The following is a 72,089-nucleotide window of genomic DNA, read 5'->3' on the forward strand; positions in this document are numbered from 1 at the left end:
CTGAGGACAGAGTGGGAACTTCTCGAGCTGGAGAGGAACTGTGTGGCCATTCGGTGGCCTCCTTGCTCACAGATGTCTGTACGGGGCAGAACTTGGTCTATGGAAATGTACTCCGATAGCAAAGTTGCTGGGCTGGAGATACGCAGCTCCTATCTCATTTCAAATGCTGTGGAGACTGCCAGTATTTTAACAAAACAAAGGAACAGGCAACAGGAAAGGATTGGCCTAGGCCAGTTCACTGATTTCACAACAAACCAGGAAGAGCCAGACTTAGGCTGAGGAGGTGTGGGGACTTGTGTGCCAGTCCCAGCAAGAACTTCTGCAGTGACGTCCACCAGGTAACAGCCTCTCAGAGCCCTGGCTCCTCAGCCACCCAGTACGACAACCTAAAATACATGCCCTACCTAGAAAAACAAGAGACTATAACGAATTACTTTAAAATGGTGGAAATGGGTATTTCTGGGTAGTTAGAATAAGGGTAGTTCTTACTTTCTCCCTTGTATATTTTTTTTAATTTCCCAAATTAGATAGCAAAGAACAAATCTTATAATGTTTTATGACCAACTTAGGTAAAATCTCCTGCAGGGGTCTTTCCGGACTGCGCAGCTGAGAGCCCCTCCCCTTGGCCCCGCCCATCAGGAACCATCAACATTGCAACCCAAAAGGCCTCTATATCCCCCCAAAGGGCCAATACAAAGCAGGAAGAGGAAGGGATGCAGACACCGCTTCACGAGTTAAACCAAAGCCAGCCACTTCCACCCAGTCTTACAGGTGCCAAACAAAGACACACAATGTTCTTGGGAAATAACATGACAGCCCTTCTGAAATTTGGGGATAATTAGCTTTTTCTACTGCATGTAGCCTGTGAGCCCTAGCTCTCTTAAGAAAATTAAAGTTGTAGAGAATACTAATTATATATATATAAATTTATTTTCTTCCCACCTCGATGACCTTCTGCTACCTTTGAAGGGAACGGGCAAACAGAAAGGCACCCCAAGCGTCAAGGTCGGGTAAGAGCTTCCCGCCAGCTGCGGCCGAGCAGACACACACCTCCCTGGCCCTTCTTCCCCACCACACGGTGAGTTAGAAACTTCTGCCCCAACCTTTGGAGAAACCATTTCCCTCCTCCAAAGACCTCCTTCCCTTGCCCCAGCTCTAGCAGAGGCCAGACTGGTGCAGCTGGCAGCACCAGAGACGACACACTCACCGTTGGACAGCCGCCTCGGGGGCCTGCAGGCAAGGCCCCGCACTCGCCTCTCCTCAGCGCCCGCTCCCGGACACGCTCTTACCACCAACGCCGCTTCTCTCCAAGGTGAAGCTCAGACACTGGCCAGGCCAGGGAGTCGGTGTCTCCACCACACATGCTGCAATATAATTTAGCCTCGAGCCCATGCATTTTAATCACAGCATTGATACAATTCATGAAGGACACCTGTGCTCACCTTGAGGCCTCTGAATATGTAGGTCTGTGGGAGCCAAAGGTACTGGGTTCTGGCCCACTACTGCCTTTTCGTGCTTTATGATGCTGAGCACATCTGACTGTGGGATGAGCTGTCGGGCCTAAGACCCTGAGGGCTTGACAGTCTGTGAGAAGCTCTCCCTGGAGCCAGGCCCCTCCACTCCCCCTCCTCTGACCCTGAACTCTAAACAAAAGGGCTTTCCTCAGGTCTGTCCTTCACCCTCCTATCCCTCCTTGGCCATACTTCTAACTGCCCAGGTGGGCTCCAGTGCCCCCCATTCTGTCACCTGCTCCCACCTTTCTCTAGCAGGCCCAACTCCCACCTGCCTGCTGGAGGTTTTTCTCGGATGTCCTATAAGCAACACAAACTCATCAAAAACTACTCCTCCTTTTCCCCGCAAAACCCACAGTTGATCCCTCCAGACGCCAGGCAACCTTGTCTTAACACTCCTGCTTTTTGACTTTGATGTTTAGTTACCAAGCTCCAATCAAGTCTCTCTCCTGATCCTACCCTTCAATGGCTGCTGCTACGTACAAATACCTTGCCCTGGCTTCAGGGTCCTCTATTATGTCAATCTCAGGGAGGCTCAAGGTCACACAGCCAGTGACAGGGCCCTTACGCCCAACCCCCTGCCTCACCACCTCAGTGGCTTCCCAGGGAGTGGGAGGTCGGTTAGCCACTGGCTTTGGAATATGCACAACACCTCCCTGGGCCATGACTTTGCCTCCTTTTCAGCCCCACCTGATAAAATCGTACCCATCTCTGGCCATTTTTCCTTTATTTCCAAAATGTTGTATAGAATGAGCTCATAATTTCACTCTAAATATTTTGTAAATACTTTGCAAGTGCCTTTATAATTCAAAATACAATTCATAAACAAAGACTTTTAAAACCCATCTTTCAAGGCTTGAATTGCTTCTTTATTCAGAAAGCTTTTTTTTATTCCCCAACTAAACATGATGTCTCCCCCAAACTCCTCCATTATGTCTGGGACCCTCACGTTGCCTCCCTCAGTTGTCTGAGATGTATCTTATAAATCAGGCTGCAAGTGTCTTGAGATCCGGGCTGTGTGAGAATCTTTGCACCCCCACCACAGGACACAAGGTTTCCCGACACGGAGGCTGTACTCTGTTAGTGTTATACCAAACTGAGAACTTTTACACTTTAGTGATTTCAATGACAAGCAATTTCAAAGGCCCTGTGGAGAGGATCAGAAGACCCCTGTCCTCAGCCACACCATGGGTGCGAGCACAGGAACCAGGTGGGCCCGAGAGGAGAATGGGATAGGGGAAAAGCTATTCTAGGCCCAGCAACCAGTTTGTCTCTGGGAACTTTCCCTCTGCTTCTGCTCTTTGAAATGTGTCTTTCTAGAAAGAAATGTTGGAGCCATAGCCACTGAGAGGTGGGAACACGATACAGAACAGGCCAGCGCAGTCTTGAAATGCTGTGGAGCCCACAAGGAAAGCCTTGGCCAGAACCTTGTGATTCTGCCACCATTTCTTAGCTGGCTGACCTTGGTTCAAGTCCCTCTTACTGGTCTGTTGCCTTGTCTGTAAAATGAAGACCAGGTAGGCCAAGGATCCCTTCCAGATCTTAGAGAGCAAAGCTATGCCCTCCCTCATCCCCCGTGTGTCCCAGCAACCCATCCACAGCACAGGAGCAGCAGCAATGGCAACGGGGCATGAGCATCCTCCAGTCTCACATTCGGCAAGCTTGGCAAATAGGTGCCAGAGATGTCTAAAGGGCCACTTCTCCTGCTGAATGAGAAGCAGATGCTCCTAAAGGAACATGGCCACAGGGAAGGTGAGGCATGGGAGGGCAGGCTGGACCTTCTACAGCCCCCAGGAGGCGGCAGCGCCGGCTGGTAGGGAAGCACAGTCAGAGCCCGCCTTCACCCCCTCTGAGCTCCGAGAGACAAACTGACAGAGCCCTCTCCAGCTGGCAGTGTGCAGCAGCCAGGCAGCCCTGTTCTCAATGGCCCTCGGCCTTTTGAGGAGGAGGAGGGGGGCTGTGGGAATTAGGAGGTAAGAGGCAGGCCCCCATGGATTACACCAATCACAGCACAGCAGCTGCTGCCCATTAGAACATTTATTTCTCGGAGAGAAAATAAGTTTGACAGTCATATTATAGTAGGTAAAATTAACTTTTGTATTCTTTACAAGCATAGATTTTTCTCTGTTTATTACCTCTCTTATACCATCTGTTATAAACAATTCTAGAAAGCAAATAAAGTCACTTTCTACAATAAATAGAGCATCATGTGCTTCACAGCAGACGCGACAGAGACACGTAGGCCCCATGCCACAGCAGGATCTGAGCCATTTCCCGTTCTAAAAGAGCATTTTAAAAAATGAGACTCAGAGAGAGACTGAAAGATTCAAAGAGATCGAAAAATGAGGAGAGAGATTAAGAAGAGAAAGTGTTGGGCAGGGGGAGAAAGATAGGTAGACATAGAGAGGGAGAAAGCCTCGAGATCTTACGACACAGGTTTAGACAAAGGTCACAGAGTCCACAGCTGACCACTACCTGGGGAGAGGGAAGCATTGGCTCCTTTAAATAAACCACGCCGTGTGGCCACACAATGGAGGGCTCCAATAATGGGAACTATAGGTTTGAATAATTTAGAACAGTATTTTACAATTATGTACACCGTGTCCTTCTCTAGCCATATGCTATATTGTGTTTTTATTGTTGTACAAAATCCAAAACCTCATCCTCTATGTTATAGTGTTTTGTTGGTTCCCTTTTAAACTCTGGCTCATGTCCCAAATGTATAACAAGTTGTGGTGGTTGGTTGGTTGTAATTTTAAAAAGTCGAGTGTGTAAAAATGGCAGTGATCTCCCCAGTGACTTTGTTTTGTCCAAAACTCCCCTACGAAAAATTTAAAACAATTAAAAAGAACATCAGGTTAAAAATCAACATGGCAATCAGTGGCCTGCAACCTGGCCCTGCAACTTTGGTGCTTAGGAGGTGAAAAGAAATGTCTAGAGAACAGACATTGAAGCCTCTGAAAGTTGTATTGGTTTGTCAGTCAGCATTCCCCATTCACAGTTTTTTTCCCTTCCATTTTTGCGAAGGTGAAAGTGGAGAAGGGGTTAAAGAGAAAGAGGGAAGGAGACAGAGGATTTGAAATAAAAGTGCTGCGGCTCCCCGGAGTGGGGAAGTGGGAGCAGCAGAGGCCGGGCGGGGCGGAGCACAGGCCAGGAAGATGTTTGGCAGCAGGTGCCACGCCATCCAGGTGGAAGAGAGTGAGATTTAAGACTGCAGTCGCAGAAAAAGCCCACGAGGAGAGGATGAGGGGGAAGGAGGCAGACCCAGCTGAAGGGCACGGCTCCACCCCGACCACCCTCAACATCCAGGTGGACAGATGGGACACCCCCACACCCAGCCGGGTCTGATGACAGAAGCCCTCGAGCAGCCTCGGCCCGCCTCGCGGCCACACAGGGAAGGGCAGCACAGCCCTGCCTCCATCCAGGGGGCATACTCGCAGAGCCGGGCCTCAGCTGTGTTGGCAGCAGAAGTGAAAAGGCATGTGTGGGGTATCCTGGGAGAGGGGTCGCCGTGTGGTGGGCTAGCCTCTGTCTGGGCCCTGAGGAGCCTGGCGGAGACACCCACCTGGCATAGCAGCTGGCCTCACGGGGAATGAGACGTTAAAGAAAAAGACCAGTTTGGTGAGGGTTTCTGTCAGTTTGGCACAAGAGAGAAAGAAAGAAAAGGAACGTGGGAAAGAGAGAGCTAGACTGGGCATGGATGCAGAAGGTGGGACAAGGAAGAGGTGTGAGAATGGGTGATGAGGGGGAGAGAGGGTGAGCTTGACGAGATTCCCCTCAGGACCCTGGCGTATCCACAGCATCTCTGGGATCAGTGTCAGAACCTCACCCGCCCTGAGGTGTAGTTAGTGGGAGTGGGATGAAGGGGGCCAGACAGCCCTTCAAGAAGGAGCCCAGGACTTGCCTTCTGGGCCACATCCATCTCCTTGGCTAGGCCTAAGCCCCACAGCTGTTTCTACTTCTAACTGGTTCTTCAGTGGAACATCCTCTGAGGGACCCTGGGTGGGAGTTTTTGGCACACAGCAGGCCCTCCAGGGGAACCATGCAATTGGTCACAACTGGGACCTTGCCCTTAGTGAGGACACAGCCCAGTCCCTGGCCTGCCATGAGAAGGGGAAGCTGCCGGCCATACATCTGGCTGGGGCAGAAGAGGCTTCTCTGTGCCCCATGGGAAGGAGACAGGGCAAGTAGACATAGGCCTGGCCTCACCCTCACAGGTAGCTAGAAGTGACAAAGGAGTGGGGCCCCCGGACTCGGCTCAGGTGGATCATCGCACGGTCATAGGCCACCTGCACTGACTTGCGGATGCTGGTCTTGCGGCCTTCCAGCATCTTGAGCTTGTCCACGGTGTCTTCCACACCCAGGGGCAGGACTTTGTCCCTTGGAAGCCACTGCCTGAAATGCAAGCACAGTAAGAGGCTGGACCATAGTGGGTCCCACAGGGGACTCCTCTGGGCTCACTTCCCCAGGACCAGCAAGGCTAGGGGGAGGGGACACCCCATGCAGGAGGCAACAAAGAACCTGGAGGTCAGGGCGGCAAGCAGGGTGTGCAGGGCTAGGGAAATGGCATGTGACCTATGCAGCTAGGTCCTTCCCTGGACTCCCACTTGGCTTGAAGGGTTGCCAAGGCCCATCAGCCAAGAGAAGCCTATCCGCTGCTCTGTAGGATCAAATGAGCCACCTGGGAGGGCTCTGAGCCTCGAGTTGCCTTGGGCAATTAGGGAGCTAGGGCTAGGAAGCAGAGCTGATGTCAAGATTGGTGAACTGATCTCTGGTGGGGCCTGCGCCCTCTGTGTTTGTTTAATTTTTTTAATAAATATTTTCTTATTTTTTTTCTTTTTCTTTTTTCAAGAGCAGGTGAGAGTACCCAGTGTGTTTTTAAAGTGTGGCTAAGAGCATAGCCTTCAGAGCCAGATCTCAGTTTGTATCCCAGTTCTGGCGATAGGGTCTTGGCTTTCTGAGCCTCAGCTTCCTCACCTGCAAAATGGATTGTGAGGGGATTAATGAAAGTTTAAACAGCATTAGATGAAATAATATATGTAAAGGCACTTACATAAGTATATGGAGTAAGCACTCAACAACTGGCAGCTATTATCATCATCATTTTTACTAGCTAGTTCGACTTCCTCATTTTATATAGAAGCAGAGGTGAAAGCACTCACCTGCTGGTGCTAAGAGAAACCTTCAGGCAGACATTCTCAAACTATGGCCCTTGGGCTACATGCAGGTGTTTTTGCCCGTTGTTCATATTTTTTTAAAACTATAGTCCGGCCCTCCAACGGTCTGAGGGACAGTGAACTGGCTGGCCCCCTGTTTAAAAAGTTTGAGGACCTGTGCTAGGGTGTTGCAAAGCCTGACCCGCCCGCAGGACTGAGACAGACTTCCCCACAGCTACTGGAGTGTTGGTAGCCAACAGACTCTCAGCTGAGCCCCTCTCCAGGAATCACCCTACACCAAGGAAGCTGCCTGGCCTAAGGTCACAGCCTTCCCTCCCCAGGGGCAGTGGCATTCAATGACTAGTTGGTGTAGAGGTACAAAGATATGGCCCCAATTCCCAATATCTCTATCAAGCCACCCAGCTCCACATCTCCCCAGAGAATGAGCTGAGGCCCCCAAGCCACCCAGCTCCACATCTCCCCAGAGAATGCGCTGAGGCCCCCGTTGCAAGTGCACTGCAGTTTAACTTTCTCCCCTGCCCAATGCTACACTCTTCACCCCCACAACTCCCCCCCTCACCCCCCGCCCGGCCCAGTAAGCCTCCTGACACAAATCTCCATCTCAGAGTGTTTCCCAGGGAATCTCATTTGCAACACCCCTCAATTACTATTAACACTATTAATCAGTGTTATGAGTAACGCTGTTACTATTAAATGGCAAGTGCAGGCCAGCTGCTGGCACATCATGCCTCCCTTTCATAGGTGGAGCCCAGGGTAACTGAGTTTATGGCCCCTCTGTGCCTCAAGAGCACAGCAGCACGGGCACAACCTCTTGGCATGCCTCCCCCACCCCGGCAGCAGCACCCTGGTGTGGGCACCCTGCAGCAGCAGCACCCACTCACCATGTACGCTTGTTGTCAAAGAAGAGGACAAGGAAGAGCTTCTCTCCAGCCTCTGCCTGTTTCTGCTCTCCCAGCTTCAGCACGTCCAGCGGGGGGACAGGGATGGGAACACCATTGTGCAGGAGGCCCTCCCGGGGCATCTTGGGATCGATGATCTGGAGGCAGAATGAAAGACCGGCACTCAGTAGGGGAGGACAGGGTGAGCTGGGTCCCCTGCCACAGGACAAACTGCCGAAACGCCCCATACCAAAGTCATGCAAGGGCTCAACCTTGCTCACAACCAAGTGATGAAGAGGCTGACCTCTTCCATGACCCCCAGGCAACCCAAAATGGAAATCTTGACTCTGTTTCCCCAGTTCATTGTCCTAATCTTCTGGCCCTGCCCAACCAGTCCTTCTGATGAGAGAACTTGCTCCACAAACTATCAGGCCCCAAAGCTGAAAAAGCAGTGGGAAGCCCAAGTGGGGAGTGTCAGGCCTGAGTGGGATTATCTTTGACATCCAGGCCAGATAGGCAAACCCCTTCCTCCCAATGTTCCTTAACAGAGAAGAGTGGAGGCCATGCTTTTCCTGTCAATTTCCCTAGGCACCATGGCTATGAAGGCAAGGCTGCCTCAGCAGGGCTGTCCCTTGAGTTCTATCTAATAGGATTCCTGGTTACCCACCACCATCATGAATACAATCCTTCTTGGTGTGTGGACCAGATACATTTTTGACACCCATGGTAAGATCAGAGAAGAAGCTCTGTGTGTGTATAGCTAGAAAACTGAGCTCAGAGGGTCAGTGGAGAAGGGGGAATGATGTGTTTGGAAACAAGGGTCATGGAAAGCATTAATCCTTGAGGCAGCAAGCTCCACAGGGCAGGGGCTAGGCCTGTCTTGTTCAGGTTTGTTTCTGGCATCCAGCCCTACCCTGCCTAGCTCAGAGCAGGTGCTCAGCAAAATGCCTGGCAGCACCAACACAACAATAACTCTCCAGGTCTGTGCAGCACTTTCAAAGTTTCTAAAGCTCCTAATTATTTACACATCATCTCATTTCAATCCTTTGCTGATGCTGAGAAGTCTGCTGACAGGCATTAGCAGACAGAAAAACACCAAGCATGGAAGGATGTACTGGTTGAAGCCATGCTGGGAATAAAACCAGATGCGTGGACAAGGCTTGGGTTCTGCTACCCACTGCCTCCCACACAGCTCCTGCTTCCAAGGCAGGTGCTAGCATTGCTGTGCACACAGGCCAGACAGACTTGGAAACTTACTTGAGGAAGCAGCCTTCTCCAGAGACAGAGCAATCTTAATTCCTATACCCTGTCCCAGCGGGCTCTTCATAATAAACTGCTCTCATTATTTACCTTTGGGTTTCTGCCAACATCCCTCTCAAGATAAGCAGCTGAAAGCAGGTGTTCTGGTTAGGAGTTTACTCTAAGGATGAACCACCTCTACCCCACCCGCCAGGTGTATAATATGATCAAAACTATCTCCAGCTTGTCTGTCCCTCCTGTGACTGAAGATAAAGGTCCTAATGAGAACCACCACACAATCCCTTCTACGCTTCCTTGATTACCAAATGAGACAGTGTGGCTACTCTAGTATTTCCTCTTGACTAAGACATGCTGGTTCCTGCCTTGGAACCTAGGGTGCTTGCAGAGGTGGATTGTGAACAATTTCCCCCGAGGCAAAAGCAAGGTGGGTAAGTCTGCCATTTAAAGAGAGCTTTTGTGTCCCAAAATAATACATAATGGTCCATTCACTCAATGAATGCTCTGCAGATGTAAAACAACATGGCAATAAAGCTTGTGATAAAATTTAACATATTATCTATTAATAATTAATGTGTACATACACTATTATTACAACTGTAATAGGTAAATAAATAGAAGGAAGGATAGAAAATACTTGGAGTCAACGTGGTAGAATGATGAGGGGTTTTTTCTCTATTTTTTCAAAACTCTTATAATGCGGTACATTAGTTTTATAAAAACACAGGCAAAAACATTTGTTTAAAAGAGCCCCCCAAAAGATTAAAAATTGTATATTTACTATGGATCCAAATGCATATTGAAATATGCATAGGAAAAAGACTAGGAGAACATACACCAAAATAATAACAAAGGTTGTGTTGGGGTGGCTGAAGTTCTTTAATCATAGGAGAAAATGTATGATTAAGAAGATAATTGGAAAAAAAAAAAGACTAGTTTTAGATTGGCTTTTTTGCAATGTGAGGTCTGGGGGGAAAAAAAAACAAATCTACACAGCTTAACCACTTCTTTAATGACTAAGTTGGGGGGCCCTGCAGTTTCACTGCTGGCAGGGCAGAGCCTTGTGAAGTAAGGCAGTCCCAGGCCCAAGCTCTTGAGCTACTGGATCACACTTGCCTTTGGCTAAGGAGGGAATTAGGTAGGCAACATGGGTTCTAATGTGGCTCCAGCAGATTGTATAACTTCTTTGAGCTAGTTTCCTTATCCGTCAAAACAGGATCAGAATCCCTGCCCTCTTTATCTTAAGAGGCTGCTGTCAGATATGAAAGGGCTGGGAGAAGCCCACAGCCCTCCCTATAAGCATGTTAGAGCCCTGTATGCATATAAGAAGCCTGGCTACAGATCCTCCAGGAACTTTTTCAAAAAATATTCATGCCTGGGTTTGGCTTCAGAGAGTCTAATTTGGTAGTGCTGGGGTGGAGCTGATTCATTATCTGGATTGTTTAAAAAATTACCCCTGATGACTCTTACATGCCCCGAAAAGTTAGTATTAGTGGAATCTTCAAGAGCCAGGTGGACATTACCTCCCCAACCAAGAAAGAACTCTAAGAACTAACAATCAAGGTGGTAAAAATGAAATTTTAAACTATTGCTACTGTGGAAGAAATGGAAATTTTAGCTACTGCTAGTGGGAGTATAAACTGAAACTAACTTTCCAGCAACTTTTATCAGAATTCTGTATAGAATTTGCCCCAAGAAGGCACTCCTAAGAATTCACTGTAAAGAAATAATCATGGATGTGCACAAAGGTAAAGCTATAATGATGTTTATTGCCAACTGTTTATCATAGTGAAAAATTCAAAACAATGTAAATGACCAACTAGGGAATGATTAAAATATGGGACGGACATGCATACAACTGAAGACAATACAATCATTAAAAGTGATGTTGATGAAGAATGTTGAATGGCATAAGACATGCATGTTCATGGTATACTGTTATGTGACAGGGAGGTTAAAAATAGTATGGTCTCGCATATATGCATATTTATGAATTAAAAAAAAAAAGGCTGAGTGGATATACACCAAGTTATCCCTGAATAGATAGGACTATGGATGATCTTGAACTCAGTGGCTCAGAACATGGGTTTTGACATCACACATTTTGAGCCCTGGGCTCAAATTCCAACCCTGTTACTTATTAGCTGGATGACCATGGGTACAGATCCTCAGTTTTCTTTACTACAAAATGGAATGACCATACCTTCCTCAGTATTTCAAGGATTCAGCATGACACACGTTTAATAAACATGTAAGCATTATTAATAGCTTTTCAAATTCTCTATAAATAGGCACATGTTACTTTTAAGCATAAACAAATAAATGCTATTAAAGAACTAAAAACCCTAGTCTCTGTCTACATAGTTTTAGCCTATTTTAAGTGCCCCAAGCTGGGAGCCTTACTGGTTGACCCACTCAGGCTGGGGTTAAAAAAAGCCCCCCTCCCTTCTGCAGCTAAAGGCACCCTGACTCCTACTGCACTCTGCTGGCTTAATCCAATCAGATAAGCCCCTAAGGCAAGGCAGGGGCCAGAACCACACAGGAAAGGGTGTAGGTTGGAAGGTGGCGTCTGGGGCAGACTCACCAAGGCAGGGTAGGAAGGGTAGCCTCGGCACTTGGCCCACACCAGCTCCAGGGGCTCCAGGTCTCCGCGGTCTTCAAAGGGCATCAGGAGGCTTCTGCCTGGGGGTGGGGGAGGGGAGGAGACAGTGCCCGAAGGGGACTTGGAATGATGCCCAGAAGGCCTGCCTGTGGCTTCCAATTGACTGGGGCAGCCCAAGAATTAGTCAGCAACATCCCCTCCACCCTTCCTTTTCCCTGCCCTTTCCTTAGAAGTTCTTAGACTGGATCAGAGGTCAGCAAACTAGTTCTGTAAAGAGCCAAATAGTAAATAAACATTTTAGGTTTTGTGGGTCACAAGGTCTCTGTTAAAACTACTCAACTCTACTACTGTGGCATGAAAGCAGGCAATCTATAAATGAATGAGCATGGCTGTGTCCCAATAAAATTTTATTTTTGGACACTGAAACTTGAATTTCATATAATTTTCACTTGTTATAAAATATCATTCTTCTTTTGATTTTCTTTTCAATCATTTAATAATGTAAAAACTATTCTTGGCTCAGGAGCCATACAAAAACAGGCAGCAAGCCATAGTTTACCGACCTCTGAACTAGAATCCTAAGATGGCTTTCCCTGGAAAAATGTAACTGCTTCATCCCCAGGGTCTCAGGGAGAAGGGCCATAAATCAGCCTGGACAATGTCACATACTGCTCTCTGGGCCTCCTTGAATGGAGAGTCCTCATGATGGAGGCTTCATGCAAAAAGATGCTTGGGAAGGACATCCTAGTAAAATCACTTGCTAAAGGAGTTCTTTTCTGACAGGGTCACACATGGCCATCCAAGTCACCTGAATGCACAGCACTCAGCAGAGCCAAACAGGTCTGCAAGTTCTTCACATGCCTACTTCTGTCAGAACCTCATATTGGGTGTCCCCCAGGGCAGGCACATCTCTTCATCTTACTGTGTTCTGTACCCGATACATTAGCTCATGTGCATGGGTGCTTCACAGATGCTTCTGAACACACAGAGGAACCTCTTTCCCTCTCTACATCTATAAACTGTAGTGGGTAGGTAACCACACTCAACCAAGGGAAAAGTCCAAATCTAATAGACAGGAAATTATATTTCTAAGGAAACATTACCACCCTCACTTATAGTTTTTAAAAAATATACTAAAATAATAATGAGGTACTGTTTTGTACTTAGTGAGGCAATAGCAATAACTATAAAAAGATAAAATCCAATACTAAAGAGGTAGGCTGAGGGGAAACTGCTGCAATCATACACTGCTGATGAGACTGCAGACCAGTCCAATCCTTTTGGAACATAATTTTGCAGGATGTCTCAAAAGCCATTAAAAAAAAGTATGAACCACCTGCTCCAGTAAAATCCTTCCTTGGGAATTTACTCTAGGAAAAATAACTTTGAAAATGAATAAAAGGATTTTGGATAAAAATATGGGTTCACTACATTACATATAATGTTAAAAGTTGGAAACAACCAAATGTCTAACAACAGAGTGGTTAAGTAAATTATAATACATTTGTTCCAATAATATGAGATATATAAAGATTATGTGTCAATATGAAAAAAGTATAAAATAACATTGAAAAAAGTAGAATATAAAAGTGCATGTGTTTTGGATTAGCACTTTGTTAAAAATGTGCCTAAAATAAACAGAAGGCAACACAGAGAAATGAAGACAATCGTGTTATGATGATGGAACTATGGGAGGTCAATTTCCTTTTTAAATTTCCTTTGGCATCATTTTATTAAGTATGTGGTTTTTAAAGTAAGTATAAAACGTCACCACTAGAAGCACAAAGAGTGCCAATATACTCCTGTTTTTGTGCTGGATGCTGTACAAATTTATCTAAACATGAGCCCTGTCTTCTAGGTGTTAACAGTCACAGAAAGTAATGAAACACTCAGGCATGCATCATCAACACACACACAAGAAAGAAACTGATGCTAAGGGAGAATAAAGCAGTTGGGAAAAGGAAAGAGGGGAAGAGAAGCCCTGCAGCCTGTGTGTTAGATGAAAACTTCAAAGACAAGGCATCCAGAGAGTGCACATCCCTCCACTATACGGCTGGACAGAAAACAGCCTGCTCTGCATCTGCTCCACCAGAGCACCACCCCCAGCCTCTCTTCTTGGCCCTGCCCTTCCCTTTATTCTCTTGGTCCAGGGAGACAAAACCCATAAAACTACAGGGTTATGTGTGAGATTCAGTGATACAGGCCATCACTGAAGGAGTGCAGACAAGCAATATCCATCAAAATTACAAATGCACACTTCCTTCACTTCAGCAATCCCACTTCTATAGATATACTCTCCATGGATATGAAATGATCTATGCACAAGATTGCTCACTGCAACACTAATTATGATTATGATAACAAATAAGTGAAAACAATCTAAATGTCCATCTTTCGAGGGCTGGCTAAGCAAATGATGGCACTCCTATACAACTGTACACTAGGCAGCCAATAAGCAGCACAGAAAGATCTCCAAGATAAATTATTAACTGTAAAAAAGGAATGGTTTAGAGGAACATGTATATATTAGGCTTCTCTACTCTCTCTTAAATATACATGCAAATTTTGGTTTGTGTATATATATATATACATGGATTACCTTGAAAAGACACAAAAGAAATTGCTAACAGTGGATATTTGATGGAGGGGAGTGCTGGCTTTTATTATAAACCCTTTTGTACATTTTTTATTTTTATTACCATGGGCATGCATTACCTATCCAAGTATAAGATGAATTAAAAAAATAAAGAAAAAGAACATGAATGACCTGGGAGTGAGGGCCATCTCCCTGCCCAGGGCCGGATGGTTTATGTGAGCTCAGAGACGGGCTGCCGAGTTCTGAGCCCTAGCAGTGCAGCAGCCAGAAGAGCTGGCTCCTCAGAAGGCCTTCCCCTGCCCCTGCCCCCAGCCCAGCTCTGCCTGAACACTTTCTCCTCACCTGAGCCATTGTAGTCAGAGTCTCCATTCACACCTTCCAAGAAGGGCACTCGAGACAGGGCTGGCTTCCCACGGCTGCGTTTGGGGGGCGTCATACCACTGCATACAGAGCAGGTAGAAGGGGTGAAATGAACAACTTCGATGACTAACACATCCACTCCCCCTCTCCCATCTCTGACAGGAGTGGAGCTGTAAAAATCCTTCAGGAAGGATGGTTTCTCACCTTCTCCTAAAAACTCACACTAATCCATGACATGCTTTTGACTGAAAAGTTCCCACAAGGCTTTGAGGAACCATTTCATCCACATGGAAGGACTGAACTTGGATGGAGATGCCTGCTCCCCTGCCCAGGGAACTTAGATTTCATCCAAAGGAAAGGTTATCCCCATCACTTGTCATGCTTCCAGAATCTAAGCAGCCTTGCCATGAGGAGGGGCCATCTCACATGAGCCCAGAATTCTTTACTCTGTGGTTCACAATGCTTCTTCTTCAGAAACGCACTTATATTTGAGATACAAAAATTTGCCTCTTTCCTAAATTTTCTACAATGGACATGTCATACTTCCTTAATTAGAAAAGACATTTTTAAATTGGAAAAAAAATCCACTTCTCACAAATGGTTTATGTGTGAAGTTTTTCTTAGAGAGAAATGGATTTTTTTAACTAAAAAGTAGACCAATTTTTTTTTAACATGGCTATTGCAAAGAGGTAAAATATATATTAGACAAAGAAAAAGACGAGAAAGTAATATCTGAAAATGAGAATAGCCATTCCAGAGCAACGGTATAACTGAGGCCCAACCAGGCATCAGTATTTTTAAAGAGCTCCCTGTGTAATTCTAATGTATAACCACAATTGTGAGCTTTGGGGCAAAAATGACGTAGCTAGGGCTTTTTTCTATCCAAACTTTTAAAAGTAATACTGCTAGCTAATTTTTTTCAACTAATACAAGTACTTAAAATACAGGTCAACAATCTGGAAAAAAGTAGACATGCTTAAGAAACCCATGGTGGACTAATAGCAACCAGGGGTAGGACTGGCTGGACAGGTACTCCTGTAACAGGTACTCCTGTTTCACTCAGTCAGAACTGACTTTATCATGATCTTATACTAAGGAAACTTTGCTTAACCAAAACCCAATGAATCATATTCCTACAGTAACCAGTAGTTAGGTTGGGAGTTTTTCCTTGCTAATCAAAATTAGGACCTGTTTGGAAAAAAACAAAAATACCCAGTTCACGTTTAGGATTCAGTTCCCACTCACCCAATAAGAATCTGTCAACAGGATTAGAGATTCTGAGGCCTTATACAAATGCAAGGTGCTAGTAATTTTGTTAGGAAAGCTTCTCAAAATTCACATCATGAGTCTGGGTAGACATCATCAAATCCAACAGAAGAGAGCATGAAAAGTGGTTAAGAGGTTAACACTATCTGGGTTCAAAACCCAGCTCTTTTCATTAGTACTCTGTCCTTGAACAAAGTATTTAACCACTCTGAGGCTTTTGTTTCCCATGTGTTTGTCAGGATTAATGAATGAATAACCATAAAATAATCAGTACAGCATATACCAACATTCAATAAATGGTAGTTGCAGTTATTATCTTACAAGGGGCAGTAAATTTTAATGTCTTACTCAAAGTATTACAAACTACTAAAGTTGTACTATGGAATGATGAGTTCTGACAAGGATGAGCTCAATAAAGGATGCAACATCAAAACTAGGTCTGTGTGTTCCTGATACATAGAAAAAAGCATAACTGAGTCAATTATGGCCTGCATTTCGGCTCTCTCTCCAGGCCTAAGCAGACAACCCAATCTATAATTATCTTGTTTACTCGTTTAATATCCATCTCCCCTTCTAGAAAATAAGCTCCATGAGAACTGACACCTTAGTGCTTAGAACAGGGCCTGACATACAGTAGGTATCCAATTATCAATAGCTGAATGAGGAATGACCTCTAGAAAGAGGGTACAGCCCCAATCTGTCCAGAAAATCATCAGAAAAGATGAACCAAGGGGTGGGTAAGGAAGGGGGTGGGGGGATGGATTAGTGATCAGTTCTTTCCAGGTTATTTCTAATTCTGGGATTGTATGATTCCAATCTAACAAATACGATCTTCCTTTATGTACTTACCACCACCACAGTGTAGGGGAAAAAAGAAAGAAAAATGAAAAAATCCTGCAGTTAGAGAACCTGAATTTCCTATTTTAAATCCCGAAATTCCAGAGAATCACTGAGTCAAAGAGGAAATGCCTTCCAAGGGCACTATTACTACATGGAGCAAGGGCCCTAGAGAAATCCATGATGGACTGAAATTTTGCAAAAAGGCAAAGCACAGACTGGCTGGCTTGCTTCTTGTGGCTCACAGCTGGGTAGAGTGCCCCTCATAGATGGAGAGACCAACACATCTTCCACCTTTAGTCAAGGGCCAGTCACAGAGACAGACTGATGACCCCACTCCTATCCCAATCCCGGTGAACTGGGCTTCCACGTACCTTATCTTTGAAGAGCCAGGAACTCCAACCTGGGACCAGGCTAGAAGCACCTTTTAAGATTTTGAAATCTTTCTCTTCCCTATGCCTGGTAACTGTGTTTTCTCCCTTTTACTTCCCCTATATCTCTGGAGGCTACAATAGGGAGGGAAAAAGCTAGGGCAACTGAGGTTTCATGGGGACATCCCAAAGAAATCACAACAGGGAACCAGTTTAGAGCTGAGGAGTGGCTAGGTGCCTCCATAGCCCCACCAGGAGCCCAGCAGCCCAGGTAGAATGAGTACCTAACATCACACACACCCAGTATGTCTTGGAAGCACTTCAAGCACAGACATGCAGTCTTTTGGTGGTGCCCTGGGACCTTTCCTTCCCTACTCTACATCTAGGATCCATTCAGCAGCTGTGTGATGGGGCCATGACTTCAGACTTCAAAAGGACAAGTCATTTTCCCCTGTAGCACTGAGGGTTTCTCATTTCCAAGAGTCCCACTCTCCTTGGTGTCTTACAGAACACAAAACATAGAGGACTGGCTCACTAAACTGGATTTGGAAGAAACTTTGAGATTCTGGTCTCAGAAATCCTCCCTTCAGGCAAAAGAAACCCATCCCTTTTCAGCTCAAGGATGGTAAAATAGCTGGAACCTTTGACTAAAAACGATTCCAAATTTCCTACCTGTTCATTTCTTATTCCCATACCATACCTCTAAAGAGGCCATTGCTACGATGCCCCAAAAGGCAAAGGACAAAACAAGCTGAATTATGTAAGCATGTATGTGTGGGCAGTGTGAGGGTGACAGAAAGGCACTGGCTCAAATGTAAATTTCAGTGGACAATAGGAGATTCAGCTCTCCCCACCCTCTAGAGCCCAAATGCAGCCCCACAAACCCCATACACATCAGCACCACGCCTCTTCTCTTAGATCAGACCTGAGAGTCAAGGGTCACCTCATTTCCTAGGAGCTCCCAGAGTTACAGACCAGAGGCCTCCAGAAATAGCAGGGGTGGGGGAAGAAACCAAGATAAGCAGAAGGTTCATTCTCTCCCTGAATAGAGAATAAAAGGAGAGGTCATACAGGGGCTGACAAAGCCCTAGGGACACCAGAAGCAGTGTTCGGGTGCTCTGTGTAGCCTTTGGTCAAATTAAAGCCATGAATACTTTCAAAAAAAAAAAAAAAGCCCTAGGGACAAGTATTCTTACCTGCAAGCTTCAAATGCCAGTCCACCACTGAGACCCAAACTACATTCGGAGTCAGATCCGCTTTCAGTGTGTTTTCCAAAGCCGTTGGTCATGCCTGTCGAGGACACACAGAGTGAGCCTGAGCATGGAAGCCCCCTCTTCCCTGACACGTGCTACAGCACAAGGCAGCTGCCTCCGGGCGGGTAGGGGGAGAGCTCAGTGAGGAGGAATACAGAGGATGGCTGCTCCTTCTCCTGTGAGAGTCTTGGATGAGAGATAACCTGATAAAGACAACGGTTTAGGAGGAAATACTGTTGGCTGAGGCAAGGAACAGACACTATTTTCCTTCCCATCCTTCGGCTCTTACTTTAAGGAAAACAGCACACAGAGCTCACTTTGCTATTCTCATTTGGCTACAAAGGAACATAACTAAGACTTCCCTACTCTGGCTGGCTCACAAGTCCCTGGATCTGCTTCTAATTTCAGACCTCAAATATCAGGGAGTCTTCTCTGCTTCTAGAGCAGCCCACCCATCTTGCCTCTTCAGATAAACACACACACACACACACACACACACACACACACACCCCTTATCCATCACACAGCTGGCAACAGCTACCTTCATTCTTTGGGGATGGTGTGAGGAGAGGCTGGGGAAGGATAAGGATTCTTTGTCAACCACACCCTGAGACATCTAGCAGGGCTAGTCAGAGTTGAGGATGGAGGCTCTCTTTGGAAGAACTAAAGCAGCCCAGACGTTCCTGGAATGGGCAGTCAGAACCCCGAGAAGAAGGTTCCTTTTCCTCTTCTTTGAGGTCTCTTGGTCTCTCTTTTTGTGTAGGTTAATACCTTCTCTATCTTTTTCTCTTTTAGAGACAGGATCTCAACTCTGTCACTCAGGCTTGAGTACAGTGGTATGATCATAGCTCACTGCAGCCTCAAACTCTTGGGGTCAGGAGATTCTCTCACTTCAGTCTCCTTAGTAACTAGGACTATAGGCACCCATCACCACGCCCACCTAATTTTTAATATTTTTCGTAGAGATGGGGTCTCACTATGTTGCCCAGGCTGTTCTTGAACTCTTGGCCTCGAGTAATCCTCCTACCTTGGCCTCCCAAAGTGATGGCTGGGATTATAGGCGTGAGCCACCGCACCCAGCCAGATAATATCTTTTTACTTATGGAGGATGCTGTTTAGTATGAATGAGAGGTCACTTTACAGCAAGGAGTCCTTCAGAGACAAATGAAGACTGGTCATCCCAGGGACACGATGTTGCTGTGAAGGCTACCACTCTCCTATCCAATTTCTTTCTTTTTTTGACTCATCCCCCAGGGTAGAGTGCAATGGCATCATCACAGCTCACCACGACCTCAAACACCTGGGCTCAAGCAATCTTACTGCCTCAGCCTCCCCAGTAGCTGGGACTGCAGCTGTGCACCACCACACCCAGCTAATTTTTTCTATTTTTGGTAGAGATGGCATCCTGCTCTTGCTCAGGCTGATCTTGAACTCCTGACCTCAAGCAATCCTCCAGCCTCGGCCTCCCAGAGTGCTAGGATTGTAGGCGTGAGCCACCATGCCTGGCCTATCTACCCAATTTCTAATCACACTCAAGTTCTACAGCTCTGGCAGCTGAGCCAAGAGGGGTAAGAGATGGGCCAGACACCTGATTTGAGAGCTGTAAGTTACAGACACCTTGGCCAGAACTATTGAGGCAAGTCACACCTGTAAAAGCAGGTGTCTGAGCCAAGATGTCTATACTCTGACCTGATTCTGCCTCTAATATCATGACCTCAATTTAAATCACTGACGCCAGCTGTGTGTGTCTCTCAGGTGCCTCATCTATTGAGGATCAACACCTGTTTTTGAGAGTCAACTAGTGTTGTATAGAAGTATTCCTGGGTGCCAAGCAGCTGAGATGGTAGGGGAGGACCAGATTCTAGCAGTATCCCCAAGTAGCTGGCCTTCTCAGGCTGGATGGGCCTGATGTCCATCCCAATAGGAGAATCTTTCACTTTTAGTGCACAGTGTTCTCGGTGCTGTGTGGCCAAGCCTAATACAGCTAAGAGAATGGCAATAATAACTGCTACCATCTACTGCTATATGCAAAGTGTTTTATATAGGTTATTTCCAATGCTTAGAGCCTTGCAAGGTAAATATCAGAAGCCACATATTAGAAGTAATGGAACAGGCTCACAGAGGTTAATTCATTTTCCCTAGGTTACACAGCTGGGAAGAAGTCTGGGGATTAGCATTCAGGGATGCCCAAATCTAGGCTTCAAGCTCTTGTCTCTATATACCAACCTATTTGTACTAACATAGGAAAGCTTGGGCCAGATGGGATGGGAAGGTGTTATTGAAACAAAATGTTAGGCAGCAAGAGAAAAAGCAGAGAAAAGCAAGTACTGGCCATACAGTCTAAAGCCACCACATAAAAAGACATGACGGACACAAGGAGCAAAAGCAAAGAGCAGCTCCTCCGTGCCAAGCAAGCCAGCCTTCCCTATCCCACCTAAGACCTAACTACTGTGCCTGGCATTCAAGGCCCTCCATGTCCATGCCCACCTCACCTACAGTCTTGGTTCCAGATGCTCCGTGAAGCCGTTCTCCAACTTGTCCCTCACAGACTCTGTCCTCCTCCTTTCCTTGTTTCTACACACCCAGGCATGAGCCTGTCACCCCAACTACTCCTTTCCATTCTGCCCTCATCCCTTAGGGCCAGCTCAGGTACCACCTCCTCAGGAAGCCTCCCAACTCCTTCAGCTCTTATTCCCTGACATCTCTAGCAGTGCTACCTTTCACCTGACATATAACCACATACTGTTCAGACCCGTGACTTCTCTGCACCTTGGCAGACCACTTCACTTCCCCATTGGACTGTGAACTCTTTCAGGGCCAAAAGTGAGTCTGACTTATTTCCCCTTGCCCCACTAGTAACCAACTCATGCTGGACATGTATTAAGAACTCTTTAGTGATTTGGCCCCCATTACCTACCTCTGGAACCTCACCTCCATTCCCCTCTGCTGCAGCCACACTGATTCCCTCACCGTTCTCAGACATGCAGGCATGTTCCCACCTCCAAGGCCTATGTGCTTACTAGTGTATCAAAAAGATACACAAGATACACTAGAATGATCTTCTCCTAGATGTACAAATACTCCATGCCTTTAGCTCTTTCAGATCTTAACTCAAATATCAACTCCTCAGAAGACCTCCCTGGCCAGTGTAATACCACCCCAACATTCTCTATCCCCTTTCCCTGCTGAGTTTTTCTCCAAAGAAAATTATATCTTGCAAATTATCCAAGATATTTGGATAATATTACTTATTTGCTTTTAGTCTATCTCCCCTACAAGAATGGAGAACAGTGGCTGATATAAATATTTGATGAATGCACTTAATTGAAGGTAGGAATCATTTTACCTTAGACAACTTTGTATCCCCCTCAGGGCCAAAGACAGCCTCAGACACAAAGGGCCACAACCTCTGGCCCTCTAAAAATATTTGCTCAAAGCCTGTTGCCCCAGATCACTACTCATGTGCCAGGCCCAACAATGAACCATGGAGTGCTCGATGCTACTACTGGCATCTACAGAGCCCATTAGGGAGATGGCCAACTGGGGAAGGTGCTGGCTGGCAAGGCAAAGCAGGAAAGCAGGTGAGAAGTAGCGACAGAAGTCACAGGCAGCATCACCTGTCTCTTCCTCCTGCTGGGGGGACCTCTCCCCTTCACTCTCACTACAGCTCCTGCTCCTTGGCCGCTTCCGAGAGTGGTGCTCATCCTCGATGCTGGCTGAAGAGGCAGGAGAGCCTGCCAAACCATGGTCCTCACCATTCTCCAGGGACCTGTCTGGGCTCCTCTGTGGCTTAACCCCATTCTTGGCCTTCTTGAAGAGGACTGATGTGCGGCGGCCCACACCACTAAGTGGGGCACCAGCAGGGGTGTCAGGGGCTGTGAGGGATAGTCTATTAATGCCATTGTCACCAAGCAGGTGTTGCAAGGGCTCACTCCCTAGCTGCAGAGGTGATTTTTCCAAGAGCTCATCTTCTTCCACCTTTCTGGGCTTTAGTAATCGGCTTGGAGGTTTGCTATCATTGATGGGTTTCAGAGTTGGGGGATCCGGGGGAGATTCTTGCTCAGACAATGAAGGTGCAGGCCCAGTGGGCTCCAGGGTTGGTGGAGGAGGCAGTTTAGAGTCATCTGTTAGAAAAAAAGAGAACCTGCTTGAACATTTTAGAAAAAGTCTGCCCCTACAAGTCAGATACTGACTCTGATAACCAAGGACCAAAAGCACAGGCTATTATGAGGCTTGAGATGTATCCCAGGTCTTAGACTTGAGGCAAAAAGAAAGAAGGAATAAGTTTTACCTCTACTAGTAGTTTGCAACCCTGCCTATTTATTAGCTAGGAAGTTACTTAAAAATTCCAATGCCGAAGCCCCAACCCAGACCAATTGAAACCAAAGATACGGTATCTAAAAAAAAGAAAAAGCTTACTAGGTGAGTCTAATGAAATAAGGGTTGGTTGCAAACCATTGCTCTACATCCAAGAAAGCCATTCAATAGTTATGTTAAGTCTCGGTTTGGGAGACCAGGGGTCTATAATTCTCACTGGATTCAAGTATTTTCTCACCTGTCAATCTATTTTGTTTCACATCACCCAGGTGAGAGCAAGTACAGCAGGTAAAAAGAGTAACTTTACAGATGCAGAAAACTGAGACCAAGTAAATTAAATCAGTGATTCCCAAACATGTCTGCTCACCTACCACCAGGAAACTTAAAAATTGAGACTTCTAAGCCACAGCCCAGACCTCCCTACCTGAATCTCTGGGGAAGTAAGGCTGAGAATTTTTTTTTAATCCTCTAGTAATGCTGTTCCAGCTGGTTGGTCCACTGGGCACGACTGTACTGCCAGAGCCCAGGAGTAGAGATACAAGTGGCATGCTAACTGCCACATGAGGAGTCAACAAGAGTCACAATGGACACAGAGCCCTGTAATGCCAATGTGATATCTCAGCCATGTCCCCATTCTCTGCCAACCTAAAATAAAATGGGCCATTCCCTGTAATTTGGGTCCCTACTCACTGACAATAACTCTCAACCTTTTGGACTGTGTGAGTGACAGGCCCTCCCAGGCTGTAGGCTCAGATCCAAGAGAGATATGAGGAAGACAGTTCTGTCCCCCATGAAAGGGAGGAATGAGAAACAGCTCAGCTTATAAGGCTCTTGGGTTTCTGAGAATCACTTCCCCAGCTGTCTTTAATGATCTGACTTCTCTCCTTGAATAGGCCTGTAGACTCAGCCAGCTGGGGTCACAACCATGAAGTAGCTCAAGAGCCCAGGGTCTTTCGTTCTCTACTATCACCCCAAACCACAACCTAACCTGCTCTAAGAGCCCCTCTACATGATAGTATAAAGTAAGCTGATATTTAACTGGTATGTACAACACAACCATATCAGGTGCAAGACACTGGTGTACTTCTTAACTGGCTAGTATACAGCTGCTGGGATCCTGCACCTGAAACTGCCCTGAACCTTCCCACAATCCAGCAACTAAATACCCACATCAGGGACACCCGGGAGCCCACTCCAATACAAAAGCCAATATCTACTGTGATGGATAAATTTTGGTCTCAACTGATTATTAAATATTTTGAATACCATCCCTGAGTATACATGGAAGTGTGACCTTTCCAAGGGCTTTTGCTTGGCCTGACAAGGGTCAGAACTAAACTCAGGGAAGAATACTCCCACAATGAGATTTCAGCTTAGCCCCTGTCCCAACCCCCTGCTTGCTCGTGACTGTCTCTCACCTCTGTCCACATCATCTTCTGGCTCCTCTTGCAAGGCCTGCTCCAGCACAGCTGCATCCCCCCGGGGCCCTGCTGGGAGCTCCCCATTGGACACTGTCTTGTTCAGTGATGGTGGCTGTAGTGGTGGTGGCTGCGCCAATTTCTGCCGAAGGGCGTTGATCTCCCGGCGTAGCAGGCGGACACGGCGGGTGCGGGCCCCACTGGACCGCATGGCGCTCACCAGGTCCAGTTTCTCCAGCAGCTCCTTCAGCTGCACCTCTGGGGACAAATGGGCCCGGTTCTCTGGGATGAGGATGTTGTCCACTGCCAGGGAGAAGGGAGGACAGAAGGGGCTGAAGGACCTGCTCAGCCCAGGGCAAGAGAAAGGGGCCAAATCCTTCGGATACAAAATACTCTCCTGGAATGCCTGGGCCAGCGGCTTCCAACAGCATCACTGTGGGGCCTTGGCCCTGCAACACCGCTGCTCAGAAGGCAGCCACGGGGACAAGGTCAGAATCTGGGAAACATCTGCAGGAAGCAGTTCACAGTCATGATTATGGGCTCCATGGAGCAGGCACGAGGCACCTTGGCAATCCCCTGGACTGAGTGACTGTTTTGGCTGCTGCCATTGAGAAGCAGAGAACAGGGACAGGCAAGAGTACGGGGCTCAGAGGCAATTCCATTTTTCTGGTTCTCCACCTTCACCCTTCGGAATTAGCCAGACACACACCAACAATGCACTCTTCCTGCCCTATGCTCCAATGCCATACAGAAGGGATCCAGGCGAGGAAGACCCCAGGTGAGGCTTTACCTTTTCAAACAAACTGCTAGCACCTGATTCCTCTTTCTACCATTCAAGAAGTGCTCAGTGCATTAAACTTTAACCCTTGGAACGATTCCAGCCACAAGCAGGTATACCCTTGTCTGTGCCTACCCCCAGCTTTGTTCCAGGAATCTATCCGATAGCCCCAAAGCCCACCCTCATCCCTGGTGCTGTGGTCCCTGTTCCTGTGCCTCCTCCTGGCCCCTCTCCACCCCACCCATCCAGGCTTCTCACCATCTTCCCAGGAGAAGCGGTAAAAGTCCTCCAACTTGGGTGACTCAGGAAGGTGGGTGCCCCTCTCGGGGTCATAGCCAATGTTCTCTGCCTGCCGTCGGGCATGCCGTAGGATGGCCCCTCCCAGGTCCCGCAGGCGGACAGCTGCTCGGTGGAAAATTGTGTCTTTAGCATTATACTTCATGCAGTTGGTAACTATAAGGTTAAAGTCCTCCTCAAACTCCTCCAAGGTGTGATACAGGTGGGACTCCAGCTTCCGCCTCATAGTAGAAAAATCCATTGGCTTGGATATGAATTCCAGGTAATCTGGAACCTAAACATATAAAACCTGTACAATTACAACAACCATTTACTAGCCAAACAGGTACACCCTTCACCGGCACTCTTGGCCTCCCCATTTTCTGATTTGGCCGTGCTGGGCTCACTCAGAGCTCCAGGAGTCTGGCCTACCCTGGCCTGCTGACTCCTCATCACGGGCAAGTCTACCAGCCTTGCCAGACCCACCTCCCAACCTCCAGTTTTGCATACCTTGTGGCCCAACCCCCTCCTGGCCTACTCAGACCCTGTTCCAGTTCAGGAAGGGTTTATTGCTTGGGAAGTAGGGGGAACTTGCCTCACTTAGGTTGACTGGTTCGGAGAAGATGTGTGCAGGATCCTTCTCCTGCAGCAGGTCTAGTGTTGTCCTCAGCAGAACATTGAATGGCATCAGCTCCAGCTCCATGGCAGCCTGCTGGACCTTGACCTGTGTGGGAGGTGGGGAGAGATCAGGACAACCCCTGCAAAGAGGCACTGAAACTTTTTCTTGATGCTTTGACTTTCACCAATCATGTACACCAAATTTCCACAGGATATTAAGCCAACCAGTATAGGAGAAGCTATCCTCCAACCCTCAGCCTAGGAATAATGATACCAACAGCTACCATTTTCTGAATGTTTCCTACGTATCAAGCGCTATACCAAAACTTACCGTTAATAATAATTATTATTACAATTATAATAATTAACACTTTTATAGTCCTTACTAAATGCCAGGTAATGTTCTAAGCATTTTATATAATAAAGATGAGTATATGAGGCAGATACAGATGAGGTATTTTACAAACAGGAAACTAAGGCAAAGACTGAATAGCCTACCATCACATAGCTAATAAAGGACAGAGTTGGGATCCAGTCCCAGAAGTCTGGTTCTACAGTGAGTGTTCTTGACCATTATGCAACACTGCCTCTCTACTCATATTACCTCAATTAATCATCACAATAACCCTTAAGGAAAAACTATTATCTCTGTTTTACAAATATGGAATCTGAGGTTTAAAGAGATTATGATGAAAGAGTCACTAGTCTAAGGTCACCTGGCTAGAAAACAACAGGCAGAATTTGAACCCAGGTCTGGGTTCTGATGGTTTAGTCCAAGCACACTGATGATGTAAAATGTGTCTTGGACCAAAGATTTCTATCTAGTGTGCTGAGATACTGATCCCATCAACCCTTAGAGCATCTGGATCAGCCTGGATCAGTCCAAGCACACTGATGATGTAAAATGTGTCTTGGACCAAAGATTTCCATCTAGTGTGCTGAGATACTGATCCCATCAACCCTTAGAGCATCTGGATCAGCCTAGAGTAACCGAGGCCTCTAGGCTCACTGCCCAACTAGCAAGCAGCCTCATATATACTTACAGTAGTATGCTGTACAGATGTTATTTTCTACATGTGCCCTAATGTGAAAAGGTTGAGAAGCCATGAATTAGACTATGAGAAGTTCCTGCCTCTTGGCTACCTCAAAACAGGCCTGTTTGCTTCCCCCAGGGCAGGGCCTCCCCCCTCTTCTCATTTCTCTGAACCAGAGGTGGGAAGAGAAGCTCAGCTGTGAGAGCAACCCTGTGATGGCACAGACAGTTTGAACCTGTGGAGAAGGTCCTGCAATGTCTTCCATGGCAACTCGTACTAAATATGGCAAAAGCTGCCCAGGCTTTGAGGTGGAAACTCCAGTTATTGGGCTTCTCAAGAAGGGTTTATGCCAGCATGGAAGAGTGACGTAGAATTTGGATAAAGAGAAAAATGAACATCTTTAACCCAGGCCTCTGAAGCATGTGAGTAACAGCTGCTATTCCTAGACTAGAAAGAATAGTTTTGGTTTGTCAACCATTCAATTAGTACTTGCCGTCTGTCATGTGTGGAGTACTGCAGTAGACACTTCAGGGAAGCACAGAGTGTCAATAATCAGAGTAATGACAGCAGCTGACACCTACTATGTGCTAAGCACTATTCTAAGCTCTTTATATATGCTAATTCATCTAATTTCCACAATAACCTTATGATGTAGGCTCTATTATTATCCCCATATTACATGTGAGGAAACCGAGGTATTAAGAGATCAAGCAACTTGCTTAATGTCACACAGGTAGTAAATACCGGAAGAAAGATTTAAGCCCAGGCAGTCTGGTGCCATAACTCATGTTCCATATCCACCATGCTATACTACCTACCTCAACATTTCCCATGCTCAGGGGCTTAGAATCTCCTTGAATGGAGGTGGAAAATAATTTAATTAAATTCAAGATTTAATTTAATGCAAGAATTTAAATAATTCAAGACCATAACTGTTTAAGGGCCCAGTGAGAACCATCAGAAGCTCCCAGGCCAGAGATTCTCAACTGGTAATGTCCATTAGAATGGCCTGAGAACCTTTTCAAAATCTTCAAGGCCAGGCTTCCCCAAGACTTCCTGAATAAGAAACTCCAGGAATGGGCCCAGGCATATATTAAGCTTATGCTAGAGGCCACCAGGAGCTGAACCCCCAAACACAGAAACCATCAGTAGCACTACAACCAATACAGAGTAGGCAGACCTTGAAGGCCAGGTGCTGGGCAGGAAGGGGAGAAAGAAAGCTAGCATAGGTAGGAGTTCCCAGGTCTCCCATACCAGACTAACAGTGGGAGAAAGAGATCTTGAAGTAGGGCCCTGGGCCTGGGAGCTCCTCCTTACCTGCTCCCGCTTGAGCTTCTCTCTCTTCCGAATCAGCTCAATCAGCAGCCGGGCCCGCTCCAAATCATGCCGGAGCTTCTGCCAATATTTCAGCTCTTCCTTTACTGCACTTGTTTTCTCATCCTGTTCTCGCTGCAGTAGGAAAGAGAAGGAGGGGCTGGGAGCCTCCTTCCTGCCCAAACTCCTCTCCCATTCAAGCTTCATGAAGCTTCAGCAGGTAAGAGTCCTGTTCCCTTTCATGAACCACAGTCTCAAGAAGCCATGTACCCTACTCTACCCAGTGCCTACCTCCCAGGCTTCACTGGCCTTATCACACTGTTTCTTGATTGCAGCAGTGCTGGAGTGGGATCTGAGACTGCTTTCCCTTATCCCCAGGGACACCAGAGAGCAGCTATAGCCCTCAGAGCTGGAACAAGAAAACTAATATACACCTCAGGGGTGGAAAGAATTTCACCTTAGATCTTTGACTTGGCTAGAAAACAAAGTGAAGTTCTTAATATAAGCTTGAACATACTTTGGTAAAACAACAACAAAAAATGTGATTCCTACCCTAAAAGATTACAGTTGTAGCTGGGGGAAGGAAGAAACCCAGGGTTTGATGCACAGGGCATATGAACATAAAGACAACAAAAACTTTCCATACAAAGCATAAATAAAACACAGAAATTAAAAAAAAAAGACAAGAAAAACTAATAATATAAATAATGAAAGACTACAAAATAGGGGACCTGAGTAGGTGGGGTTATGTTAGGGAAGACTTCCTGGGGCAAGCAATCTAACTAGGGTTTCACATACAGTGATAGACATGAATGGGTAAAGCAGTAAGGAAGACCTCTTCCAGAGCTGAAGAGACCAGAGGGGCAAAAATGTGGAGATAGAATGATTCCCTGCTTGGTGAGCAAAATGAGCTGGCCAGATCCAGGACCCAACTGACACGAAGCCTCAAATGCCAGGCAAAAGAGTCTGGACTTGGCCTGACTGGAGAGGGGAGTGTATTTCAGAATGGGAAGTGACAGAATGCAAAATGGTATGTAAGGAGACATTACTAGTTTTAGAGCAAAGAAAGAATTACAGGCTGGAAACCATCTAGAAAGCCATTGCTGAGATTAAGGGGCAATGGGGGAACAGGATGGCTATAGAATAGAGATAAAGGGCCACATATTGATAACCACCCCCACCCCAAAAAGCTTAAAGGATGGTAACCTGTGGCTGGTTATGGGAAAGAGTCAAAAGTAACTCCAAGATGGGGAACTCTTGATATGGTATCAGGAGGGAAGAGGGGGCCAGGTGCGGTGGCTCATGCCTGTAATCCTAGGACTCTGGGAGGCCGAGGCGGGTGGATTGCTCAAGGTCAGGAGTTCGAAACCAGCCTGAGCAAGAGCGAGACCCCATCTCTACTATAAATAGAAAGAAATTAATTGACCAACTAATATACATATATATATATATATATATATATATATATATAAAATTAGCCGGGCATGGTGGTGCATGCCTGTAGTCCCAGCTACTTGGGAGGCTGAGGCAGCAGGATTGCTTGAGCCCAGGAGTTTGAGGTTGCTGTGAGCTAGGCTGACACCACAGCACTCACTCTAGCCTGGGCAACAAAGTGAGACTCTGACTCAAAAAAAAAAAAAAAAAAAAGGAGGGAGGAGGGTTCCATGATAATAACAGGGAAATAAGTTTACAGAAAGGAAGAAAAATAATTAATTCAGTGTCCAATTTTGAGTTACAAGTAACAACACTCACATGGAAGCATCCCAGAATGACTGATGGTAGAAATAAAAGGATGAGGACAAGAAGAAAAATCTGGAGCTACCGCCACACAGTTATTTTCAATTAAGAGACATGTTCTCTAAGCAAATAAGCATGCAGAAGGGCCACTGGGAATGTTACCATTAAAGAGCAAGAAGAGAGATCAGCACAGGGTGCAGCCAGAGGGTTGAAAGAGGTGGGAAATGGTGTCATAGAGAAGCTGTTGGACAAGGTGATCTGTGGTGTCAAATGCAGTCTAATGGTCAATTAGGTGAGAATATGAGGAAAGACTTGCTGGGAAGAGGTTGCTTTTAGGGGAGGCTTCAGAGGAGCAGGTGGACCAAAAAGTTGAAGGGAGGCTGGATACAAGCTTGCACTTCAGGAGTTGAGCTACAAAAGGCAAATGTGAGATCAGACAGAATGCAGAAGGTACTAGTCACACAAAGGATTGCTTCATCTCTGGAGCAGCAGTGTGGGAATATTTAAAAGCAGAAGTGATGGAGCAGGTAAAGAGGGAGGGAGAACTATAGATGTTAAAACTGTAAGGGAAATAAGGAGCAGAAACATTAAATATGCAGCAACTCCAGTTGCTAATGGCTGACAGCCACCACAATTGGACAGGCTGTGTGCTACAACTTAGATCACAAATCTGTACATTTACTGTGAAACATTTTTTGGCAGATGGCAGTATAGTGTCTTGAGGAAAGGGCACCTTTTCCTAACTCATACAATGTGGCCACCCTGGCTCTCATTTATCCTACCTTTTCTGGCTTCCTGCCACATCTAGAGATTTTCCCAAAATATATATATGGAAAGTTGGGCTTGCTCTCTACTCTCCCCTAGAAATTGCTTTAAAGTCAAGCTTCTCCCATCCAGGAGGGGCTGCTGTCTCATCTGAAGATCTCTGTAGAACTGGAGGTTGTTCCTGGGATAGACCATCTACAGGGATAATCCCTATAGGCAAAGGCTCCATGGAGAGCTAAGGGAGGGATGCCAGCACTACACCAACCATTGCTCCTTCTCCTTCACTCTCGCCTCCCTCCACCAGTCTCAAATCACCATTGCACCTACCTGCTCAGCATTTCTTTGGGACTGCAGGTGGGAGTGCAGGCGCCGGATAAGGGGGACACCATTCCGTGCCTGCCGTTTCAATAGCCAATAGTTGTGAAGCCGCTGCATGAACTGGTTTTTCCTCTGAAAGGAGAGACCACTACAGATCTTGTTCAACCTTGAGTAAAGGCACAGGGAAATGAAAGACAGGGTCAGTGGGCAGCCTAGATTATAGCCCATGCATGCTATCCAGACCCTGGTTCATTTCTGAACCTTATAAAAGAAGACAGAATAGAGTGGCCAAATACCTCACCTCGGAAAAAGGCTTGAAAAGGTCAGCAAAGTTAAGCAGCTTAGATTCTTCAGCTTGAGGTATTTCACTTGCTTTTCTACCTCCTGCCTTGCAGTCTTGATCCTCCAAAAGAACCTTCTCCTAGAAACCCTATTTCCTATAGTCCTGGACTTCTTTGTTCCAGGTATGGACCCAGAAGCAAGCCTATGCCTCAACACCCCCACCTTCCTCTTGATAAAAGCAGCAAAAGGGAATAGGAACTTGAGTAAGCTATGAGCAATGTGGCCACTGTTGGCCTCAGCCTCCTGTAGCTGAGGGTCCCACCAGACCAGGGAGTAGCTCACAACCAAGCTGGAAAAAAAAAAAACCAGTAGAAGTGTATCACGTTATCGCTTTCTGAGCCCAAATGCGACCCCTTAGAGTTGTCTGACCTCTTCCATTAAAAAACTCTCAGCATTGGATTCCAGAACAACTTACAAAAAAAAAAAAAAAAAAAACTCTCAGCAGCCCAAAATATTGTCTAATTTTGAATCAAATGAAAAAAAAAATGGCTCTAAAGGTGTAAGAGGATGGAGAATCTGAAAACTTAGCTGGCTAAATTACTCCAAAGGGAAATCTTAAGGTCAGCGTTAAGCCAATAATATCTGGGAGTGGGGAGGACTAGGAAAGGAACTAATGCCCATACTGTAAGGTGGGTAATATCATTCCTATGTACAAAATATGGAAAGACAGTTTAGGAACAAAGGCTAAATAAATTGTCCAAGTAACTAATGCAGCCAATAAGACAGTAGATCTGGGTGAGAATTGAATCCATGATATCTTTGTGCTGTACCAAATTGGTTATCCACAGGGTAAGCAAGGCCTCAGTGCTCCTGTGGTATTTCCTCTGCTTTTTCTCTCCATCTGACTCCACTGAAAGGAAGACAAGCATGGCTGAACAAAGAAGGTGAAACCTAAGAAGGCTGGGCATGTTGGGCAGGACACTGCTCTCCTAGGCCTTGCTCCTCTCCACAGTCAGACATTCCTGCCCCAAAGCCAAGCTTATAAAATCAAGGCCTAAGCCTCTCCCCAAAGACAGACCCCCCAACCAATGCCCATGCCAAGCACACCTGCCCAGATGTAGGCAGCACCGTCCCTCTACAACCTGTTGGCCATGGAGGGTCCCAACAGCATTTGTGCAGGTAAAGAAAATAATAATAAAATAGCAGCAGCAGCAGCCACCATTTATTGAGCACTTACTATCTGCTAGACACTGTGCTAAGTGCTTGACTTTACAGTGCTTAAATACATCTCATGTATTTCTCACAACAAATCTATATGGTGGGCTCATTTACCAATAAATAAACTATAAGGCTTAGAGCAATTAAGCAACTTGCCAAAGCTTACACAGGTGCAGGTCTGTCCAGTTCTTAGCCAGCATGTTATGCTGGCCCCTGCTAGAAGCATCTAGAAGAACACACAACTACCCCAGGGCATAACCACCCTACAGATGGAGACTAAGCATCCAGCAGCTCACCTTAGGAAAGAGGGTAGCCTATGACAGCTTTGTGACCAGAAAACATATTCAAAGTGGCTGAAATTCTAACTTGGGCCATGGTTGGCAACAAGGGCCCCCCTTCCTAATCTCACTCTTAGGACTTCCAAGCCTGCCAAGTCTGGTTGTCCCCTCACACAATTCATTCTCCACTACCCTCCAGTACTCCATTCTCCCTACCCCTCTCATCAAGAGAGATGGATAGCAGGAACACAACCTAGAGGCATCATGAGCCACAGCTTGTGGTCCAGGGTTTTGGTCCCATCCCTTAGAACAGGACATAGCATATAGCAAGTGCTCAATAAATATCTCATTAAATGAATAAACGAGTAAGTAACTTTACCTCCTGTGCCTGCGATTTCTTCATCTGGGGGTGTAGGAGAAGGTGCAAGGACTACATTAGATGAACAATCTCCAAGATTCCTTCCTGCTCTAACACTATAATACTTTTTTTTTCTTTTTCTTTAATTTTTTTATTGTTGTTGTTGTTGACAGTGTCAAAAAATAATACTTTTTAATGAATATCACCCTTGAGATGAGCCTCTTCTGGAAAAATGTTCCCTGTCTCTTGCTTCTCTGCCAAGCTCCCATCCCTCTAACAGCTCCAGAGCTCCAGCTCCCTCTCTGATGGTTTAAAACAGGTACAATGGTCTCTCTACATACTTAATGGGGGCTCAGGAGGCTTAGTTACACAGCTGAACTGAGTACTCCTCTTTTCCCTACATCTAACCTTCTTAAGAGGAGAAATAGCTAGTTCTCCTTACACTACCACCTTCTCATACAAAGTCCCCACCATAGCTAGGTCGGAGTTTGCTGGATAGTAGATACACAAACTGACCCCTTGAAACAGTGGTTCTGCATTGGGAATAGTTCTACCCCACACCCCAGGAGTTTTTGAAAACATGCATGGGAGTGTTTGAGGTTATCACTAAAACCAGGCAATAGGGAAGGGGAAGCAACTGGCATATAAAGACCAGGAATACTAAGCATCTAAAAATCCATGAGACAGATCTAACGATGAAGAGTTACCCTGTCCAAATTGAAAAATGTTGCCTTAGATATTCTGTCACCTGAGTTTCTAAGCAACTTAAGTGTCTTATTTCACTTTGAACCAAAGGAAATACATTACTCTGAGGGGACTTTAAAAACCACAAACCAGGCCAGGTGAGCACAGGGTTCAAAGAAGTTTACATTTCAGGGCACAGAAGAAAACAGATGTCCACCAAATGTGCTTGGGGAAGGCCTGGCCCAGGGCCAACACCAGCCCAAAAAGAAACCATAAGTCCCTAAAGAGCCCTTCTGGGCAGGCTCACCTGTAGGAGGGTATCTGTGGGACAGTAACCAGAGGGACAGTGGAGGGTGTGTCTCGGCCCGCTTCCTCTGGCTCCTTCTTAATCTTTTGCTTCAAACTCATCTTGCTCTTCTTGGGCACTCCCTTTAGGGGGCTGCCCACCCCACCTTGGCCTTCCTGCTCTTCCTCCTCCACTTCTTCCTCTTCTTCCTCCTCCCCACCACCCTCCTTCAGCCCTTCCTCATCTCCAGTCTCACTGAGGCTTCTGGGGGAGTCACCCTTCCTCCTAGCAGTGGCAGCACCTGACGGCGAATGGGCCTCACAGTAGGCAGTCTTGCGCACTGTGAAGATGGTACCATTGAGGCTGGTTTCACGCATGGGCTCAATCTTCATGAAGAGCCCAGCCCGCTGGGCACATGTGACATGGAAGGCTGTGTAGCAGTTCACCTTATGGCATTGGATGGCTGCACCTAGCCCCTTCTGCTTACAGATATAGCATGTTAGTTTCCAGCGAGCCGGCGGGATGTTGTCGATGCCCTCAATAGGTTCCAGAAACACAGTGTTAGCAAAGCAGACTTCAGGGATCCAGATGGCACACACCACGTGGGCCCAATGCCCATCACTGGTCTGTTTGAAGGCGCCACCCTTATTGGGACAGAGGGCACAATCCACAGGCCGGGAGGGAGACTGCAGGCAGCAGCGGCATAACCACTGGCCCTCAGGGATGTAGGGAACGCCATAGCACTCCTGGTGTACTGCCAGGTTGCAGATGTCACAGAAGAGAATGACATTACTATTGTGGCATTCATCATCTAGACACACACAGCAGAAGGCATCTTCATCAATGAGAGACTGTTGAGCCCCACTGCTGCGACTCTCCAAGTATGACTCCTTCTCAAGCCGGTCTACCAGCAGCTCAAAGGTATCTGCTGACACCAAACTGTGCCCATCTATTCGCCGCTTCTCATTCACCATGTCTAGCCAGGCAAGGTCCTCCTCATCCATGTCATACTCTACCTCTGCATCCAGGTCTTCAGGTGGCTTCTCAATATACCGGTAGTAGGCAGCAGGCAGTGGGGGTGCTTCAGGCTGGCTGCCTGAGTCTACCACGCGGAAGCTGGGCTGTGGGAGGTGGAAGGAAGTGCCGGATGCATGCTTGGAAGAGGAATCTTTCTTTTTGCCCTTGGATGAGGGTTTCTTAGACTTGCCAGGAAACTGAGGCTGCTCGCTGTTTTCCTTGTTACTATTGCATTCAGTGATATCCTGGGCGGTCAGCTCATCCTCGGTAATGATCTTGAGTGGGTCATATATGCTGATACGATGCAGGCGTCCATCAATGTCCACTTCAACAATCCGTTGGGCCTGGGCATATGTCAGTGTCTCCCGGGTGGGTGAGCACTTGAGACTGTAAGGAGATGGGGACCGCCGGCCCTCGGCATTCTGCCGCAACTTCCGACGAGGTTTCCTCATGGCACCTGGGAACCAAAGGGACAGGCCTAAGGAAAGAAGGCCAAGAGACTGTAAGTTCAATGTTTACACATTCATGTCCCCATTCATACTTCCATCTGATCAAATGGCCATTAAGAGGACCTGCTGTTCCCTCTGTCTGAATGACCTGCCCCTCAGGCATGCTTGCTCCTTCACCTCCTTCAGGTATTTTACTTCTTCAAATGAACATCACTTCCCAGTGAGTCCTTTTCTGACCACTCTATCTAAAATTCCAAATCCTTCTCCTTTACCAGCAATCTACCTTTCATTCTCCTTTATTTTTCTCTTTAACACTCACCATCCTCTACCATGATATGTAATTTACCTATTGTGTTTCCCTGAAAATAAGACCTACCCATAAAATAAGCCCTAGCAGAATTTTTAAGCATTTGTGCAATATAAGCCCTACCCCGAAAATAAGACCTAGTGATGGGCGTGGCTATGCAGCATATCTACACAACCCATGCATTTCATTGGGGAGCAGTAAAGAAGACAAGCAGCCCTTCTCATCTTCCCCATATGACAGCTACTATCTCAGAGGTGACTGGAAAGGTGCTGGCAGCCCCACCAACAAGGTCGGCTCCCCCTGTCAGGTCCCAGCCAATGGTTCTAAAGGAAATAGAGTCGCAAGAAATTCAGGATGGAATTCGGGGTTTGGAGAGTTATGATGATGTTCCAGAAGAAGATGACTTAACTATATTTGAATAAATGTAGATTGCTGTACCATACTTTAAAATAAGCCCTATGGTGTCTTCTTGAGGAAAAATAAATATAAGACCCTATCTTATTTTCGGGGAAACATGGTACTTTTTATGCTTATTGTTTGCTTCCTTCCACTAGAATATAAACTCCATGAGGGGAGGGATTTTTGCCTGTCTTGTTCACTGCTTTATCTTTAGTGCCTGGAGCAGTGCTTAGCTTATAAGTATGCATTCAATAAGTATTAGTTGGGCTGGGCATGGTGGCTCACACCAGTAATCCTAGCACTCTGGGAAGCCAAAGTGGGAGGTTCGAGACCAGCCTGAGCAAGAGCAAGACTCCATCTCTACTAAAAAATAGAAAAATTAGTCGGGTGTCATGGCACACCTGTAGTCCCAGCTGGCTGAAACAAGAGGATCGTTTGAGGTAGCAGTGAGCTATGATGACACCACTACACTCTACCCAGGGCAACAGAGCGACACTCCGTCTCAAAAAAAAAAAAAAAAAAAAAAGTATTAGTTGAATGAAAGGAGAAATCAAACACTCACGATCCCTGCCTTCAAGGACCTCTGTCTAAAAGGACAGAAAACAGATCATTACAATGTGACATGGGGAAAGATCTAATGTTTTAATGATGTACGTAAGGCTGTAGGACCACTAACTATGGAAAAGGAGCAGGTGGTTAAGGCTTCAGAAAAGAAAAGAACAGCATACATTTTCAAGCTCTGTACATGAACGCTGTGCTCTATCAGAGGATCAAAAATTCACAGGTCTATAGCCCTCTCCCAATCTATCCTACCATGAAAAGAAACTCTATTCCTTGACCCTACCTGTGGATAAAGAAGAGAAAGCAACCAAAATGCATATCACATTATCACATGTGGTCTAAGAACTTTAAACTACAGTACACAGGGTATTCTCTGCAAAAGAAACCATCCAAGATATACCAGCTAGTATATTTCCAAGCAGAAACCCTGGAAGCTCCTGGGGGCATCCAAGAGATCTCTGAAGTTTTAAGTGGCCTATCTGAGACCATTCTTGAACTCAAGACCAAGTGATCAAAGCAGTATCTGAGGTAAACTCTCAATGTATTCTGTACATCAAAAGTCCTTCTCTCCCAAATTACTTACATCTAGTCTGTCCTTATACAGCAAAGAGAAAGCTCTAGTTTCCCACATCATTACCTGGATGGAGGAAACTATGACAAGCTCATAAGGAGCTACAGTAGGCAGTTATTGAGGTCATTACCACTAGGAAAGACCTTTGGGGATATGGTGTCCCATGGTGTAGGCAGACTTGGAAATACCTTTCTAGGTATTTGGAAGATTCAGGGAGAAGATTTCAAGGAGGAAAACAGAATTTGTTAGCTTGGTTGCAGGTCCACTATCTGTATCTATCAAATCGAGATGGTGATGATGATTTAGCACTTTTACAAACTACAAAGCCCTCTTACTTAAATTTTAACATTTCTCACAACTACCTTGGGAGATAGTAAAGATATTATTATCTCCACTTTAGGAAGGAAGAAAGAGAAGCTCAGAAAGATGTCACTCAACCAAAAGCTAGGTAAGTGATAAAGCTACAATCTAAACCCAGATCTTCTGATCTGTACTCATCACACTGGGAGGTAAGGACATCAAAGAGATGCCATGGTCTGGTACAAAAAGACGTTCTGGGGCAATCTAGGTTCTAACCCTGGGCCCTACATGACCTGGAGAAAGTCACAATCTCTCTGTGCCTCCACACTCCATCAGTAAAATAAGGGTAATCTATCTCTTAAGGGTTGCTATTTATTAAAGGTATTATTAACATCCTTTTTTTTTTTTGAGACAGAGTCTCACTCTGTTGCCCGTGCTAGAGTGCCATGGCGTTAGCCTAGCTCACAGCAACCGCAAACTCCTTCTGCCTCAGCCTCCCGAGTAGCTAGGACTACAGGCATGCGCCATGGCCATGCCCAGCTAATTTTTTTCTATGTATTTTTAGTTGGCCAATTAATTTCTTTCTATTTTTAGTAGAGACGGGGTCTCGCTCTTGCTCAGGCTGGTTTCAAACTCCTGACCTTGAGCGATCCACCCGCCTTGGCCTCCCAGAGTGCTAGGATTACAGGCGTGAGTCACCACACCCTGCCAACATCTTTCTTTAAAGGGCCTTCCAATCCCAAAATGTGACTGAAACAAACAAACAAAATCAACATAGCTGAGGAACAGGCAGTCACACACCCCATTTGGAGCCAAAGGATACAGAATCATCGCAGCAGCCTCTGGGTTCCAGAGGCCCTTGGCCACTAAATTCCGAACAAATGACAAGTCCCTGGGGGGAGCAGGGGCCCAAACACCTGCTTTATAGCCCACCCCTCCAAAGGCAAGGAGGCCCTAGGAAAGGTGAGGATATCTACCTCGCTATCAACTTTAAACTTTAAACCGTTTAAAGAGGTGTGGCCCCTCCTTTCAGTAAAGCCAATATTCTTCCTCCCCACCCGCCACCTTCTCTGCAGCTCAGGTGTCTCTCAACCAAGCAGCAAGTATCTACAGAAACGTCTTCTACCCTACTCAGGCCTCTAGACAAGCCTCTAGACACCGCAGAGCAACCCTAGCGCCAGGAGGATGCTGCTGAGGAAAATGAAATGAGCTTCGCCCACAAGGAGCTTGCAGTCTAGAACAGATTTTTTGGCGGGAGTTTCCCAACCTACACAGCTCTTCCCACGTAATACACCTTCAAAATAACTCCAACACCCCCCACCGCAGAGACGCTCTCAGCACCCGGAGCCCCCACTCGCCCACCTCACGCAGGTCCCCGAAGAATGAGTTTCTGCAATTAGAGTGTATCCCTTGCACCCCACACAAGATACGCATGAGACAAGGGGAGACCCCAGCCAACGCTCCGGCCCCTTTAAAGGAGCACCTCTTCCAGAAGAATCTTGACCCCAGCGAGAAGAAAGGAGGGAAACAACATCTCCTCAGAGGGGAGGGGGCAAGCGCACCAGAGACGGGCTGACGCGGAATCCGACCCTCAGACAGAGAAAGCGAGCGCCAGCGAGCGAGCGGGGCAAGAGGCGAGCGCCCATTGGCCGCGTTACCTGCTCGTCAGGGGAAGAAGGGAGGCGAAGGGACGCTTAGGGGGCAGAACTCTCCTCTGCTCTGGCCAATTGGAAGGCGTGGCGGGGGCGGGGCTTGGCGGCTCGGCTTCCAGGGCCGGGGGGAGACAAGATGGCGGCTGCGGGAGGGGGTCCTCGCTTTTCAGCTTCCCCCCCTCACCCGCCTTCTCCTTCCCTGCTGCCGCCCCCGCTCCAAGAGAGAGCTTTCGCACGGCCCCCGCCCCGCTCGAGAAGCCCCCCGCTTCTCCGGTTGTCCCCCGTGCAGTCCGTGGTCCCCGTAGGCCCCGCTGCCCCCGCCCCCGCTCTGTCCGGCCCCGCTGCCGCCCCCATTACCTCAGCCGCCGGCCCGGCCCCACCGTTCGGGGCCCCTGGGCGCGGGCGGGCCGGCCGCCGAGCAGGTCGGCGCGGCCCGGGAAGCAGAGCGCGGTCTCCTCCCGCGCTGGCCTCCGCGGCCTCCGCCGTGCCCCCTCCCAGCCCGTGCTGGGGCCCCGGCCCGGCCGCCGCCGCCGCTCCCGGGGGAGGAGGGGGAATGGAGCCGCCGCCGCTGCCGCTGCCGCCACGGAGCCGGCCGAGGGGAGGGAGGGATCAGCCCCCAGGCAGGATCCGCCCCTCCGGCCTCCCCCCCGCCACCTCCACCCCTTCCCTCGCTCCCTCCCTGGCTCCGCGGGCTCTCCCGCTGAACAGGAGAGAGAGCGCGAAAGAGGGGGGAAACGGGAAAAAATCCCCCCGCCCGTGCCCGGCGCGGCGGCGGCCGGGGCGGTGCGGAGAGGAGCGCGGAGCCGCCGCCGCCACCGCCACGGGGCACCGTCCCCGGCTCGGCCTCACGGTGGCGGTGCGGGCGAGGCGGGGGCGCTGAGCAGAGACCGGCTCTGCGCCCGCGGTGGCCCGGGCTCGCCGCGGCCCTTCCCGCCCCGGGGCGAGTCCTACGAGAGAGCTGGGGTCGTTTGGTTCTAGTGAGGAGTTACAGGGGTCCCTGACTGTCTAGAGTGGTCACTCATCCCCTCCGCCTATCTCTGGGGAGGAGGCTAAGGTTTGGGCCCCAGTCCCCCCTCCCTGAGCTGTAGGGCCACTCCAGAGGTTAAGCTAGGGCAGTCATGAGGTCAAAATCGGTCTGTAGTTTCTTGGGTGCCGGTGCCTACGATGCTTCCAGAAAGTCGCCCCCCCCATACCCAAGTCCTGAGGACAAAGGTCTAGCGATGTCCATCCCCTCTCCCAGTGAGGACAGCCTGAAAAGACCTGCCTTTGTTGTGTACAAGTGAGCGTCTTGTTCTGCACAAGACATCCTTTTTAAAAAACAGACCTGACTTTTCGTTAGATATCATCCTTTCCTGTTTAAAAAGAGTAAACAAAAGTTTGACAGTCTGCCTTAGTACATCTGATAACTCGTCTGTCACTGGAGGCATGGAAAACACTTTCTCCTTAAACCTGATTTGGCTAGAAGTCAGTTAATTTATTGCACTAGGTGGCTTTCTAAAAGATGCTTGACAAATGGCAACTTAAGACTTTCAGATCTAACCAAACTGGCTTTTGCTTTGATTAAAAAAATAAATTTAAGAAGAGGAAAGGGCTCCTTTGCCACTCTCCTTTGCCTATAAATTGGAAAGCTCACCTCATGTGACTGAAGTCTTAAGCGCCAATATTTAATGATTCTATAAAGGATATATGGATAAGCTGCCTTTAAATGTGAAGATGAATGACATATTTTGAAAGTGTTTCCTCTGCCGGTGCTGGTGGTGTAGCTGATGAGACACAGTTTCGTACTTGGTTCTTATGAGCAAGGACATGGACTCTGGAGTCAGGAGGATGAAGGATAAAGTATTAGGATCCAAGTCTTCCAAACATTTAAACTGAACATATTGCTGCTTTTGAAGTATAGATGTTTGTTATCCTAAGGAATTTAAATTATATAGAGTTTTAAATTTAAAAGTTTGATTAAAGTAAGGAGGCTAATTTGTTTAGACGTTTTCCCAATAGAAGGTAGCATCTTCTGGCAAAGAAGTAGTGCAAAAATACTTCTGTTAACCAATTTTTTAAAAGAAAGGGCAGTGGCTTAAGGAGCTAAGCAAGGGCAGGGCAATGTTTTGAAAGCTGTGAAGATGAAGTAGTACAAATTAATGTCAAGTGTTCTAAAGCTAAGGGGAATAATCATTTGGAGGAAAGGTGTGGAAGAAAAGATGATTAATTTGAAAGAGAAAACCCCAGAGACAAAGGAATTGCAATTACAGTACTTTTAGTTAAGAAAAAATAAAATCTGAAGACTAACAGAAACAAGAGTGCTGAATTTTTTGTTCTTTTACAAGAAATATAATAACCATTTATGCATATGACTAGCAACTTATTAGTTGATGGATGTTCTCAAATTTTTTTTACCACAATTCCCATTTGTGTGATTGGGAGCTATCTTTTTCCACTAAAATGAAGGAATAAATACCTTGAGAAAAATGCACTGGTCTCCACTTGTAGGTAAAATAAGGATTTAAATGCTGTTGAAAATGCATTAAGTCAACCTAATGCATGTGATTTTTTTTTCAGGGTTTTCTATTCAGAGCTTTCATTTTAAGATCTTATTCAACCTAGTATTTCTTTTCCATTTTCAACTTCCACTTTTTAATGGTAACATTACAGTTATCCTCACTTTCATTTTGACATTTGGAGTTGGTTTCTATTAGTGTAACTGCACACATAACCAGTTCCCTATGATGTAATCTTAAATGTAACATGGAACAATTATGTCGTTAAAAACAAATTTGGAACATGTATCAAAAATGCCAGAGGCACTACATTTAATTCACTTTAATCTTTAGCTATTTTAAAGAGTTTAAATTCCCCAGCTCCTGGCTTTTCCATTAAATCATATGGCAATAAATTCAACAAACAGGAGCATGGACCTTTGATTCCAAACAGTTGTTTTTTAAAATCATCCATGTCTAAGTAGAAACTAACTTGTTCGGAATAGGAGAATCTTTTACCATTTAAAACTAAGAAAGAAAATGAAAACAAAAAGTCTCCATTCCACCCACGGCACACTTTTTTTTTTAGCATGTCAGGATACCTTTGTCAACACTTCACTGTTATCATTGGTTTACCAAACCAAGAAACTTTTGAAGGGTCAGATGCAATATCTACTGGATTAATAAAATATGTATAATGAGAAAAAAATAGGCCTAGACTGATTGTTAAATTATTTGAAATAGAATAGTCCTTCCTTAGATGCTTGGCTAAAAGAATTCTGAAACCACAGTTGGGAGGAATGTTGGAGGTCAGAATCATTGTGATACTTTTATGCTGTAATGAAAATGGGTTAAGAATATAAAGTTTTCTTAGAAAATGTAAAAAGTTTAGTTAGGTTAACAACAGGTCTTGAATGGAATACCACACCTTCTAAGTTTAATTCCACTCATTTATTCCTAAAGTAAATATTTACTGACCACTTAGTGTATGTCCAACACTGTACAAGTTTCTTTGGAGAATAATGGCTAAATCTCAACCTAGAAATGGACTAATAATCATACGTAAAGATAGAATATATTTTTCCTTGCCTTGAGTAGTGAGCTATAAAGAAGAAAGTTAGAAATAATTATAAAACACATACAGGAGAAATTAGATAAGGTAGTGAACAGTGTGGAGCCACTATTATTCAAAGAAGTTTTCTCAGAGAATGGGAGGCTTCTTTAGCCAGGTTCTAAATAGTGATGGATGTGAATTGGTGAAAAGAGTGTGGAATGACATCATTGGGTTGGTGACAGGGCAGCCCAGACAAAGGGACAATATACGGGGAATAATAATGAAAATATCTTAGCTAGTTTGTATGGACAGACAATAAGAAAGAAAAGGTTGAATTGGCTAGGAGGCATGGCAAGGGTACAGGGATAATGAAAATAATACCTAACAATGTATGAGGTATGGTGCTTAGTGTTTTACATACTGTTTATGAAAGATATTTGTTGCACTTAATAGAAAACCAATCCAAATTATTTTAATAAAGGAAATCAACTCTGATAACCAGAAAGTGTGGAAGTGCATCTGGCTACAGGTAAGATCAAATCAAGGGACTCAAATTATGTCATCACTATCTTGCAGTCTCTCAGCCATTCTGAACCAATAGCTGTGGCCAGAGGGACATGCTGCTCTGATGAGATCTAGTCATGTATCCACTCCTAGAACCAGAGGACATGGGTGGGAGGTGATTCTCCAATGAGACAGTATGTGCATATACAAAATAGGTCCAATATGCATACCATATCTCATTTATCAATTTATTAACTCTGAAATAAGTATTATTGTTATCACCATTATTGTTATCCACCATATGGATAAAGTAGGCCAGGAGATCTGGTAAAATAGTAATAACTTACTATTTGTGATTAGGCATTATGAAAATAAAAGGACATTCACCAGAATGATGGGAAGAGTTGTAGAGAAAGAGGAGGAAAATCAAGAGTCAAGTCAGAAATCAGAAGACAAAGCAATGCTTTGATGACCGATGGGGCATAAGAACAAAGGAGAAGATTGGAAATGAATCTAAGTTCAAACTTGGAAGGTTTTCACAATGCTGGTACAATCATTGCAAATTAAGAGGTGGCAAAGGGTTCCTCAGGAACTCTCATCAAGACTGGGAACCTGAGGATTGTGGAAATGATAAGATCAGCTCTGGTTCTGTGGAGTTTCTTTTGGTCACACTAAAATATATTATTTATTCAATAATGACTTATGAGCTGCTGGTTAAGTTCTATTTTACCACTATAAAGGCCACAAAGGTGAAAAGGGTATGCTTTCAGACTTGAAGGCACTTACAGTGTAATCACAGAATACAGAAAGTCTGTTAATGACTAGAACATGACAGAGAATATAAGCACCTCAAGAGATGCAAAGTGGCAAAGTTTGGAGGAGAGAGTGAGCTTGTCTCTTTGGAGAAGAAGGAAGGCTCTAAGAAGAAAGTGCCCTCTGATCTCCACCATAAAGCTCAGGAAGGGTGTCAGCTAGAAAGATGGTAGCCACCAGCATAAGCAAAGAGAAATATGTATCAAAGAACAAAATTTCCAAATTGAGTTCCAAAGATCTAACAGACTTTTATCAGCAATTTATGAACTAGGCAGCATGCAGACTACAAAATAGAAGGGAGCTCCAATGAGCTAGATGAGTGGATGAGTTTTATAGGCAGAAAAACCAAAGGAAATCAGGGACAATGAACAAATAGCATTTCAAGATAACTGTCCTTATGGGGATGTGAATGAAATCTCACTGGCTTATTGGGATCTGGCTATCATCTCACTCTTGATTTCTCAGAAGGTCAAATTGCACAAGTAAACAATAACTTTCAGTTTGGTAATGTGGAACCTTAGCATGAGTGACTCCATTTTGGGCCTGCTGTCTTTTCTTTAACAGGTGGAACAACATAAGATTAATTCAGGGAACAGTGGGTTACCTCATTTGACCCAAAAATGGGAGATGTGAAAGAAGGTCGGAAAGGAAAAATAAAGTCAGAGCATAGAGGCTTTTGGATAGGGAACTGGACGTTAAGGTGCAGTGGTCCCTGATGATTTTTAGAACAGGGAAATGAATAGTTGCATGCTTTAAGATCTAGTCAGGCAGGAGAGTGTGCTACAGTATGGTTTAAGTTATCCATCTTGTATGGCTTACATTATCCTCTTTGGACTTAAATTCTAGCTAGAACTTTTTACCACATACTTGGTGGGCTGCTGAGCCATAAGCCTGAAAGCAAATAGTACGTGGTAAGTACAAATTGTTCAACCTGATTTAATATCTTATCATTTCAGCCTTTAATTAGCATTTTGATTACATCCTAAACTCCAAACTGTGAGTGAAGGCAGGGCACCATAAAATGTAACTCACTTTCATATTTTAGCAGAAGAACCAACTCTACAAGTAGCCACCTTCTTCATAAAATTTTACTACATGGAGAGAAAATACACAAAAGTAACAGCACATGCCAAAGCAGAATGTGCATTTTAACGAGATTTCCTTAGATAATTCATATGCATGTTAAAGTTGAGGAGCAATATCCATTAGAGAATTCCAGGATTAAATTGTTTTAATGTCTTTGCATTATCTGAGAAAAGGGCAAAGTTAAAGGATTTATGTTAGTCTTTGATTAGTCAGAAATACCTATTGTAACAAAACGTATGTTTCCATTTATATGAGATTCTTGAAAATGGAAACTAATCTGTAGTGACAGAAAGCAGATTGGTGGTTGCCTAGAGGTGGAGGGGAGGATAGACTATATGGGGACATGAGGGAACTTTGGGGAGTGATGGAAGCATTCTCTAAGCTGATTGTGGTGGAGAAACATAGGTGTATACATTTGCCAAAACTCATCAAATGTCACTTTTCGGTCTTTCAGCTAAGATCAAGTGTAGTATGTTTTCTTATCAGTTTAATATCTGATGCATTCTTTATCTAAGGACAATATATTAAATAGATTTTTGGAACAGGGAGATGGAATAGGAGCTTGCTCCATCCACTCCTCGAATTGACCTGATATTATAGTACCTCTGAGAACAGCGTACCCTCTCCTTCAGGGAAGAAAAAATTTTTGTTAAACTCATCAAACAGAATAGCTGTCTTTTATTTTACATAAATTTTTAGCATAATTAAGTTGATAAAAAATACCTGTTGCAAATTTTAGACTAGTCAGTAAAACAATGAAAAAATGAAGATATATCTCACAAACTAGTAGAGAGGAAAAAAGGAATAATAAAAAATTCAACCAATCTAAAAAGAAGACAAGGAAAGAAAAAGAAATACGGTAAAGATGGAACAAATAGAAAACAATGAAATGATGGCAAATTTAAACTCAGTTTATAATCTACATTCTACACTGTAGAAAGAGTAGTCCACAATGAATGGGACATTTCCTGGAAAAGTTTAACACTAGATGGTAAAAATATGTGGCTTGAACACATGAACTTGTCCCCCACACTTCCTCCCCAAACTGCACTTATATATTAGTATAGGATAAAAAATCCACACAATAATAAAATCCACAAGAACAAAGAGAATGAGGAAATACAACAGCAGATGAAATCTACCATCTTAGGAAATTGAACTAAAGAGCTCTAGACTTGGGGACACCAGGCACCAGTGAGGGCAGAGACAAAGTGCCATACTGAAAATGGAAATTTAAGTGAAACTCTGCGAACTAAGTAGTACAATACCTGCTTCCCCCAGCACTGCCCCCCAACACGACCACATTTCCCTTCCCAGGCTGATAAAGGAGGGATGGGAAAGCTGATACAAATTGCTGGGATCTGATGATCTCCATGGACTGAGAGACAATCCCACAAAAACTTTTCTGGTCCATCCTTTAAGTGGAGACTTGAAAAAAATGTTTTCACGGATCAAAATCCCTAATGGTTTGGCTCCTTTCCCCAATCACATTACAGAACATTGGAAGCCAGGTTTATATTAGAACTTGGCTGCTCACATTGTCCAAGAACCAGTACCATTGACATCCCTGGGAGCTGGTTAAAAGTGTGGAATCTCAAGCCCTTCCAAACCAGAATCTGCATTTTAACAAGCTGTCCCTAAGTGATTTATTTAACATATTAAAGTTTGTGAGGCAGCGGATTAGAGGATATTAGAGAATATCAGGATTTCTCTGAAGATGGAGGAAAGACCTATTTATGAATACTGATGATGGAACATCTTCAATAAAAAATCCAATTTCGCTGGGCGCGGTGGCTCACACCTGCTAGCACTTTGGGTGGTTTGAGGATTGCTTGAGGCCAGGAGTTTGAGACCAATCTGAGCAATACAGCAAGACACTATCTCTACAAAAAAATATTTAAGAATCAGCTGGGTATAGTGGCATACATCTGTAGTCCCAGCTACTCAGGAGGCTGGTGCAGGAGGATCTCCTGAGCCCAAGAGTTTGAGGTTGCAGAGAGCTATGATGATGCCACTGCACACTAGCCTGGGCAACAGAGCAAAACCCTTTCTCAAAAATAAATAAATAAATAAATCCACCTTGTCACCTTTTGCCTCATACTGAAGCCCACCAGATATCAAGCATTCCTCAGCCCCTCCCCAACACACATAGATTTTTAAACAGCTTTAAAAAAATTACCTGTTAATATTGAATAGATAATCAAGGACCAACAGATATATGAGGAATGAAAACAGGCAATATAAAGAACCAAAAAGTCTTAAAACAAAAATCTATAATAGCCTCAAAGAGTAGCATTCATGAAATAGGAAAAGAAGGAAGGGGAAGGAGTCAGAAAAGAACAAAATCTTGAAAATTAAAAATATGAAAGATTCAAAAAGTCTATAATGGATGAGTTAGAAGGTGAAGTTAAAGAACTCTTCCAGAGAGGAAAGGAGATGGAAAATAGGACAGAAAAAAGAAGAAACGAGAGAATTTAAGGATGAATTCAGGAAGCTTAACATCTCATATATGGTAGTTCTAGAAAGAGAAATGAGGATTTCTCCTAGAAGTGAAGGTAATGAGTTTCCAGAGTGAAACCCGCCGCCCCCCCCCCCCCGCCCCCCCTAAACTGAATGCAAATGACCTGAACCAAGAACACTAGTGATAGACAAACGGAATCCTAAAAGCTTCTGGAGAGAAAAAACAGGTCAGATGCAAAGGATTAGGAATCGGAATGATATAAAAAAGCTGCAAGACAATAGAACAACCCCTTCAAATGCTGAGAGAACATAATTTCCAATATAGAAGTCTATGCGCAGCCAAAATGTTGATCAAGTGTGAGAATAGTGAAATAGTTTCAGACATCCGAGACCTATACTTTCTAAGGAAGTGACTGGATAACATTTTTCACAAAAAAAAAAAAAAAAAAAACAAAAAAAAAACACAAGAAAAATACAAGACATGGGATCTGGGAAATGGGATTCAGTGCGAGAAATAAGCAAAAGATATTCCCAGGATTGTGGTGTAGGGAAGAGACTTGTGTGGCAGACTGGAGTGAAGCCCTTAGAGTAGAAGGACAGAGGACTCCAGAAACAATTGGAATGGATAGATTACCAGATACATTTGGCCATATGAGAGGAGATTTTTCAGTACTGATGGAGAGTTTGGAGATGGATTTAATAATATGTACAATAGAAAATAAAAATTTTCAAACAGGCAATTGTTAATTCCACGGAAATCAACAACTCACTTAAAAAAGAAATATAATTATGGTGCCCTGTGGCTCATTCATAAACATTTATATAATCATAATAATGAAAAAGTAGAATAGGGATTTAACTAAAAGTTATACAACAATACCGGGGAGAGGTGTGATGGCTCACACCTGTAATCCCAGCACTTTGGGAAGCTGAAGCAAGAGGAGTGCTTGAGGCCAGGAATTCGAGACCAGCCTAGGCAACATAGTGAGACTCTGTCTCCACAAGAAGTAAAAAAAATTAGCCAAACCTGGTGGTGTGTATGCACCTGTAGTCCCAGCTACTCGGGAGGCTGAGACAGGAGGATTGCTTGAGCCCAGGATTTCAAGGTTGCAGTGAGCTATGATAATGCCACTGCACTCCAGCCTGGGCATCAGAGTGAGGTCCTCTCTCTTAATAAAATTAAAAAATTAAATTAAAAAAAACAATATTGGGAATGTGAGGGGAGTGGTAGGAGATATAACAGTTAAATCCTCATTGTCTATTGTTAAAAGATAATAATGTATGAAATTGAAAAATCAAGAACTAACAGTAAATTCATATTGTTTGGAAACAGAAGACATACTGGAAGAAACTACTAAAGAGCTTGAAATAGTTGCTTTCAGATTGGAGCAGAAAATAGGGTGAAGTAAGAGTCTCTGGTTTTATTTTTAAGCCTTGTATTATTTGACTTTTTAATGTATAATTTCATAAACATCAATATGAAATATGTTTAAAATTTAATTATATTATTCTAAAATTAAGAGACTGGATTAAAAAGTGGCTATAACAAATTAGCTTTTCAATTCAAGATGGCAGAAAGAACACACAATATTCAGTAAAGAGTTAACATAGTAGGGCTGACTGCCATCCTTTAAGAACCTGTCTACAAAATTAGCGCATGGGGTCTGGTGTGGTGGCTCACGCCTGTAATCCCAGCACTCTGGGAGGTCAAGGCGGGAGGATTGTTTGAGCTCAGGAGTTCAAGACCAGCCTGAGCAAGAGCAAGACCCCGTCTCTACTAAAAATAGAAAGAAATTAATTGGTCAACTAAAAATATATAGAAAAAATTAGCCGGGCATGGTGGCGCATGCCTGTAGTCCCAGCTACTTGGGAGGCTGAGGCAGAAGGATTGCTTGAGCCCAGGAGTTTGAGGTTGCTGTGAGCTAGGCTGACGCCATGGCACTCTAGCCGGAGCAACAGAACGAGACTCTTGTCTCAAAAAAAAAAAAAAAAAATGATTGGCACGTGGCTATCTGGAAACTTGGATTTGGAGAGGGTTCTCACTACCCTAACTGATAAGAGTGGCTTACTCATTGTGCCTAAGCTCTTTGTGCAAACAATATGGTTTATGCTAAACATTTCCTTTTCTTCTGGAAGCCTGGAATTTTGGTACATACTAGGCAGAGAGTGCCTAAATGACCAGCCCCCAATAAAAACCCTGGACAGACTCTCTAATGAGTGTTCCTAGTAGACACACTTAGCATGTGTTGTTATGACTCATTGCTGAGGGAGTTACATGTGTCCTGTGTGACTCCACTGGGAGAGGACTTATGTAAGCTTAGGCTGGTTTCCTCTGGACTTCACCCCATGGGCCTTTTCCCGTTGCTGAATGTGTTCTATATCCTTTCCATATAATAAGTCATAGCCATGAGTACACCTGCATACTGAGTCCTGCAATTCCTCCTAGAAAATCACTGGACTTGGGGATGATCTTCAGGACCTCCAAATACACATATCTTAATCCAAAGATTCCAATAAAAAGCACAAGGTATGTGCTTGCAAGCAACAACCAATTCTTCCTGCCTCAAACAAAAAGGTAATTTATTGGAAGAGTTTAAGGAAGGCTCACAGAATTGACAAGAGATTGGAGAAGCAAGCTGTAAATCAAATATAATCTAGCCATGTTGTTGCCCCCACTGCCTATGTGGTAAGTAGTATACTGATATTTTTCCTGTTGATAGTATTGAAAATACAATTTATCGTTGCATAGTTACCTTATATTTAACCACCTTGCTAAACTTATTTATTATTTCTAATAATTTGGTAGCTTTTTAAGGGTTTTCTCTATAATTATATTATCTGTGAATAATAGTTTCAATTTTCCCATTTCAAACATTAATTTCTTTTTCTCCCAGCTTTACTAGATATATTTGACAGTGAAATGCAGTGGCACACGCCTGTAGTCCCAGGTTCTCGGGAGGCTGAGGCAGGATGATCGCTTGAGCTCAGGAGTTCTGGGCTATAGTGTGCTATGCCAATTGGGTGTCTGCACTAAGTTTGGCATCAGTATGGTGACCTCCTTGGAAGGGGGACCACAAGGTTGCCTAACAAGGGGTGAACCAGCCCAGGTCAGAAATGGAGCAGGTCAAAACTCCTGTGCTAATCAGTCGTGGGATCGCACCCGTGAATACCCACTGCACTCCAGCCTGGGCAATATAGCAAGACCCCATCTCTAAAAAAGAAAAATAGACATAATTGATAAATAAAAATTATATATATTTAGAGTGTATAATGTGATGTTTTGATACTTGTGTACAGAGTGAAATGATTACCACAAGCTTGCCCCTGGCTTATTTCATTTAGCATAATATTTTCCACATTTGTTCCATCCATTCGAACCATATTCTCCACATTTGTTCCATCCATTCGAACCCACTGCTGATGTTGTCCCAAAAGTGGCAGCAGGGAAGTTCTTGCAAGGGACTGCACAAACCATCCTAAGATGGAGCCAGTTGGGATTCCAAAGAAACAATGTAAACACCCAAGGGATCAGGACAAAGCATTTATTAGGGGAACTTACATACGGAATGCTTCAGCAGTTCTTGTGACAGGCGGCAAGAAAAGAAATGTTTTTCCTAGGTATGTCCACCATAAGGGAGTTGGATTATGGAGTTTACATGGGATAAGGAGTTTGGCTCAGGGCCAGGGCTACTTTCTACATGTTTAGCAACATGTTTAATCTTTCAGTGTTCTGGACAACAACTTAAAGACGTTTATCAGTGCCTGGGAATGTTCAAGGCACCAGTGAGGGTTTGACCATATAGGGGAAAATATGCAGCTGGCTGGGTCATAGAGTGGTCAAGTCACTCTGTGTTTCTCAATCAAAACAAAGAAAGTAGGGGAACTGAGGACCTGCAAGCTTCATCCATTTTGTCAAAAATGACAGGATTTCCTTCTTTCTTTCTTTTTTTTAGGGTCTCTCTATGTTGCCCAGACTGGACTCAAACTCATGGCCAAGCAATCCTTCTACCTGAGCTTCCTGAGTAGCTGGGACTACAGGCATCCAACACTACACCCAGCTAGGATTTCCTTCGTTTTAAGGCTGAATAGCATTCCATTATGTGTGTGTGTGTGTCACATTTCTCTATCCATTTATCCATTGATGGATTATTCATTATATTCTGTATCTTGGCTGTTGTAAATAGTAAAGCAATAAATATGGAAATGCAGATATCTCTTCAATATACACATCCTTTTGTTTCAGCTTGAAGAACTTCCCTTAGTATTTCTTGTAAGGCAGTTCTGATGGTGATGAACTCCCTCAATTTTTTTTTTTTGTTTGTCTGGGAAAGTCCTTATATCCTCTTCATTTCTGAAGGACACATTTGCTGAGTATGGTATTCTTGGTTGACAGGTTTTGGTTTTCTTTCAGAATTTTGAATATCTTCATCCTAGTCTCTCCTGGCCTGCAAAGTTTCTGCTGAGAAATCTACTTATAGGCTTATGATAGCTCCCTTATATATGACAAGTCTTTTTTTTTTTTTTTTGTCCTTTCTCTTTTTGCTCCTTTCAAACTTTTGTTTTTGACTTTTGAGAATTTGATTATAATATGTCTCAGTAAAAATCACACTATGTTTAACTATTTAGGGTTCTTTGGGATTCATAAATCTGGATGTTCATTTTCCTCTTTATATTTGGGACTTAGGAAGTTTTCTGTGATTATTTCTTTCCTTTTTTCTTTTATTTTTATTTTTACTTATTTATTTATTTAGAGACAGAGTATCACTCTATTACCTGGGCTAGAATGCAGTGGCATCATCATAGCTTATAGCAACCTTAAACTCCTAGGCTCAAGCAATCCTTCGGCCTCAGCCTCCCCAGTAGCTGGGACCACAGGCACGTGTGTGCCACCATGCCTGGCTAATTGTCATTATTTCTGTAAATAAGTTTTCTGTCCCTTTATCTTTCTCTTCTCCTAGGAATACCATAATGCGTACATTGATTGGTTCACTAGATGGTGTCCTACAAGTCCCTCAGGCCTTTTCACTCTTTTAAATTCTTTTCTCTTTTTGTTCCTCTAACTGATCATTTCAAATATCCTGTTTTTGAACTTACTGATTCTTTCTTCTGATTGATTGAATCTACTATTGAAGATCTCTACAGAGTTTTTCAGTTTAATCATTGCATTCTTCAGCTCCAGAATTTGTTTTGCTCTATATTATGGTTTCTATCTCTTTGTTGAACTTCTCATTTTGTTCATGTATTGTTTTCCTGATTTTGCTTACTTATCTGTGTTCTCTTGTAGTTCACTGAGGTTCTTTAAAATGATTATTTTGAATTCTTTATCAGGCAGTTCATTGATCTCCATTTATTGAGCATCAGTGACTGGTGCTTTATTTTGTTCCTTTGATGGTGTCTTGTTTTCCTGATTATCTTTGATTCCTGTGGCCTTATGTTGGTGTCTGTGCATTTGAAGAAGCAGGCATCCCTTCCAATCCTTACAGATCAGCTTCAGCATGGAAAGCCCTTCAACAGAAAACTTGTCCAAACATTCTGGGCAAGCCAGCTATTGGGGTCTACCAGTGGTCTTGCTGTTTGAGTTCTTGGGCAGGATGGTCTGGCACCTGGGTCATTGGATGAGCAGTCCTGGTGGCTGAGTGTACAGGGGCCAGCCTAGGAGTACAGTGGGGTATATATAGTGTCACTTTTTTTTTCTGTCTTGTTTTTTTACTGACATTTAGCATAATGTTGGAGAGAAACAGTTATAGACGACATTCTTGTCTTGTTACTTATTTAATTTAATTCTGTCTTGGCCGGGCATAGTGGCTCACGCCTGTAATCCTAGCACTCTGGGAGGCCAAGGTGGGAGGATCGTTTGAGCTCAGGAGCTCAATACCAGCCTGGCCAAGAGCAAGACCCTGTCTCTACTAAAGAAAAGTAGAAAGAAATTAACTGGAAAACTAAAAATATATAGAAAGAATTAGCCGGACATGGTGGCGCATGCCTGTAGTTCTAGCTACTCAGAAGGCTGAGGCAGAGGGATTGCTTGAGCCCAGGAGTTTGAGGTTGCTGTGAGCTAGGTTGATGCCATGGCACTCTAGCCTGGGCAACAGAGTGAAACTCTGTCTCAAAAAAACAAGAATAATAATAATAATTCTGTCTCTTTACTGATATTCTCTACTTAGTGAGACATCATTCTCATGCTCTCCTTTAGTTCTTTAGATATTGTTTCCTTTAGTTCTTTGACCATGTTTATAATAGCTGGTTTAAAGTCTCTGTCTAGTAAGTCCAACATTTGGGCTTCCTGAGCGACTGTTTCAGTTAAACTATCATTTATAGGTCATTTTTTTCTTGTTTATTTGCATGTCTCATAAGTTTTATTGAAAACTAGAGGTGTGTTTTAACATTTTATTGTGGTTTTAATTATATTTTCCTAATGGCTAATAATATCAAACATCTTCACATGTGTTCATTTGCCATCTATATGTGGTCTTTAATGAACTGTCTGTTAATATCTTTTATTTCATTTTATAATTGGATTTGTTTTACCGTTGAGTTTTGACAGTTCTTTATGTATTATGGATACTAGTCCTCTGTGGCTTGCAAATACTTTTTTCAGTTTGTACCCTGTCTTTTTATCCTCTTAACAGAATTTTTGACAGCAAAAGTGTTTTATTTTTGGAGTCCAGTTTGTCAGTTTTTCCTTCTATGGATCATGTTTTTGGTGTCAAGTCTAAGAATGTTTTTGCTGTCACATCTAAGAAATCTTTGCTTAGTGCTACATCTCAAATATTTTCTCCCATATTTTTTTCTAAAAGTTTTGTACTTTTATCCTTTATATTTAAGTCTGTGATCTATTTTGAGTTAATATATATAGAAAGTATGAACATTAGGTCAAGGTTCATGGTGGGGGGTTGCCTATGGTTGTCCAATTACTCCAGCACTGTTTGTTGAAAAGGCTGTCTTTCCTCCACTGAATTGCTTTTGCACCTGCTTTTGCCCAAAAATCAGTTGGGCTTTTTTTATACAGGTCTATTTTTTAGTTCTCTGTCCTGTTCTTTTGATCTATATGTCTATCCCTCTGCCAATACCACACAATCATGATTAGTGTAGCTCTGTGAAAATTCTTGAAATTGAACAGATCTAGTTCTTCTACTTTATTCTTTTTTCAAAATTATTTTGGCTATTCTAGTTCCTTTGTCTTTTCATATACATTATAGAATAATTTTGTCTATTCTACATAAAACCTTGCTGGAATTTGGGTAGAAATTTGATTAAACCTGCATATCAGTTTAGGGAGAACTGACATCTTTAGAAGTGTGTTTTTTACGCCTGTAATCCTAGCACTCTGGGAGGCCGAGGCGGGCGGATCGCTCAAGGTCAGAAGTTTGAAACTAGCCTGAGCGAGACCCTGCCTCTACTAAAAATAGAAAGAAACTAATTGACCAGCTAAAAATATATATACAAAAAATTAGCCGGGCATGGTGGCACATGCCTGTAGTCCCAGCTACTTGGGAGGCTGAGGCAGGAGGATCGCTTGAGCCCAAGAGATTAAGGTTGCTGTGAGCTAGGCTGACACCACGGTACTCACTCTAGCCTGGGCAACACAGTGAGACTCTGTCTCAAAAAAACAAAACAAAAAAAAGTGTGTTTTTTAATTTCTAAACACATGGAGAATTTTTTCTTTATTTCTTTGGTATTAATATCTAATTTAATTCCACTATTGTCAGAGAATGTTATCAATATTATAGCAATTATTTGAAATTTCTTGAGACTTGCTTTATGAACTAGTATTTAATTTTTATAAATTTTCCACATGTGCTTGAGGAGATTGAATATTCCCTAATTTTTAGGTTCAGGGTTCTATTGTGTTCTTTTTGTGTGACCAACAATTAATTGTGTTTTTAAAATCTTCTATAGTTTTTCCAAGTTTTGTGTACTTATAGCTCCTTAGCATAGTTTTTAAATTATATAACAAACTTCTTCCTCACTAATAATGCCTTTGTTTTAAAATCCATTCTCTCTGATCTTAATATAACTACCTCAGCTTTCTTTTGTTAGTATTTGAATTAGTCTTTTCTTTTTACTTTCATCTTCTCTGGGGCCTTATGTTTTAGGTGAGCCTATTATAAACAGTCTATTATTGGATTTTGTTTTTATTTTAAATTTAATTTAAGCATCTCTGTCCTAACTGGCACTTTTAGCTCATTAGCTTTATTGTAGTTACGATATCTTTGGCCTTCTTTCCATCATCTTGCTCTGTGCTTCCTTCGTGTCCACTTCCCCTATAGTCTTCCCTACACACATGTTTCTTGCCTTATTTTGGAGTTTTTCCAATTGATTATTTCTTCCTTCTCTTTTCCATGTATCCTCTCTCAACTGGTTTGGAAATTTTACTATACATACTTCATGGTATCTTTAGCTAAGCAGTACTGTAAGTGTTCTGAACAGTGCAGTCGCCCTCTGTCTGCATGCATGGTTCCAAATCTGCAGACTCAGCCAACTGCTAATTGAAAAAAATTTTTAAATAAAAGAATACAGTATGACAACTACTTACATAACATTTACATTATGTTATGTATAAGTAATCTAGAGATTTAAAGTACACAGGAGGATGTGCATGAGTTATATGCAAATACTATGCCATTTTATATAAGGGACTTGAGCATCCATGGATTTGGGTATCCATGGGGGTCCTGGAACCAATTCCCTTTGAATACTGTGGGAGATTGTACAAGGAACTTAGAACTTTTCCACTCCAACTACTCAGCCTTCTGATTTTATACTATAATTTTCCAGTATTTTAGACCTCTTTTTGAATTTAATTTTGTCACTAAGTGATACATTCACATGGTTCAAAAGCCAGAAATATAAAATGGTATATAGCAAAAGTCTCCATTTGTCCCCCATCTGCTCAGTTATCTCTTACATGAAATCACTGTTCTTAGCTTATTATGTATCCTTCCAGAGTTTTATTAGGCACAAGCAAATATGAACATAGATTTTTAGCACTCAAACCTCCCCCCCCCCCAACTTTTAATGAAAAAGCACACTGAACTAACTGCTTGGCTACCTTGCTTTTTTCACTTGGTGTTTTTTTTGTTTTGTTTTGTTTTGGGTTTTTTTGTTTTTTTGTTTTTTTTTTTTTTTTGAGACAGAGTCTCACTTTGTTGTCCAGGCTAGAGTGAGTGCCGTGGCGTCAGCCTAGCTCACAGCAACCTCAAACTCCTGGGCTCAAGCGATCCTCCTGCCTCAGCCTCCCGAGTAGCTGGGACTACAGGCATGCGCCACCATGCCCAGCTAATTTTTTATATATATATCAGTTGGCCAATTAATTTCTTTCTATTTATAGTAGAGACGGGGTCTCGCTCTTGCTCAGGCTGGTTTTTTGAACTCCTGACCTTGAGCAATCCGCCCGCCTCGGCCTCCCAAGAGCTAGGATTACAGGCGTGAGCCACAGCGCCCGGCCTTGTTTTGTTTTTTTAAGATAGAGTTTCACTCTGTTGCCCGAGCTGGAGTGCTGTGGCATCAGCCTAGCTCACAACAACCTCAAACTCCTGGGCTCAAGCGATCCTGCCTCAGCCTCCCAAGTAGCTGGGACTACAGGCATGTGCCACCATGCCCGGCTAATTTTTCTATATATATTTTTGGTTGGCCAATTAATTTCTTTCTATTTATAGTAGAGATGGGGTCTCGCTCTTGCTCAGGCTGGTTTCGAACTCCTGACCTTGAGCAATCCGCCCGCCTGGGCCTCCCAGAGTGCTAGGATTACAGGCGTGAGCCACTGTGCCCTGCCCACTTGGTGTATCATGGAGATCTTTCCATATCAGTAGATGGAGCTCATCTTTATTCTTTTTTAAAAAAATAGTCATATTTCATCATATGGATTATATATTTTATAATTCTATTCATATAACATTCTGTAAGAGACAAGAGTATACAGTGTAAAAATCAGACTTCAAAGGGATATTGGGAATTTGTTTTTGTGGGTTTTTTTGAGGCAGAGTCTTGCTCTGTTGCCCGGGCTAGAGTGCCGTGGCATCAGCCTAGCTCACAGCAACCTCAAACTCCTGGGCTCAAGCGATCCTCCTGCCTCAGCCTCCCAAGTAGCTGGGACTACAGGCATGCGCCACCATGCCCGGATAATTTTTTCAATATATTTTTAGTTATCCAGCTAATTTCTTTCTATTTTTAGTAGAGACGGGGGTCTCGCTCTTGCCCAGGCTGGTCTCAAACTCCTGCACTCAAACGATCCTCCCACCTTGGCCTCCCAGAATGCTAGGATTACAGACACATCAGGTGCCAGCCACTGCGCCTGGCCAACATTGGGAATTTTGAAGGTAAAGAAAGCAGTTGATATCTTGATTGTGGTAGTGGTTACTTGACTATACACTTGTTGAAACTCATTGAGCTGTACACTCAAAACAGATGAATTTCATTGTATTAAAGGGGTCCTCAAACTTTTTAAACGGGGCCAGTTCACTGTCTCTCAGATGGTTGGAGAGTGTGGCGCAGATTCTATACATGCACACTGTGGGCCTGGGACCAGACGGCTGCTAAGCAGGACAGGCAGTGGCGGCAAAAACACCCGGCAGGCCAGATAAATGTCCTCGGTGGGCTGCATGTGGCCTGTGGGCCGTAGTTTGAGGACCTCTGTATACCTCAGGCTATCATGGCCGCTCACATGTGTAATCCTAGCATTTTCAGAGGCCATGGTGGGAGGATCATTTGAGCTTTAGGAGTTCGAGACCAGCCTGAGCAACATAGCAAGATACCATCTCTAAAAAAGAAAGAAAGAAAGAGAGAAAGAGAGAAAGAGAGAGAGAGAGAGGAGAGAGAAAGAAGAAAGAAAGAAAGAAAGAAAGAAAGAAAGAAAGAAAGAAAGAAAGAAAGAAAGAAAGAAAGAAAGAAAGAAAGAAAGAAAGAAAGAAAGAAAGAAAGAAAGAAAGAAAGAAAGAAAGAAAGAAAGAAAGAAAGAAAGAAAGAAAGAAAGAAAGAAAGAAAGAAAGAAAGAAAGAAAGAAAGAAAGAAAGAAAAATTAGCTGGGCATGGTGGTGTGCACCTGCAGTCCTCGCTGCCGAGGAGGCTGAGGCAGGAAGAGCACGTGAGTCCAGGAGTTCGAGGCTGCAGTGAGCTATGGTGATGCCGCTGTACTCTAGCCTGAGCAACAGAGTGAGGCCTTGTCGCAAAAAAATTAAAATAAAATAAATTACATCTCAATATTTACAGTGAGCTATAATCAGGCCACTGTACTCCAGTCAGGGAGATAGAGCAAGACCTTGTTTCTTAAAAAAATAAAAATAAAAAATAGGCCGGGCGCTGTGGCTCACGCCTGTAATCCTAGCTCTTAGGAGGCCGAGGCGGGCGGATTGCTCAAGGTCAGGAGTTCAATACCAGCCTGAGCAAGAGCGAGACCCCGTCTCTACTATAAATAGAAAGAAATTAATTGGCCAACTGATATATATATAAAAAAATTAGCCGGGCATGGTGGCGCATGCCTGTAGTCCCAGCTACTCGGGAGGCTGAGGCAGGAGGATCGCTTGAGCCCAGGAGTTTGAGGTTGCTGTGAGCTAGGCTGACGCCACGGCACTCACTCTAGCCTGGGCAACAAAGTGAGACTCTGTCTCAAAAAAATAAAAAAATAAAAAAATAAAAAAAATAAAAAAATAAAAAATAACAAGATTATTCCTCAATAAACCTGATATTTTCAAAAAGAAACAAATGATTACCAAATATAAACAGTGGAATTCAGGGAAGAGAATTTTTAAAATTCATTAAAATGCATAAACATACACCCACCAAGGGGAAAAAAATATGGATAGAGGTGACAGTCCCTTTTCTGTAATTGCTTACGAGGCTATAGTCGGTCTGTATGATTTTCCCTCCTCTGCAACTTGTGCTATGTTCCCTTTTCTTTCACACAGAAACTCAGTGAGTTTGAGTTACTTACCAAGCTTACCTTCCTAAGGGATCTAGATCCTTGGTTATTCTAAGGACTACAAGGGTACAGCAGTCTTCCATTAACTTTTTCCATTGGATGCAGTAGTATAAGACCAGCTCCAGAACAACAGAGCTGAGTTCTGTTAAGATTCTCCCACCCCTACTTTGAACCTTCTTTCCCTCTGATGGTCAAGATTATTCAGGATCAGTCATTCCAGTCAACACCATGACCTCATTTTTTGCCTAACCATGTGTGGTATAAGAGCCCGAAATGACCAGCAGTGGAAACACTGTTTTGTCTTACTTATAGAAGCAATAATCTCTTGGATCCCCAAGTCAGCAGAGCCCCAAGTCATGGAGATGAGAAGCAATAATTTGATGATTAAGTCATTGGATTTCATCATGAAAGGGACTCTCCCACTTCCACCCCATTGTTTCCATACCTATATATTCTAATTATAGGAGAAGCAACACATACACATATATTGGTTCATGATTCAGAACATATACTAGATCCCGCATGGCAGCATCCCAACCTCATGAGGTGTTCGTCCAGTTGTAGGCACAAGCGGATCTTCAGTAGGGCAATCTGCCGTTCTGTAAGGCAAGCTGCCGGACTAGGCGTGGTGGAGTACGTGCTACTCATACTCAGCTTACTGTGTCTTTGGGAATGGCTAGGGCCTGATTCTGTATTTACACTTCCTATAGCTAATGATAAAATGTTGCTTGGAATGCCCAACTTGATGGCTAAGTAGCTCACATAATTCACAGTGGGCAGCTTTGATACTAGCATTTGGGCTCCCCCAGAACCCAGAAACAAGGCTAGAGCAATTTTTCAAAATGAAAATAACTTCTCCTGAGGCCGTGGCTTTGCTCTAGGGGCGCCTGCTATGATTCCCATTGAGGCATACCGCAGACTGCACATCACATGCTCAGTTGCCACCCATTGGTGGAACATCGCTGGATCCGCGGGGTAGTAACGGCAAGTGAACGAGCTCCCTCTGTTCTTCGCGAGTACGATTTGAATGTATTGCCCACCTTCTTCCATCCAAGGGACTCATCAGGATGATTTTTGCTACAAGAAAAATCCCAATTCAAGCTGTCTTTTTTTTTTTTTTTTTTTTTTTTTGAGACAGAGTCTCGCTTTGTTGACCAGGCTAGAGTGAGTGCCATGGTGTCAGCCTAGCTCACAGCAACCTCAAACTCCTGGGCTCAAGCAATCCTCCTGCCTCAGCCTCCCGAGTAGCTGGGACTACAGGCATGCGCCACCATGCCCGGCTAATTTTTTCTATATATATTAGTTGGCCAATTAATTTCTTTCTATTTATGGTAGAGACAGGGTCTCACTCTTGCTCAGGCTGGTTTCGAACTCCTGACCTCGAGCAATCCTCCCGCCTCGGCCTCCCAGAGTGCTAGGATTACAGGCATGAGCCACCGCGCCAGGCCCAAACTGTCTTAAGTGACACAAAAAGCTACAATATTAGATAGGACTGTAGATTCATTATGATCAGGTGGTCAGTCCTGTCACCAATCAGGGTCTTCCTGTGGCTCTATTTTCCATCCTTCTGTTTGGTGGCTTTGCTCTCAGGCTGGCTCCCCTCAATTCTGTGTGTCAGGTATCCACACACACAACAGAGTCCAAAGGAAGAAGAGAGGTTCCCTCCCATTCCCCTCTCCCGGTGGGTGTGGATGGTTTGTTTTAGAATTAAGGAAACATTTCCTAGAAGCCCCCAGGAGAATTCCCTTCATATTTTCTTGAACATAACTGATGACATGTCCAGCCCTAAATCAATCACTGGCAGAAAGAATAAAAGTACCATAATTGGCTTGGAGTGGAATCATTTGGAGTGGAATAGACGCTGGAAAGTCAACCACCATGACCACTATAGACTCAAACTAAAGACCTTGAAGAGCTCTACTGACTGTTTTGGTAGCCACACCTCTTTGCTTCTGATGGTTAACTCCTTCCTACTCTGCAGCCTCTGCCACCCTGGAAGCTCCCAGTCCCATTACATTCAGACATTCTACCTCATTTCTATGTTCTAGCAGCATCAGTAGCCTCCCAAGAAGAGCCATTCAAGTGCTTTTTAAAGATGGTGGCACCCCTCACCATGATGTCTTAGTAAGCCTTTGGTGAAGGGAATATCTTCTAGGCTCAAAACTACACGCACATAATGGGGGGAGGAGATTACATAGGGTAAATCCTTCTAATGTTTCTGTCTTCCCAAAGCTTGATATTTCTTCTGCCTTTTTTCAAGAAACTTCTGGCACCACAACTTAGCGTGGCCCATTGTTAAACAAAGACCAGGGTGGGTATGGGTTTTGGTTAACCAGCTGAGCAAATTGTTAGAACTATTCCCAGCTGCTAGCGTAATGAGTCCAAAATCGTAAGGACTCCCACATCAGTAAAGTCAGTCCTAAACTAAAATTACATTCCTTCTCATTTGGTGGGCAGACACAGAATCCAGTTCTGCTATAAATGAGCAAAATCTTTAAATTTATTTTTGTGTATAGGCCTTCTTCTGGAATTGACTTGAATTTCTCTCTCTCAGAGCTTGCTGAAATCTGCTTTTAGTTTTAGAGGATTGGATTACTCTTGCAAGAAAAGGGAATAGATGTGTTTCAAGCAAGGGAGAGACAGCTTCATCAGACAAGGGAGGAGAGACTGCTTTAATGGGTAATGCAAGTAGAAGTGAGTGTTGAGGCTAACACAGGTGGGTGATTGAAATGACAGTCCCTTCCATCCAAGTCCTAGCACAAAGAGCACAGAATATTTTTCTAAAAGAAAATTGAACATTGGCCAAGTGTGATGGCTCACGCTTGTAATCCTAGCACTCTGGAAGGCCGAGGCGGGAGGATTGCTTGAGCTCAGGAGTTCGAGACCAGCCTGAGCAAGAGTGAGACCCTGTCTCTACTATAAATAGAAATAAATTAGCTAAACAACTAAAAATAGAAAAAATTAGCCAGGCACATGCCTGTAGTCCCAGCTACCCAGGAGGCTGAGGCAGGAGGATTGCTTGAGCTCAGGAGTTTGAGGTTGCTGTGAGCTAGGCTGACGCCACGGCACTCTAGCCTAGGCAAGAGAATGAGACTTTGTCTCAAAAAAAACAAAACAAAAAAAAAAAAAAAAAACAAGTCTTTATGGGCATATGTTCTTTTCTCTTGTTAAATTCCTAGGAGTGGAAAGGGTAGATCACATGACAGGTTTATGTTTAGTTTTTTAAAAACTGCCCAATTGTTTTCCAGAGTGGTTGTACCATTCCCACCAACAGTGTATGGGAGTTTTGCATTCCCACCAACAGTGTATGAGAGTTCTAATTTTTCTACATCTTCATGAATATTTGATAAGGTCAATCTTTTTAATTTTTAAAACAACTTTATTGAGATATAACTTACCACAATTTTCACCCATTTGAAATGTACAATTCAGTGATTTTTAGAATACTGACAGAGTTGCGCAATCATTATGACTATCTAATTTTAGTATTTTAGCAAGAAGCCTAATACCCATTAGCACTCACTCCCGACTCTCTCTGCCTCTCCCTAACCCCATCCCCCATTCTAGGCAATCTCTAGTCTATTTTCTGTGTCTAGATCTGCCTATTTTGGTCATTTCATGTAAATTGAATCATACAGTATGTGGTCTTTTGTGACTAGCTTCTCTCATATAGACTAAGTTTTTAAGGTTCAGCCATGTTGTTGAATGTATCAATACTTCATTCCCCTTCTTAAAAATTTTACATTTTGAAATAATTCCCCCTCCAGGGGCCCCGGACTCTCCCTGGGGGCCTACCTTTTGCCCCAACCTCTTTCCCGTTTCTCTGCCCCAGAGGAGAGGAGCTCCTCGTACCACCCTCCTGCCCGAAACATACCCCGTTTAACTTTTGTAAACGATGAGAAATAAAGGAAGTGGACATGGCAAAAATAAAATAAAATAAAAATTTTACATTTTGAAATAATGATAGATACATAGAAAGTCACAAAGCGAGTGCAGAGAAGTCCCATGCACCCTTCACCCAGTTTCTGCCAATGGTTACATCTTACATAATTATAGTACAACATCAAAGCCAGGGATTTGACATTGATACCATGTGTTCACCATTTTATCATACTATAACACACCATTGCACTCAAGTTAGAGAACTACCCCATTGCCATAATGGTCTCCCTCTTCACTGCCCTGCCCAATACCCCTAAGCCCTGGCAACCACTAATCTGATTTTCATCATTATAATTTTGTCATTTCAAGATTGTCATGTAAATGGAATCACACAATGTGTGACCTCTAGAGATTGGCACAATGAGTTTCCCCTAATGCTGAAATAAAAGCAGAGTAACTAGACAGTGAAACCAAAATATCACAGATGATACTTACAGCAAAACAAGGTGACAAACCCAGCAATACCAGGAAGTAGGGCCAAAACAGCAGCCCCGTGTTGCACAGTATCGCCAGCATCTGTTGTGAACGGAAGCAGAGGGGAGAATGGTGTGTCTGGAGGACTTGGGGAAAGGAGAACCCCAAAATACACCCAAGGAGTATCACTGGAAAGTGAACGAGGGCTTTCTGAGAACATCCACAGAAACCGTGAGGAGGTCTGCTCTCCTTAGGAGCTGGCAAGTGCACGGCTATCTTCAGAAAAGGCTGAGGGGCGGGAGAAGGATGGCTGCATTCTTGGGAAATTGGCCTCCCAGAACCTCCACAGTGAAGAGAAGCTGAGGAGTTGAATCAGAGGACCAAAGGAAACATAAGGGCAAAATCAAATTTGGAGACAGGGGGAGATAGCATCAGGAAATCCCAGAAAATAAGCTTTCATTTATTTGAACACTCCACAAAAACAGAAGAGAGAAATCCGTGAAGTTAGAAAAACTCAGTTGAACCAGACTCCCTTCTAAAAATTCAGAGAAACTAATTTCACATAAAAATGAGCAACAGAAAGTATTAAGCTCAGTCCCACACAAATTGATTATAATACAAAGAGAGTAATATGTAGAATAGCATTTCTACAGCTAATGGACACATGCCAGGATGAGCCCACACAGTAGATCGAAACTGTAATCTATTATTTTAAAACAAGCAAAAAGACATAAAATAAATAATGCATGGCATTAAAAAACTAAATCAGAATTAGTAAAACTCAGCATGAGTGAGAAAAATTCTAAAAATAATTAGAACAAAAGAAAAGATCATTTCATAAATGAAGATCAAATTAAAAGAAACACAAGAGTGAATAAACACAAGAGATGTGGACCCAACCTAAGTGCCCACCGATTGATGAGTGGATAAAGAAAATGTGTATATCATGGTACGCTGCTCAGCCATCAGAAAGAATGAAATGATGTTTTTTGCACAACTTGGATGGAACTAGAGGCCATTATTCTAAGTGAAGTAATCCAGGAACAAAAAACACCAAATACTGCATGTTCTCACTTACAAGTGGGAGCTGAGCAATGGGTGTGCGTGGTCATACAGAGTGACTTATTGGATACTGGAGCCTCAGAAGAGGAAGGGTGGGAGGGGGTGTGGGATGAAAAATTACCTACTAGGTACAATGTATACGATTCGGGTGACAAGTGTATTAAAAACCTAGACTTCCCCACTATGCAATTCATCCATGTAACAAAAAAACCATTTGTACCTCAAAATCTATTTAAATAAAAATAACAAAATTCATAAAAATAAATAAATACAACAGAGGATGACTTAAGAGAAATATAAGGTGAAAATAAAGAGCACTTATAAATAAAAAAAGAAGATGAAAAAAAGGAGTTGAGAGAAAATAGCAAATATTGAATATAGAAAAAGAAGAACCAACATACATGTAATAGGAGTCCTAGGATTTAAAAAAAATTCAGGAATAGAACAAATACTAAAAACTATAATATAATTCCATAAAATATTTCTTATCTTTTAACAAAAAGATTTAAAACTGCATGTTGAAAGAGCCAACTTCTCCATCCTCTTCTTGCACCTTGTCCAACCCTTATGTTCTATGTTGCATATTACTGAATACTCTGAAATTCCAGAAACATGCTTTATCATCATGCCTCTATTTCATTGCTCAAGTCAGTCCTATGCCTAAAATATCTTTCCCCATTTCTTCACTTGGCACAGTACAATGTGTCCCTCAAAACTCAATCCCAACATCACTTTTGCCATAATGTATTTCCCGAATCCCTTTTCCCCATCCAATCCCAGTTCTGGGTCATGCACCCTCCCATGTGCTTTTATAACACCCAGTAAATATGTTTTCAGAGCTATATCTATTGCATTTTCATACATGAAGCTATTATATAATTATATGCTTATTGACTGTGTCCATCTCCTGCCCCTGACTGTCAGTATTCCTCAGCATGAACTTGTCAGTTTTGTCTTTAGCTCCTCTTTATCTGGCACAATGCTTAGCAATCTATCATTGTTAAATGAATAATGGTAATGAATTTTGTGTAAGTTACTATTACAGAATAAAAGAATAAAAATACTAATAGACTTTTGTGTAAGTTACTATTGAATAATTAAATCAGCTCGACTATCCCATTTGTTGCAGTCCAAGGAGGTATGAGAAATGACTAAAGCATCACCCTATTCCATTTATATGGTCACCATAATTATATCAGGAACATTTTTTTTCCCTAATCTAGAAAATATTTTTTTTTTTTTTTTTGTTTGAGACAGAGTCTCACTTTGTTGCCCAGGCTAGAGTGCCTTGGCATCAGCCTAGCTCACAGCAACCTCAAGTTCCTGTGCTCAAGCGATCCTCCTGCCTCAGCCTCCCGAGTAGCTGGGACTACAGGCATGCGCCACTGTGCCTGGCTAATGTTTTCTATATATTTTTAGTTGGCCAATTAATTTCTTTCTATTTATAGTAGAGACTGGGTCTCGCTCTTGTTCAGGCTGGTTTTGAACTCCTGACCTTGAGTGATCCGCCAGCCTTGGCCTCCCAGAGTGCTAGGATTATAGACGTGAGCCACCGTGCCCGGCCCAAATAATTAATATTATGACAACACTTTGTTAGAAAAAAGGTCTTAAATTTTTAAAAATTATAATAAATATATTCTCAATCATGGTGAAGAAAATAGTATGCATTAGCCAAAAGAATGGATATCTTAAAAAAACATTTAGCATTGGAGTTTCAAAGGGCTTTTCCCTGTGTGTTTGGGCCTCTGCCCTCTGACACTTACAAAGGGGCTACCGGGTGAGCCCGGGTTAACACGGACGACCCTCTTCCAGTTAGAAGTGGTCTATATTTAAACTGGCGGAAAGACTGTCACGTTCCAGGCCTTTTATCCTGAGTGCCTTTGTTTAATACACCCTTTAACCACTTGAGTACCAGCGTCGACTACAGTCGGCAGCCACAGACGAGCCGCACAGCGACTCCAGCCCACAGCCGTGACATGAAGGCGCACGGCCGGGCCTCGACTTTAGCCGACAGCCCAAAGCGTTTCCTGTTACAGCTTTTATCTCTGCAGTGGCAGTGCGTACGTCCAGCTAATAAGTTACTATGAATCTGTGACCTTTTAACAAGTCCTTCGTAGGAGCTATTATAGTTATTTTCCTAAAGCTGCCTGTAAAGCCAAACACGCTTCCAGTGCGTGAGAGCTTTCCTCATCACGCAAGAGCACACGGGCTCGTGGTCAACGCGAGGCACGAGCGCCGTCGGACTGCGAGTGCGGCTGTGGGCCAGGTGTTGCGCCCAGGTGGTTAATACAGAAGGAAGTACAACCCTGGCACTGGCAGTTATGTGGGTATGAACTAGCTGGCGGAGCAGGCAGATCCACCGGCTGTGTTTGTTCCCACAGGAAGCGCCACGCTGGGAGACACTCGCCGGAGTCTTATCACAGCTGTCGACTATAGTCGACGGTCGCCCCGAAGTTCAGTGGGTTCAAGGCATGTTAGACAGGTGATGGACACCCTAAATGCCCTGATTTAACCACCATGCAATTTATGCATATAACAAAATTGCACTTGCATGCCATACATTTATACAACAAATAAAAATAAAGTTATATTTTCTTGTATACCTGAGTCATGGCTGTAAATTTCAAATGTGCTACAATAGGAGAGGGATGTCTTTTTCTTTTGCCCACTATTTTTCTTGGTCATGTACAATAATTTGCATTCGCTAAAGTTATTTCTTATGGGAATTATGACTGAGAGCTATTTTCTCATCATCAGTAACAGCTTAGAATTCATACTCTCACACTTTCTTGGTGTTGTTTTCCCTAATATTTGCTCATACTGTAGTACATTTGCTAATGTTCTGACCAATTATAGAGCTTCATGACACCTTCTTGAAGTTCATCTCTTATTTTTTGGCACTTCATCTAATGTCATCTCTAAACTCACTTAATTTTGCACCTCTTCTCCAAGATTTAGAAAAATAATAAATATAAATATATTTGCATTGATTCCTAGGAAACCATATTGAAACTTCTCTGTCTAAAGAAATGTCCAGTCACCCCTGTCCTTTCAGCCTGCATTTGCTGTCTCTTAATTTGAGTCAAATACCTTCAAAATTTAACTCTTAGAGTTTGTCATTTCCTCAAAAAGTTAAACATAAAATTAGCACATGACCTAGCAATCCTACTCCTAACTATATTCTCAAAAGAATTGAAAATAGGTGCTAAATGCTTATAAACAAATATTCATAACAGAACTATTTACCCAAAAGGTAAAAGTAACCCAAATGTCCATCAGTGGATAGATAAATGGACAATTTGTGGTGTAGGCACAAGGCGGAAGGTTATCCAGCCATAAAAGAGAATGAAGTACTGATACATGCCACAGTGTGGAAGAATCTTAAAAGCATCGTGCTGAGTAAATGAAGCCAGACACAAAAGCTCACCTATTGTATGATTCCATTTATACGAAATATCCAGAATAGTTAAATCCACAGAAAACTTGTAGTTGCCAAGAGACAGGGGTACGGAGGAATGGGGAGTCACTGCTTAAGAGGTGTGGAGTGATGAAAATGTTCTGTGTCTAGAGTGAGGTGGTGGTTGCCTAACACTGTGAATGTACTAAATGCCACTGGATTGTTCACATTAAAATGGTTCATTTTATGTTATGTGAATTTTACCTTTAAAAATCTCTCTGCATAGCACCTTTTCTGGTTCTAAAAAAAAAGTAAAATAAAAAAATGAAAATCTCTCTGCAGGATTTAATTGTGTCTCACAGATGTTCTTTATAACTCTAAGAAAGAATATTCATTTCTGAGGCAATCATGTGGGAAGGCCCAAAATAGAAAGGGTATTAAATACTTGGCTGAATAATGACCAAGACCCTCTTGAGGACATGGAACCACATCTCTGACTGTTCAATAACAATTACGGTAGTCCCTGTTATCTGTAGGGAGTACAATACACTATGTATTTTCCTATATAAACAGACCTATAATAATATTTAATTTATAAATTAAGCACAGTAGGAGATTAACACAATAACCAATAATAAAATAGAATAATTATGACAACATACTATTCACAATTTCATGGATAGAAGATTTACTCTTACTATAGATCTTAGCAACCTCAGCATATGATATTTTTTCTTTTCTTATTAAGTCAAGAAATTTCACCTTTCACTTAAAGGAAGCATTTTACAGCATCTCTTTGGCATATCCAAATTGCCAGCATTTCTATCTACTCTTGCACTCTGGGCCATTATTAAGTAAGATAAGGGTTCCTTTAACATAAGCACTGCAATACTGTGACAGTTGATCTGATAACCAATACAGTGTGGATCGCTGGGCCAAAGCACAATTCACGTCCAGGGCAGATGGAGGTCAGCAAGAGATTTCATCATGCTACTCAGAACAGCATGAAATTTAAAATTTATGAATTGTTTATGCCTGGAATTTTCCATTTGATATTTTCAGGCCATGGTTGACCACGGGTAACTGAAACATGCAAATTGCAGGAAGGAGAAGGAGGGACTGCTGTCTTAAGAGAGAGAACTAAGGGGTATAAAAAATTGGAAAGGAAAAGGAAAAATCATCATTATTTATAAATGATAATTGTTCAACTGGAAAACTTAAGGGAACCAATTTTAAAACTACTGTAAATAATAAGTGACTTGTAGTCGGGTGACTGAATATAAAATTAATATTCAGGAATCAACAGATTAATGGAAAAGAGTCTTATTTACAATAGTAAGCAAAAAGATAAAATTTCTAGGAATGAGTTTAACGAGAAATGTGCTATTTGCTGAATGACATAAAAGAAGACTTGAACAAATGAAAAGGGATACATACCGTGTTTTCTGGGTTTGATTTTTTCCAAAAACAATAATTCTCAGTATTTTGGTGAGGATTTGAAGGAAAAGGCATTTGGCAAAGCATAGTAAGAAGTGATTTGGTAAACTCCTGGCTAAGGTCAGGTTATTAGTATGTGTCAGTGGGTAAACCATAATGCTACATTTTGCATAATCAGGGGGAGAATAATAAGAATATATAATGGTATTTGTTTTTATTTGCATAAGGGCGCTTAGGAAGTCTTCACAATAAAATGGTAGGTAGGTAAGTGGTGGATAGGAATGGGTATAGAGGGACCAAAAAAAAAGCCCTTTAAGAACTAATAAATGAATTTGAAAAATCTGTCAATTTAAGGGATGATAAATATTTTTTGATATTATATGTAATCAATAACATCTGATATGGAAAACCAGCCATTGTAATCTCCAGCACTGTTAGAGAGGTGGCATATTGCAAGACCAGAAGGTTTTAGCTTCACCTTCTCAGTCACACTCAGGAGACAGAGTGCGGACTCAACATTCCTGGCGTTCAGAAAGGTTGCCGAGCAGAGAAGGCAGCACCTGTACAACGATGGCATCACAGACACCTGCGACACCCGAGGGAGATTCTGATGGCTCCAGTCGCTGCACAGCATGTGTTTTAGTCATGCAGGGTGACAAAGGTTGGCATGTACATGAGTCACATTACATTGGGGAAGCCATGGAGTCTAGGGCACCACAGCCTAAATACCTTTCCAGTCACCTGGCATCTGGGGATGGGCCTGATTCCCACTCCTTAGTGCACCTGCCATCTTCAATGACCAGTGAGCCATAAAGCAGTCCTGACACTCAGGGACAGTGGGCCTGGACTGTCGTTCTTGGATCAGCAGTCCACGGCAACTGCAGCAAGACCCTCATTTTTCTCCAGTGGGTACAACATTCCACTGGCTAATGTAAGAAGCTCGACTAAGGGTCAAACTTTTCTCAAGGGTTCCTGAGGAAAAGGTCCACAGACCAACTGTCAACACTTTCCTTCCAGACAGTTCTCAGGGCACTCCGAGGTCTTCCTCACCGCTGGACTGCCCGTGCGCCCGGTGTGGCGTGATGGCACAGCCAATAACTTCTTGAGACTTGAGCAAATGGCTGAGGGAAATGCCAATCAATAATGTAGATGAGGGATGTTTTCCAGCTCCCTGATCAATCAATAATGAAGCAAAACAGAAACAAGGAACAAAATGAAACAAATATTAAGGTACATGAGGTACGTTGCCCTTTATTATTGATGCTCAACTGGTGGCCAGTCAAGAGGCCCTCACATGGCCCCATGTTCAGCGGTGATTATTTTATTTACTGTCTCTGACAATTCCCTTACATTAATATTGAGGATTTGGGTTTTCCATTTTCCTAATTATTCTTTCCGAGGCTAAAGCCAAGCATATTTAGACTCTGCTTTTCTTTGAAGGTTTGGAGCCGCGCTTTCTCCTTCTGAAGCAGCCAGTCTTGAAAGCTGTAACCACACACACCTCCAGTTGTTTTCCTGAAGCATATTTTGCTCTGTATTGTTCTCTCTTTAGCATATCTCCTCTGAATTTTATTTTTGTACCCTAGGCCTATAGCATCATCCTGTTATGGGTTGAATTGTCTCCCCCAAAAAGGTAGGTTCAAGTCCTAAACCCTAATACATGTGGTTGTGACCTTCTTTGAAAATAGGGTCCTTGCAGTTGTAATCAAATTAAAATGAGGCCATACTGGAATAGGATGGGCCTTAAACCCAATGACCGGTGTTCTTATAAAGAGAAAGAGGCCGGGTGTGGTGGCTCACGCCTGTAATCCTAGCACTCTGGGAGGCCGAGGTGGGCGGATTGCTTGAGGTCAGGAGTTCGAAACCAGCCTGAGCGAGAGCGAGACCCCATCTCTACTAAAAATAGAAAGAAATTAATTGACCAACTAAAAGTATATATACAAAAAATTAGCCGGGCATGGTGGTGCATGCCTGTAGTCCCAGCTACTTGGGAGGCTGAGGCAGGAGGATCGCTTGAGCCCAGGAGTTTGAGGTTGCTGTGAGCGAGGCTGATACCACGGCACTCACTCTAGCCAGGGCAACAAAAGTGAGACTCTGTCTCAAAAAAAAAAAAAAAAAAAAGAGAAAGAGTTTTGTGGGTTTTAGGGGTTTTTATTGTTTTTGTTTTGGCATGATCATAGGTCACTGCAGCCTCGAACTCCTAGGTTCAAGCGATCCTCCCATCTCAGCCTCCCAAAGTGCTGGGATTACAGGCATGAGCCATGGCGCCCAGACAGCAAAGGACATCTGAAGACAGACACCCAGAGGGAAGCCAGCTATGCAAAAACAGGCAGAAATTGGAAAGATGCAGATACGCCAGGAAAGGCCAAGGATTGCCTGCAACACCAGCTAGGAAGAGACAAAAGAAGGATTCTTCCTCCCTTAAAGTCTTCAGACTTCTGGATCCTCAGGACCGTGAGAGAATAAATTTGTATTATTTTAAGC

At 43.7% G+C, this 72,089-nt stretch overlaps 1 protein-coding gene and 1 non-coding gene across 3 annotated transcripts; one reads left to right on the top strand and one right to left on the bottom strand.

The window, feature by feature from the left end:
• Nucleotides 1–2,358: 2,358 nt before the first annotated feature.
• On the bottom strand, nucleotides 2,359–39,630 carry BRPF3 (bromodomain and PHD finger containing 3). 2 transcript variants are annotated; one of them, XM_012746887.2, is made up of 13 exons: nucleotides 39,403–39,630; nucleotides 33,811–35,284; nucleotides 30,693–30,849; nucleotides 27,867–27,998; nucleotides 25,493–25,621; nucleotides 24,880–25,192; nucleotides 23,844–24,146; nucleotides 21,726–22,232; nucleotides 18,052–18,145; nucleotides 14,364–14,461; nucleotides 11,408–11,505; nucleotides 7,570–7,724; nucleotides 2,359–5,906 (listed from the first exon to the last, which is right to left on the bottom strand). In XM_012746887.2, the coding sequence occupies exons 2-13, from the start codon at nucleotides 35,256–35,258 to the stop codon at nucleotides 5,723–5,725; spliced, it is 3,618 nt and encodes a 1,205-aa protein (XP_012602341.2). In that variant the 5' UTR covers nucleotides 35,259–35,284; nucleotides 39,403–39,630; the 3' UTR covers nucleotides 2,359–5,722. The 2 variants fall into 2 exon arrangements, with proteins under 2 accessions (XP_012602341.2, XP_012602346.2); XM_012746892.2 differs by lacking the exon at nucleotides 11,408–11,505 and having other exon boundaries at nucleotides 5,789–5,906; nucleotides 39,403–39,625.
• A 5,780-nt stretch (nucleotides 39,631–45,410) lies between these two features.
• LOC142871151 (U2 spliceosomal RNA) lies at nucleotides 45,411–45,601 on the top strand. Its single transcript, XR_012919426.1, has one exon. It is a non-coding gene; the product is annotated as a U2 spliceosomal RNA (small nuclear RNA).
• Nucleotides 45,602–72,089: the final 26,488 nt, after the last annotated feature.

Source organism: Microcebus murinus, chromosome 5 (assembly GCF_040939455.1).
Source record: "Microcebus murinus isolate Inina chromosome 5, M.murinus_Inina_mat1.0, whole genome shotgun sequence".
NCBI lineage: Eukaryota > Metazoa > Chordata > Mammalia > Primates > Cheirogaleidae > Microcebus > Microcebus murinus.

What these genes read in the sequence shown, in the direction of transcription:
- BRPF3 (XM_012746887.2), bottom strand. Translation starts at nt 35,258, where the DNA reads ATGAGGAAACCTCGTCGGAAGTTGCGGCAGAATGCCGAGGGCCGGCGG. An exon ending in CCCAAAGAAATGCTGAGCAG is followed by an intron (nt 27,999 to 30,692) that starts GTAGGTGCAATG and finishes TTCCTACTGCAG; the next exon opens with CGAGAACAGGATGAGAAAAC. An exon ending in AGAAGATGATGTGGACAGAG is followed by an intron (nt 22,233 to 23,843) that starts GTGAGAGACAGT and finishes TTTTTCTAACAG; the next exon opens with ATGACTCTAAACTGCCTCCT.